The sequence below is a fragment of the Heteronotia binoei genome, chromosome 13 (assembly GCF_032191835.1).
Source record: "Heteronotia binoei isolate CCM8104 ecotype False Entrance Well chromosome 13, APGP_CSIRO_Hbin_v1, whole genome shotgun sequence".
Lineage (NCBI taxonomy): Eukaryota > Metazoa > Chordata > Lepidosauria > Squamata > Gekkonidae > Heteronotia > Heteronotia binoei.
Window position 1 is genome coordinate 53,103,360 of NC_083235.1, and position 72,089 is coordinate 53,175,448.

Here is a 72,089-nt window from a genome sequence, read left to right on the forward strand (position 1 = left end):
AGTTCCAGCAGCTATTAAAGTATTCAAAGCCAAAACGCTTGCCCAAATCCTCTATGGTATCCCTATATGGATCTCAGCTTTTACCAGGAAAGTGGAGGGCATTCAAGCCTCATTCTTTAGACAAATTCTTGGTTTGCCAAAATGTGTGTCCTACTTTGCTCTCTGCTCTGAAGTGGGTCAGTCTTTGGTGGAGACAAAAGCCTGGATTGCAGTGTTTAAATTCTGGCTCAAAATTCATTTTAGAACAGATCCCAACAGCCTTCTTGATTGTATGAAAAGAGACCCATATATTTCGTCCTGGACAGCACTGCTTCTGTCTAAACTCAATCAATTGGGGTTAGAGGTAGATGATTTTTCTACCTCTGAAGAGTCAAATATCTTCAGATGTATTAAACTGAGACTGTGGGAATTGGAGGAAACGAAATTACGGCCAACTCTCCCTTATACTTGCTCTCCAGCTTCCTTAGGTCTTTATGCTTTTTGTGGCAAAATGCCCAATTATCTATCAGACCTAACCACTCCAAGTCATCGCAGGGCATTTATGTTGGCCAGACTAAACGCGTTTCCCTCCAAAGTTTTACAAGGGAGATATCAGCGAGTCCCTTTAGCCGACAGACTTTGCTCCTGTGGAGCGAATACCCCTGACTCAATCCAGCATATATTGCTTGATTGTTCTTTTTACCATAACCTCCGTAAAGATTTATTTGGCAAGCTTTCTTTTTCTCCAGATTTGTCTATTCTGCCACCCTGTTATTATTTATTGAGTGATACTGAGGGGGTGGTTAGTGAGGCTGTGGCAAAATTTCTGGCTGACATCCTTAAATTTAATTCTGACCATGTTTGAATGTATCTGTAAGCTCGGTTTTATTTTGATTTTATCTCCAATGTTTAAATTTTTATATTCTGTGTATTTTTATCTGAATCTATTATGCCATTAAAGGTTTGGTATGGTATGGTATAATAGGGCCGTATATTCGGAAATAGCCGCGCATCTACTGTATATGTGGCTATTCAGAATGCGGTATTCAGCAGTATACGGGGATTCCAAATTTTGTTTCCCTGTATACTTCCGAATCCGTGTAATGCCGATTTTTTTTTTTTGCACATCCCTAGTTAGGGTTAGGGTTAGAGTTCATGACGCAATTATGTTCGGGTTAAAATTGGGGTTTGGTTTAGAGTTGGGAAAGATGTATTTTTCATATCACACTGAATAGTATACTTTTCATGGGGAAAAAATTTGGATGTTTTTCCGTTCTCCATTATAACCTAAGGGAATCATTACAGTGAAAGGCAGCCCACGGCTACGGGGATGGAGTGCCTCCTGTGCTCCGAAGGACCGAAGCAATAAAACAGTCTCCAATGATCCGGCGTTTTAAGGGTTAAGTAACCCTGAAGGGTAACTTAACCCTTAAAACGTTGGATTTCAGGAGAAAATTGGAATCCACTGCTTTGAGCGTTTTTGGCACACCCGAGAAAAGGCAGCCCACCCCTGAGGTCATGAGGGCCCTTCTGCGATGCCCACGATCGAAAGAATGTGACAGTCTGCAAAATGCTGTCATTTTCTGTGTTGAGCAATCCTGAAAGTTTCGTACTGAAAGCTATACTGTCAATAGGGAAAAATTTTGAAAGTCTCTCCATTCTCCATTATAGCCTATGAGATTCATGAGAGAGAAAAGGCCCATAGGGTTACTGTTAGGGTTTGAGTCATAGATAGGTTCTGGTTAAAGATTGGGGTAGGTTTAGGTTTGGGGGAGAAGTACCTTTCATATCATACTGAAAGGTATAATCTTGAGGGGGAGAATTTTTGGGATTTTTTCCCATTCTCTATTATAGCGTATGGTGCTCATTACAGTGAATGGGACCATAGGGTTAGGGTTAGGATTAGAGTTCAGGACACACTTATGTTCGGGTTAAAATTGGGGCTTGGTTTAGGGTTGGGAAAGATGTATTTTTCATATCACACTGAATAGTATACTATTCATGGGGAAAAAAATTTGGAAATTTTTCCATTCTCCATTATAACCTATGGGAATAATTACAGTGAAAGGCAGCCCACGGCTACGGGGATGGAGTGCCTCCTGTGCTCCGAAGGACCGAAGCAATAAAACAGTCTCCAATAATCCGGCGTTTTAAGGGTTAAGTAACCCTGAAGGGTAACTTAACTCTTAAAACGTTGGATTTCAGGAGAAAATTGGAATCCACTGCTTTGAGCATTTTTGGCACACTCGGGAAAGGCAGCCCAGCCCTGAGGTCATGAGGGCCCTTCTGCGACGCCCACGATCGAAAGAATGTGACGGTCTGCAAAATGCTGTCATTTTCTGTGTTGAGTAATCCTGAAAGTTTCGTACTGAAAGCTATACTGTCGATAGGGAAAAATTTTGAAAGTCTCTCCATTCTCCATTATAGCCTATGAGATTCATGAGAGAGAAAAGGCCCATAGGGTTACTGTTAGGGTTTGAGTCATAGATTGATTCTGGTTAAAGATTGGGGTAGGTTTAGGTTTGGGTGAGAAGTGTTGGAACTCAGTCCTAAAATGGCTGACTGACTCCATCTTAGTAATAGTAATGTTGTTTCTGCAATGTCATGCTGAGTCATGCTGCATCATGATCCAGCTGTTACCTGTTACTGAGGTAAGGTGGGATGACCTCACCTGTAATTAGGCTTTGTGCTGACTCACAGAGCTGATGCAACCCTGATGATTGGTACGTGTACTTAGGGAAGCTCAGTGAGCCTGCTCAGTCTGCCTGTAAGGATTGTGGGTACTGTGAGGCCCACTATCTGGGTGGCAGCGATCACTACTGGTGTTGGATCCTAGGCTACTGTGCTTGGATCGTGCTGTGTATACTTACTGCTGTATACTGTTATCTACTGAAGTGTGTGCTGATTACTGTGTATGACCTTGGCCTGGCAACGACTCTGAATATTGGATACTTTCCTGGTAAATATATCTACCATTGAATACAGCTGTTTCTCTTGTCTATTAATTCCTGTGTTTTGCCTGTCCCTCTCCTTCAGCTCTTCTGCTGCGTGCAAAATACTCTAACATTGGTTCTGGGCCCAGAGCTCCCAGTGCTCCCAGTGTTTCTAGAGGTGCTGCTGTTCTGAAGACAGAGGAGGCAACACAGTGTTTTGGAAGAGACGGAGGCAGACTGCCAAGTTGCCCAGGTGTCCAGTGATAAGTAGCAGAGATGGAAGCTGCAAATGTTGTTTCCTTCTCTGGGCTCAGCATTACTAAGCTGAACGGGACTAACTATGCCACGTGGTCCCAGAAGGTCAGTCTGTTATTAAAGCACCAAGAGCTGTGGGAGGTGGTGGCTGCTCCTTTACGGGGGTTGTTGGCAGCTGCTGAAGACAGAAAAGCTGCAGACCTTTTGCGTAAAAAGGATGTTAAGGCTTTGTCTTTAATAGGTCTTTCTCTAGACGACTCCCAGCTGGTGCATATAGCAGGACTGGAGAAGGCTCATGACTGTTGGAATGCTTTGAAGGAAATTTACGTCCGAGGAACTGTCGGTTCTCAGATTCGTTTGGTGAGGAGGCTTCTGCATACCAGGCTGGCAGCTAATGCTGATATGTTATCTCATATAGAGTCTATGCGTAGGATGTTTCTAGAACTAAGAGAGCATAACCAAATGTTTTCTGAATCACAGGAGGTGTGCATACTTTTAAGTTCCTTAGATGCATCATATGACGCTGTGATAACGAGCCTGGAGGGTTTGCCTGAGACAGGGTTAACCATGAACGTCGTAACTGGACGGCTTCTTGATGAATATGGCAAGAGACAGTCCAGTTCCTCTCTACGTGCGGAGAGAAAGCCTGTCTGTAAGCCAGAGAGGGGCAGTGGATTTACTGTTAAGGAGGATCCTGACTGTCAAACAGGTAATGTAATGGCTGTAAGGAAGAAATGCTTCCGGTGTGGCTCATCTAGACATTTGTTTAGGAATTGTCAAGGCCAGAAAGGGAAAGAGAGACGGTCTGAAATGAGGTCTGCTGATAAGAGTGGTAATGTGCATCTCGTTACTACTGGTAAGTCAACTAACCACACTCAATCTTTCCTAATTGACAGCGGAGCGTCGGAAAACCTCTGTAGAGAGAGGAGTTTGTTTACTACTTACACACCTGTTGATAACCAGTCTGTTGTTTTGGCAGATGGAGTTAAGGCAACTGTTGTTGGCAGAGGGAAAGTGTTCCTGCCAAGCCTAAGGAAGGAGCTGCCAATGGGTTTTGTTCCTTCACTTAAGATGAATCTGCTGTCTGTGTCTGCTCTGTGCAGGGATGGTTTCAAACTGCAATTTGACACCTTGTGCTGTGAGCTGAGGACCAAGGACGGCTTGTGTGTAAAAGCTATGCTGAAGGAAGATTTATACTTCTTGCATACCAAGGTACAAACGTGTAATAACGTCTGTGTGAATAAACCAGTGCATGATAATTGCTGTCATCTTTTACACAGGAAATTAGGCCATGCTGGTTTTCCTGCTCTAAAGAAGACTGTGGAACAGGCAGAAGGCCTTAGTCTTAAACCTTGCAAGGAATTTCTTGACTGTGAAATCTGCAAGCTGGTAAAGTCTACAAAAGCTCCTGTGCATACTCCAAGTAAATTTACTAGTAAGAAACCTCTTGACCTAGTGTTCTTAGACCTGATAGGGCCCTTTAAGGAGTCAGTGGGCGGGGCCAAATATGTCTTAAGTATAGAAGATCACTATTCAAGGTATGGTTTTGTTTACCTGTTGAAAGCTAAAACTGAAACCTTTCAAAATATGCAGAATTGGCTAAGGTTTGTTAAGAGAAAAACTGGAAATGTGCCTGCATGCATTATTTCTGACCGAGGCTCTGAGTTTGTTAATAAACGTTTTCAAAGTTTGTTTGCAGAGCTTGGGATTGAGCACAGATTGACTGCTCCATACAGACCTACCCATAATGCTTTTTGTGAGAGAAGAGGCCGTACATTGCAAGACATGTGCCAGTGTATGTTACGTGATGCAGATATGCCCTGGAGATTTTGGGCAGAGGCTATGTGCTGTGCCAACTACAACCTGAATAGAGTTTGGTGTTCATCTACTGGCAAAATACCAGCAAGCCTATGGCATGACAAGGTAACTAACTTGGCAAATTTGCATGTATTTGGAGTTACAGCTTTTGTTCATATTCCTCAACAGCTCAGACGTAAAGGCCAACTGAAGGCTAGACGTATGAGGTTTCTCGGGTATGAGAGAAACGGGAGCTGTTATCGTTTTGGCACGCTCGACAGTCGTGAGGTGGTGATTAGTGCTTCAGCCACGTTTCTGGAGAGATCAGAGGGCTGGGATCGCTGCACCCAATCGCCAGCGTTCTGTCTTGAGGATGACCAAGGAATCCGGTTACAAGTCAGCTCAATGCCTAGCAACCCAGAGGAGGGAGAGGCGGCTGAGTTAACCCCAAAAGAAGAGATGCCTGACGAGGAGGAGACGGATATGATGCCTACTCGTGAGGAATCATCCAGGAGGAATGTGCCAACTGATGAGCCTGCATTGAGGAGATCTACACGTGAAAGAAGAGCTCCTGAGAGATTTAGTCCTGTAATGTCTGCTATACATGAGCCTGAGAAATATACTGACATTTTCTCTTTGTCCAAGGAAGAGCAGTGTAACTGGAAGGCTGCTATGTTTATGTTGAGACTGATACTGTACCTGCTGGTGTAAAACCCATAGGCAGTAGATGGGTATACAAGGTGAAAACAGACCAGTCTGGGGGAAAAAAGCATAAGGCAAGGCTTGTAGCACAAGGTTGCAGACAGACTAATGAGACTTATGATGAAGTGTTTGCTCCAACGTTAAAGAGCAGTTCACTTCTGACTGCGTTAACTGTGGCAGCCAGAGAAAAACTCCATTTTACCCATTTGGATGTCTGTGTGGCATACCTAAATGCTAATTTGGAGCACCAAATTTATTTAAAGAGACCAGAAGGTATTCCTGGTACTGGAAAGGGATACTGGTTGCTAAATAAGAGCTTGTATGGTCTAAAGCAAAGTGGTCATCAATGGTCAAAATGCCTAGTGGGTACACTTAAACAGCTAGGGTTTACCCAGAGCATTGCTGATCCATGTGTGTTTACCAAGGGAAGTGGTGAAACAAGATGTATTGTTCTTACTTTTGTGGATGACTTGGGGATTCTAACCAAGACAAAGAAACAAACAGATGATATTGTTTCAGCCTTAAGTAAGAAGTTTAAACTGAGAAATCTTGGTACTGTACAGACCTATGTGGGTGTAGATATTGCAAAAACTACACAAGGTTTTAAACTGTCACAAAAACCTAAAATCATAGATTTGTTGGACAAGTACAAGATGACTGATTGCAAAACTGTTTCAACCCCTATGGTGACTGGCTTTGTAAATGATGTTACAGATAGCCCACCATGTAATGTTGAAATGTACAGGTCGTTAACTGGTAGTCTGAGCTATATCAGTAATTGGACACGGCCAGACATATCAGTAGCCTGTAATCTGTTGGCAAGAGCTACCCAGAACCCTAAGCAGAATCACTGGATTGCTGCTAAGCGAGTGTTGAGATATTTAAAGAACACTGCTGACTGGTGTCTTTATATCGAACCTAGGGGGGAGCTAGCACTGAAAGTCTATACAGATGCAAGTTTTGCAAGTGACTGTGAAACCAGAAAGTCAACAACAGGTCTTTCCATATATTTGGGAGAGGTGTTAGTATGCTGGAAGACACAAAAGCAGCGTGTGGTTGCCTTGTCCACCACAGAAGCAGAGTTCTGCGCCCTTTCTACCGCTTGTACTGAGGTAGAATGGTTTAGACAGCTACTAAAGGACCTGCATATAGAGGCAGAGAAGCCTGTTGAAATTCTGGAAGACAATCAAGCTGTGATTGAGATTGCAAAAGCAGAAGGAGTAAAGACAAGGAATAGGTACACTGACATACGGTACCAAAATGTCAGATCATGTATCATGGAAGGGTTGATAAACATAAGGTATTGTGATACTGGCCACAATACAGCAGATATGTTTACGAAACCCCAGACTATGGAAAAACATAATGAGCACTGTAAAAAGCTCGGATTGAGAAGGGATTAAGAGGAGAATGTTGGAACTCAGTCCTAAAATGGCTGACTGACTCCATCTTAGTAATAGTAATGTTGTTTCTGCAATGTCATGCTGAGTCATGCTGCATCATGATCCAGCTGTTACCTGTTACTGAGGTAAGGTGGGATGACCTCACCTGTAATTAGGCTTTGTGCTGACTCACAGAGCTGATGCAACCCTGATGATTGGTACGTGTACTTAGGGAAGCTCAGTGAGCCTGCTCAGTCTGCCTGTAAGGATTGTGGGTACTGTGAGGCCCACTATCTGGGTGGCAGCGATCACTGCTGGTGTTGGATCCTAGGCTACTGTGCTTGGATCGTGCTGTGTATACTTACTGCTGTATACTGTTATCTACTGAAGTGTGTGCTGATTACTGTGTATGACCTTGGCCTGGCAACGACTCTGAATATTGGATACTTTCCTGGTAAATATATCTACCATTGCATACAGCTGTTTCTCTTGTCTATTAATTCCTGTGTTTTGCCTGTCCCTCTCCTTCAGCTCTTCTGCTGCGTGCAAAATACTCTAACAAGAAGTACCTTTCATATCATACTGAATGGTACAATCTTGAGGGGGAAAATTTTTGGGATTTTTTCCCATTCTCTATTATAGCGTATGGTGCTCATTACAATGAATGGGCCCATACGGTTAGGGTTAGGGTTAGAGTTCAGGACACACTTGGAATCCACTGCTTTGAGCGTTTTTGGCATACCCAGGAAAGGCAGCCCACCCCTGAGGTCATGAGGGCCCTTCTGCGACGCCCACGATCGAAAGAATGTGACGGTCTGCAAAATGCTGTCATTTTCTGTGTTGAGTAATCCTGAACGTTTCGTACTGAAAGGGGTACTGTCGATAGGGAAAAATTTTGAAAGTCTCTCCATTCTCTATTATAGTCTATGAGACTCATGAGAGTGAAAAGGCCCATAGGGTTACTGTTAGGGTTTGAGTCATAGATAGGTTCTGGTTAAAGATTGGGGTAGGTTTAGGTTTGTGTGAGAAGTACCTTTCATATCATACTGAAAGGTATAATCTTGAGGGGGAGAATTTTTGGGATTTTTTCCCATTCTCTATTATAGCGTATGGTGCTCATTACAGTGAATGGGCCCATAGGGTTAGGGTTAGAGTTCAGGACACACTTATGTTTGGGTTAAAATTGGGGTTTGGTTTAGGGTCGGGAAAGATGTATTTTTCATAGCACACTGAATGGTATACTTTTCATGGGGAAAAAATTTGGATGTTTTTCCATTCTCCATTATAACCTTTGGGAATCATTACAGTGAAAGGCAGCCCACGGCTACGGGGATGGAGTGCCTCCTGTGTTCCGAAGGACCGAAGCAATAAAACGGTCTCCAATAATCCGGCGTTTTAAGGGTTAACCCTGAAGGGTAACTTAACCCTTGGCCCATAGGGTTAGGGTTAGGGTCCTCAGCTCCCGGTTACGAATGAGTTGGCTATCGGTTGGTGTGTTTTGGACATTCTTCTGTATTGGTTCCTATTCTGTTCTTCTCTGTTGGCTCTGATCTTCGACTGGCTTCAGTCTCTGTGCTTTAGACTTGCACTGGTGGTTCTCCCTCTGCTCTTCAACTCATACCCTGTCTGGGACTTGGTCTGACTCCCTGCCTGCACCCCAGGGTGTGATATTTTGTATGTGAAAGATATTTCTTTTCTCTCACTGAATGTGTTATTTGGAATATGTTCTTGTGTTTTTTTGCTCTGTAAATTTTTTCTCATTTCAGCTCCCCTTCCCAATATCTGAAGGTGATGATGACAATGATAAAATTATTGTTCCATCAACCTGCCAGTTCTTAACAGCTGTATGATGTGCCACAATAACTGACAAGAGTTTGGCTATTGCCAAAGTGACTTTTGTTTATTTCTCAGAAACCACATCACCCTAGAGGACAAACCTTCAGGTGGGATAATTAACTCATTTCTGTATTCTGAATGGATAAAGCAATCAAATAGAATGTATAGCAGGGTGGCCAAATTGTGGCTCAGGAGCCACGTGTGGCTCTTTCATACATATTGTGTGGCTCTCAAAACCTCCACCAACCCATCAGCTGGCTTGGAGAATGCATCTGTGTCTTTATATCATTTCTCCAAGCCAAGCCAATTGGTGGCTTGGAGAATGCATTTAAAGGCCCTTCCTTCCTTCCTTCCTTCCTTCCTTCCTTCCTTCCTTCCTTCCTTCCTTCCTTCCTTCCTTCCTTCCTTCCTTCCTTCCTTCCTTCCTTCCTTCCTTCCTTCCTTCCTTCCCTCCCTCCTTCCCTCCTTCCCTCCTTCCCTCCTTCCCTCCTTCCCTCCTTCCCTCCTTCCCTCCTTCCTTCCTTCCTTCCTTCCTTCCTTCCTTCCTTCCTTCCTTCCTTCCTTCCTTCCTTCCTTCCTTCCTTCCTTCCTTCCTTGTGGCTCTCAATATCTGACATCTTTTCTTTATGTTAAGCAGGTTTGGCCACCCCGTAGTCTCTATTTTCCCATTGCCACATGGGTGTCATCTTTCTGAATCTGGTTGCTTTATATGATGCCTGCTGGCAACAACTGAGGATAATACATTTAGATATCTAAGCATAATAGTTCTTCTATATTACCAAACATTTAAATTTTTCATGTAATCAGGCATTTTTTGGGAGGTAGAATTCCAACTGTAGCTGAGGAACGGGTACGTCTGGACTAGGGGTGTGCAAAAAAAAATTCAGAAAAATTCATTCGGAAATATACAGGACCAAAAAATTCAGAATACCATATATTTCCGAATACTGGTACTCGGAATAGCCACATATATGGTAGATGTGTGGCTATTTCTGAATATATGGCCCCATTATACCATATGGCACTTGAAATCAATGGCAAAATAGGGTATATTGGCAGCCACATGGAGGGGATGGGGTTTGAAGGAGAGCCCCCAAATTTGCAGGGGACCTGCAGGAGAATCTCCCCTAAAAACTCCCCAAGTTCCATAAATATTGGGTCAGGTGGTCCCACCATTATACCCTATGGGCCATTGAAATCAATGGCAACATAGGGCATAATTAGAGGCTACTGGGGGGCAGGGGGTTTGAGGGAGGGCCCCCAAAACTGCAGGAAACCCACAGGGGACTCTCCCCTACAAAACCCCCGAGTCCCAAAAAGATTGGGCCAGGGGAGCCCTGTCTTTGGGCTCCCCAAAAGGCCCATTGCCACCAAAGCTGCGGAAAGCCCAATTAGCCACTTCCTCCATTGTAATTGCTGTGAGGAAAGTGGCTCTGGCCAGAGGAGGGTTTGAGGGAGAGGCCCCAAAACTGCAGGGAAGCTTCAGGGGACTCCCCCTCTTGCAACCCCCCTGGCCCCATAAGACTGTATCCATCTGTAGGCACCCCAAAAGGAACACTGTTCCCAATGGTGAGAAAAAACCAATTAGAGCCACTTCCCCCACTGTAATTGTCGCGGGAAAAGTGGCTCTGGGGAGCAGGGGGTTTTGAGGAGAGCCCCCCAAACTGCTGTGCAGCTTCAGGGCACTGTCCCACACAAAACCCACAAGGCCAAAAGAAAATTGAACTAGGAGGTCCAGTTCCTGGGGCACCCAAAGCCAAACCTAACTTCACACCAGAGAATCTCTATAGTACCCAAATGCACTACATCCATCTGTTTACTCTATGAACCCTGCTGGGCTGGAACTAATATAAACCCAGTTGCCAATGTCACTGCCACACAAAATGCAATCTGCTCAAGGTCTGCTCTACAGACCTGGCTGCAGCAAACCCAGATGCCAGCTCTCCAGCCCTGCCCCAAACAACATTGGGAGAACTGGCCAAGCACAACAAGCATGCTGGTTCTGGGTCTCTCACCCAGATGCCAGCTTCCCTGCCACAGAACAAGCAATCTACAGATGCCAGCTCTCCAGCCCTGCCCCAAACAACACAACTCTCAAACAAGAGAAGCGGTGGACCACACCTAGCTCCACATCATTCTGTATCTGACACAAAGCAAGAAGCATTTAGACTTACCTTGAGTGATAGATGGTTGGCTGGCCCAGGCTCTTCTGCATTACCCATGGTGCACCACGAGGAGGCGAGCCAGAATTGCACCCCAAATGAGGAAGATCACTGGGAGGGTCTTAGATTTCTCATAAAAGGCAGCGTGACTACTAGGCCACATCAGGCTCCCTTTTAAAGAGACTAGGGTTGCAGTGCATCTTGCTTTCAGCCACTAAAAGCTGGTGCATCCTTAGATTTCTGAGTCTTAAAAAGTCCTTTTACTAACTAAAATAAAAACAAGAACCCCAAGACTGTCTTACCTTAGATGTCTTCTCTTCTCCAGGCAGATCAGGCAAGACTGAGAGAGAGCAGCAGCAGCTGAGGCCAAGGGCCAGCGCGCACCACAATCTCTCTCACACACCAACACAGCAGCAATGGAATGGAGTCCGGCCAAGCAGACTCCTTAAAAAGGTTCTCTGGCCCCATACAGAGCAGTTTCCAAAAATACCACTTCTCTGTGATTGGCCAGAGAACACTGTTTACTTGGATAGCCAAGTAAACAAAAGAACAACAATGTTGCTGATGGCTGGGGGATTAGCACAGCCATCAGCTACACAACAGCCCTGCAAAGCATGCATTTGCAATCCATTTTGCAAATGCATGCTTTGGATTGGCTGCTGATCCCAGGGAGGCTATGGGAGAGGTGGGAAAAGGCTTCCAAAGGTGGGAAAGGAGGCAAGCAGCTCTCCTGAGGCTGCAGAAGCTTCTTTCCCGCCTTTTCCATGGAGTTCCGTATACTTCCGAATATCTATTTGTATACGTATAAGGCTCCCATATTATGGCTACAGATTGGATTCGGAAGTATACTTTACTTTATCAATGCATTCTGTATTGAATGTATTGAAAAGTTCTTTGAAGTTCCAGGCAGATGATACCTGAAAAGATCTTAAGACAGTATAGTTTGAAATCCAACAATTTTTTCCCAGGCAGTGTAAGATTTATCCTGTCTTGAAGTTTTGAGTTTCCATTAAAAATTTTAGTGCATCCTCCCTGGATATCTGTTGATTTGTTATTTCTTTTTAACTATATGAAAACATTTTGACATAGATGACTTATGAAGCACATGATGCTTCTACAACAACTTTTCAGTTAAGGTTTTTTTTTTTTTCATGAATAACATCCTGACAGTATGGGAGTCTATAGCCATAGTATAAATATAGTCATCATCATTAATTAGGTTTGTCAGACAATGCCCAGTGACTGGTAGGACGGCTGTGGATAGTTATATAAGGGGGGGGGAGCATGATCCTGGCTGTGATGTCATTACTTCTGGTTTAAAAAATGAAAATGAAATAGATAGGTTTCATCATAGAGTTTCCAGCATTTTTTACCAGAAGACATTGCAGGGTTTCACCATAGAGTTTTCAGCAATTCTTTACAGGAAGTAACATGATGCTGCAGCAGGCATTGCTGAATTTTTTTGTTAATTCTCCATTTGCAGCTCAAAACACCAGTGGGCAATAGGAAATGGAGTGGGAATTTCCCCATCTTGAGTGAGGGCTTGGCTGTTCAAGAATGGATCATTTATCCTGAATGGGTATTCCCAGTGTGTACAAGTGATACAGAAATTATAGACTACCTGTCTCAGCCCAACAATTAACAAACATCCCTAAAAGTATGTCAAAAAGTTTTCACTATACATTTTAATGTTATTTTAAAAGAGAAGTGACATGGGCATATTTACAATGATTCCAGTGGGTCTGTACTGGAATACGTCTACATATGATTGCACTGATAGAATCTTTCTGTCTCCCCCCCTTCCCCCTTTCTATTTCAGGGGTGTCAAACTCATTTGTAATGAGGGCCGGATCTGACATAAATGAGACCTTGTCAGACCAAGCCATGTGTCTCATAAAGTTTAATGCCAAGTAGCAGAGATTTAAACTTTATAAAGGACACAGACAAACACAATTAAATATATTATATTTTACTTAAAAATACAAACCTGCTTAAAACATTAGCACTCTTGCAATATTTTGTTGCTGATGCCCCCATGCTGCCTGGAGTCCGGAGTCTACAAAACTAAACTGGAGTGTTTGTCTACAAAAACTATAGTCTTCGAAAAATAACTACAGCTCCTATGAGGTAGTGCAATAATAGAGAGACAGCAATGTCTAGTGATCAGTATGAGTGCACTATTTTGGAGGCTGAGGCTCAAAATCCCCAGTCTATAAAAGGAAATGTGCTGGGTGACATACAAACTCAGCCTAATCCACCTCACTGGCTTGCTTTGCACACACAGAGACACAAAGTAGCAAGGTGAGGGGAGGAGGAGACAGACTCCTTTGCACCCAGGAGCAACATAATGAGCCTAAGAAAATAGAGAGAGAGAGAGAATAGCAAGGCACAATAAAGCGCATATATTGAAGAAAACTTTGTTGGTCTTAAGATGCCACAGCGTTCAAACTTTGCTTTGCAGTTTGCACACACAGAGACACATGGTAGCAAGGTGAGGGAAGGAGAGAGGGGAGGAGGAGGCAGATCGAGCTGCACCCTGGAGAACTGCAACATAACAAGCTCAACAGATACACAGAGAGAGAGAGTAGCAAGCCATAGGAAAGCTCATACCTTGAAGAAAACTTTGTTGGTCTTTAGATGCCACTGGACTCAAACTTTGCTCTGCATACACACTGATACACAATAGCAAAGTGAGAGGGAGGCAGAGTCAAGCAATGAAGGGGTGGGATTTGCATGGGAAAAGAGGAAGTAGCTGATCATAGTCGCTGGAAAAAGTTGGTCTTGTGGAGCTACCAATAGTGCTGCTGTTCCCAACAGTAATTGGCAGTAAATTGTGAGGGGGATTATGAGGAGGATGCTCTACCCACGTTCTGGATTAAAGACCTCTGTGGGCTGCTTCTATTCCGCGGGCCATATGTTTGACACCCATGTTCTATTTGGTATGATGCCATACAGTGTCAAAGTTACAGTCTTCAAAAAGTGCAAAAAGGCAGCTTATGGGTCTGCTTTTGGCAAATCTGCATATGAATTAATTTTGGCAGGGATCTCATCCATGTTACCATTTATTTATGCCAGCAGTTTTATTTATACCAGCTCAATTGTTCCAAAGAAGCCCCGTTATACCTTAGGTTAGCTAATTTGCAGTCAAATATGCTCTGTCATGCTTGGGACAGATGAAGAAAAGGAAAACCAGCACACTCCAGCCTTAATTTTTTATTACTCATCTTCTGAAGCAATAGAGGCCTTGAGTTGATGATTATGGGGTCGTACTGTTAAGGGATGAGAAACACGCTCTCTGAACATGTCCCCACCTCTGTCCCCTAAAATTTTACATCTCACAAATAACGTGAGTCAGAAATTCCTCTCCACAACACTCAGCTGAGTTTCTGGCTAACTCATTTGTTCCTTTGACACAAATAGTCTACATCAATTCCCCTCATGCAAAAGATTCCTCTGAGAAGCTCACTGGGTATATTTGTTGTTGGCAAAATGTACACAGGCAAACAGAAATATAGAGAAATCTTGATGGGAAAGGGAATTTTTTTAAGAAAAAGGGTCTGGGTAATGGCACCATGCCAAGTAAGTGGAGCTCAGCAGCACGTTCCATTTGAGGTGTTGACAGTGCATAATAAATCCCGGCCCTACCTAACATTTACAGGAACATTATAAAATGAGTGAAACGGCATGAGCTGGTTTCCAGGGCAACCAGACAAACATAATAAACAGTCAGCAGTGGTGAGAGTAACTTACACTGTACTTGAGTTGCTGGTCTGAAATATATTACTTGGCTGTGGCATTTTCTCTACTTTTGGAGCTATCAAAAGTTTTTGTATTATTGTTTCTCAGAGACTTAGCAACCCACACCCTCAGAATCGCATTTGGTTTTTGAACCAAATAGACATCCCTTGACTGCATTTTGTCAATGAGGCACATTGTTTATAATGTCAAATGAGGCTTTGGAAGCCTTGGAAGGTTCAAGTTCAAGTCTCTGCCATGAAGTTCATTGGTTCAGTCACATTGTATCGGCCTACCGTCCTTTACAAGGTTGTTGTCCCAATAAAAAGGAAGAGAGAGAAACCACCTTTATCTTCTTGGAGAAAGGGCAGGATAAATGGAATGGATAAAAAGAGAAATGGTAGATTGTTCTTACCTGTGATTAGAAACAAATTACTATGCAGTGGTGTTTCTGTTAGGGGCTTAACAGCGGCAGTATGCAGATTAGGAATAAAAAAGGTAAAGATAATCCCCTGTGCAAGCACCAGTCATTTCCAACTCTGGGGTGAAGTTGCTTTCACGACGTTTTCATGGCAGACTTTTTACAGGGTGGTTTGCCACTGCCTTCCCTAGTCATCTACACTTTACCCCCAGCAAGCTGGATACTCATTTTACTGACCTCAGAAGAATGGAAGGCTGAGTCAACCATGAGCCAGCAACCTGAACCCAGCTTCTGCCGGGATCGAACTCAGGCCGTGAGCAGAGCTTGGACTGCAGTACTGCAGTTTACCACTCTGTGCCACAGGGCTCCTAGGATTAAGAATAGTCTGCCACTATTTTAAGATCTTGGGGGACAGGGATGAGGCTTGGTACCTCTTAAGGACAAACAAAGTGCAACAAAGCTGAGCTTGTATAGCCAAGGTAGGTTGCCCCAATCCTGGTAGGTCTAGAAAGCTACCACAAGTATGCAATATTTACTGAAATGGGAAAGTAATATGCAGAGCAGCCACCAGTAATACATTCTGCATGCTGGTGTCTTGAATCTTTATTCTGTGGACACAATAAATGATACATGATGCAGGGCTTTTTCTTGGTTTTTTTTTTTTAGCATGAATGCACAGGAACACAGTTCCAGCTGGCTTGGCATCAGGGGTGTGGCTTAATATGCAAATGAGTTCCTTCTGGGCTTTTTCTACAGCAACCCTGATCACCCAGAAGGATTGCAGCAAACTTAGGCTAGCAGCCTAAAATGGCTGCAAGCCTGTTTACCAATCGGTTCACACACACACACACACACACACACACACACACACACACACATATACCAATTAGAAGCTGGGGGGAATGAAACTGGCTATGAAATGGCTGGCAGCTATTTGAGTGGTCCCTTTTGCTTCCCCCTAGCAAAAGGAACCACTCAAATGGCTACATCCCACTTACTGTTTTTCATGCCACTTCCAGTACTAGGGGGAAATCCTGGCTATGGCTGGCTAGCTGCTAACCAAGAGAGCCCGGAGACCCTTACAGTCTTATTCGGGGAAGCCGCCCTGAGCCCGCCTAGCCGCCCTGAGCCCGCCTCGGTGGGGTAGGGCGGGATATAAATCGAATTAAATAAATAAATAAACAGACTACTTTTGTGATGGCTGAAGTCACTCTGAAGCCTGAGAAAACATTATTTATTTATTTACATTATATCTATATCCCACCTATTCTATGCAGACTCAAGGCGCTAACAACATAAAATACGCAATAAACAATAAGCAATATTAAAACAATAAAACGATCAGATAAATTGCAATGGTGTTACTTCAGGCACATAATATTTCCTTTCTCATGAAAAACAGGAAGTGGGATGTAGCCATTTGTAACCAATCTTCTAAAATTTCTTAGATCTGGGTGGCTCTCTGCATGAGGCTTCAAAATATGCATCTAAAAATTTCTTCGAAGCAGCCTTGACAAATAATCCCTGATACTGTATAACTGGTGGTGGAGATATTCAAGTATGCGTGGACAGGGAAAGAGGCATCATTCCAGTCTTGCAGAGAGAATAGTGACCTTGCCCAATTCTTGTGCTTTTATTTCCTGGTGTCAGTGACTTTCACCAGTCAGACTACTTTCAGTTACCTGTGGTTTCCTGTTCTTTTAACAGATCCCAACTACTCTCCTTTACTGTCTCTTAAGCTCTGAACTTCCTGCAGAACTCCTCTCTCTACCACTTCAGTTCCCTGACACTCTAGCCATTTGGGAGGGAAAACTCTATGGTACAATAGCTGGAGACTTGGCAACCCTACCCTCAGCCCACATGCAACAAAGAGTGTTGTCACATCAGGAGAATGGAGAGTTCATGCAGTTGTGTGTATCCTTTGCTCACCAGAGGCCATGCCTCCCAGCAGTCTGCCCATGCTGCCAAGGTGCCTCTAGGCCAACCCCTGAGCCATCACTGATGGTGGTAGAGAAGGAGGTGACTGTGGGACTGCAACATTGTGCAAGGATCCTTGCACAAGTTTACAAGATTACAAGAGGTTTACAGGATTATGCATGGAACAGAGAATGTAGAGAAAGAAGTACTCTTCTTCCTTTCTTACAATATGAGAACTTGTGGACATTGAATGAAATTGCTGAGCAGTCGGGTTAGAACTGATAAAAGGAAGTATTTCTTCACCCAAAGGGTCATTAACACATGGAATTCACTGCCACAGGAGGTGATGGCAACTACAAGCATAGACAGCTTCAAGAAAGGATTGAATAAGCATAAGGAGCAGAGGTCCATCAGCCACAGCTTATCATTGTAACTTTCTGTCTGGGGCGGTGATGCTCTGTATTCTTGATGCTTGGGGGGCACAGTGGAAGGGCTTCTAATGTCCTGGTCCCACAGGTGGACCTCCTGATGGCAACTGGGTTTTTTTGGCCACTGTGTGACACAGAGTGTTGGACTGGATGGGCCATTGGCCTGATCTAACATGGTTTCTCTTATGTTCTTACGACCTATAGCAGCAACAACGGCTCTCAATGCATACCTGTTCATCCCTGATGAGGAATGGGTGGCCAGGCCATTCCTCCCAGATACAGAGATTGCAGTTTGCCTAGGCACCCCCATCCAGCAAGGCAACAATCTATAATTATGTGTGGTGCCTGCCTGAATGTTATCAGTAGAGTTCTGATGAGGAACTCTGAATGTCATGCCAGAGAAGACTGGACTATCTTGCCTGCTGCCAAGACCTGAGTGCTCCCATGACCTTGCTGCAAACCCCACAACTTGAGGCCAAAAAATGCACATGGTTATGCATGGGACATTCATTTTAGGGGTGCTTCACTGACTCAGTGTCCTGTTCCCATTCCCTATTGCCTGTTTGTACATCAGAACCCTATGTGGCATGCATGATAATGGGGCAGAGACCCCAGATACAGGGAGGGCTGCCTTTTGGGTTCCTCCCCAGTTAATTCCTCAGCTTGGCAACTGCTCAGCCAGGCTGCAGGTGCCGAAGAAAAGGTGTGGAGATGGAAAGAAGCCGTGAGTTTTGAATTGACATACAGCCAGATACAACTGCAGAAGCATATATCATCAGCCTCAGTCACAGAATATGGAGGAACACAGAGGAAGGCTGACCAGCAGTAGGAACAGTGCCTCCCCAGAATGTCTGCTGAACCCTGATTTCTCTGACTTTCTCCAGGAAGCATGCTCCATGCATGTGCCCAGAAAAATCAAGTGACTTGCAAATAGCTAATGGTGTCTCCATGATGTGTCTCTGAGACAATGCTGGAGTGCTAAGTATCAGGCACACATCTCTTACACATACAGAGACACAGTTGTGGGAGAAATAAAAACATTATTAAGTATCTAATGGAGGAAGGGGCTGAAGATCCAAATGTCCACCCCCAAGGGGCCAAGGGAAGATGAACTGGCATTCTCCTAGGGCAGCAAGAGCCCACATGCAGTGAAGCCACATGAAGTGCAACAGAATGGAAACCACTTCACTCCTGCAGGTGGGCTAGGACACTCTTGCATTGCCACAGTAGACCACACATGCAGGGAAGTACCAACCAGGCCCCAGAATCACTCCAATGGATGGACACCTGTAGGAAAGCAAAACAAAGACATGTGTGGCAATGGCTGTGGCCTCAAGTCAGCTCTGTAGCTAAGAGCCACAGGGGTAGGGGGCCACAGGGGGGGCATAGAAGGAGGACCATGGGGATGAAAGAAAGAAGCAGGAGAGGCTGGGGGCCACCCCTCTGCCCCCCTCCAGTGTGATTTAAATTGCATGTAAGCTCCAATTCCCCTTCTACCTTTCCTGGAGCTCAGCCTGCAGTAATCAATTTCCAATTCCAAAGTTCAAAAGAAGGCTCTGCGCTCCCTCCCCATTTCCCTGCTTTCCTATGCCCTCCCCCAACTGGGAGCAGCAGGGAATGTGCACTGCTTGTACATGCTGGCTGGGGGAGACATGTCCTGGCTGCCCTCCTCCCTCCCCACCCTGAAAGGACTCTAGCTGCCCTTGCATCCTGTGCAATCTAGGGGCCTCTCCTCCCACCCACCCAAGAACTTACTGATCAGGTTTATGGCGGTGGAAAACAAGGCAGCACATGGAGCTCCCAGCTCTTCATGACCAGACTAAGGAACAGCGGATGGGGCTGGTTGCTCACCTACCTACACAACTTTTGGAATCTGCCCACCGACCCACCTCTGCTCAGATTGCTTCAGGGGAGAGCTTGCCAATGCTGCTACCTGCTCCATGCGCTGAGGCAATTGGGGTGAGGGGTCCCAAGGGGAGGGGAAAGCCAAGGCTTGGGGAGGGGCCCCTAAAACCCACAAGGAGACTGGGCCTTTGGGGCCCAATGGGGCACTACAGACCTGCCTCGAGTGCCTTGCTGGGTACAGCCATGTCCATCATAAACCACAAGGAACTTTAATCTGTGGCACATGGAGGTGAAATCTGGCCCAATCCTGACTTGACACAAAGGCTGAAACAAGCCTACCATGACACACCTGTCCTGGGTTAAGGTGCTTGCCATCTGCTAATGAGCCATCATCTGCAGCAGTAGCTGCTCAGAGTTCTGTACCTGCAAGAGAGTGAGATTCATGTGGCAGCCTTTTTCACTAAGAATGCAGAGGCTTTGAAGGATAGGTCTAAAACTTTCTAAGCTTTCTAAGAAAAAAAAACCTAAACTATACAAAATACCTTTTCAAATTATTCTTTCTTTATTTTACCAGTCTTACAAACCCTTTCTTTTCTGGAAGACTTAATACCACAGTCACAATGAATGGGTGGGGTATATCACATGCAACTTGTCTGTTGGCTATGGCTATGGGAAACTGTACCAGACTGCTCTGGTTTATGGGCTTTGGCTCAGCAAACCCACCAAGTAATAAGCTGCTGGCCTGTGAGCTTCTGGGTGGACAGCTGTTATGCAGGAATACAGCATGGTAAGTAAGTAAAGGGGTTAGGCCAGAAATGTTTATGATCATTAAGGAGAGCTGAGAAGGTAAAGTGATAGTTCTTACTAACTTTTAAATGGCAGAAAAAATTGCCTGGTGGATGGCTACTTAAGTCAGAAAGGATCTAGCGAGCAGGTGGTCTTTAACTATGCCAATTAGAATTCCAAATATTAATTTTCTAGAAGGTCTGGGCAGCTCTGGGATCTTCAATTCTTCTAATTCAGACTGATTTCCCGCTCGCCTTATGCCGCTCTCACGTTCCTCTTCTCAGTGGGGCTTCTGTCCGATTTCACACTATCTGCCCCAGGGCTGCAACTAGCTTCAGCTTTTTCACGCAGCAAACAGAAACTGGTTTTTTAAGAGGTTTTTGTTTGCCGTGCGAAAAAAGCTAGTTGCAGCCCTGGGGCAGTTGTGTTGGTAATTTGTATCCAGAATAGCAGAGGCTCTCCAGGGTCTCAGGTGGAAGTCTCTCACATAACTTACTACCAGGACCACCCATAGACTGTCTGGCACCCTAGACAAGGCTAATTTCTGCCCCCCCACACACACTAACAACGTCACTGAGTCACATGGGAGACATCCAGTTCTGCACCCCCAGAAAACCGGCACCATAGGCAATTGCCTAGTTTGGCTAGTGGCAGGGCTGGCCCTGCTTTCTACTTGATCCTTTTGCCTGAAGATACCAGGGAATTGACCTGGTAACTTTTGCATACAAAGCAGATGCTTTGCCATTGAGCCATGACCCCTCTACAGGTTGAATGTTGTATTTTCAGATCCTCCAGTGGTCTTCTTGGGTCCGAAAACCAGGGCTGAGCGGATTTCCTCAGTTTTTCATAGCACCATAGTATGTGGGTCTTGTTCTAGTTGCAGGGTTGCCAGCCCCCCCCCCCCCACCCATTGCGGGGTGGGAAGCGCCCTCCTAAGCTTGTTTCCTGCTTCCAGTCCAAGCAGTATTGTGTAACCAAACAAGAGAATCTGGGCATTAATTTGCTGAAAAACAATGGGACTGGCATTCTGATGTTTGAGTTCCTTGGACTGCATAAGAGACTGAATTTATCATATTGATGAAACTTGAATATATTATATATTTGTATTTATTCTAGCATTCATTTTGTAATTGGAGGCTAAGTTTCATGGGAGCATTCCAGTCCAAGCAGTGGCAAGAGAAACTTTGTTTGAAAAAAAAGTGGCCATTGGACCTATAGCATGATGTCCCTTCAGGGAAAGCCCCAAAGATGTGTCAGTCCTCTCAAAGAATCACCAGAAATCATAAAGTTTCTAGCAATTTCTAGATAGAACTGACATCACACTGTCACCAGCAGCCAGCCCCCCATGACCTCTCCGGTCTCCCACTGATTGCCATGTCTGGCAACTAGACTAGACAACTAAACTAAAGCTGTCTTCCAGCAAGAATGGAGAATCAGGAAGCTGAACATGGATTTCCTGTCTGAAAAAAAAGTGTTCTTTAAAAAGATAAACATCTACATTTTGGAAGATTTCCCTCAGAAATTTTAAATTATTATTCACCATTCTGTAGCAGAGCAACAGCACTCTTAAGTAACACAAAAATGCGAGTGCAAATCAACCCCAGGTGAGCCACACCCTTTTATTTCAAAGCAATTACAAGGTTGTTTTGGAGGTGCTTTTTTTTTTTTAAATCTTGCTGAAGAGAATAAACAATCCCTTTATGCACGCAAAACAATTTAAGGAACTACTTTTTGTTTCAGTTTCTTTTTGCATGTGGATTTCAGAAATACAGCTCTGGAAAAACCTGTAGCTTTCCAGTAATATGAAACCTCAAAATTCAGGGAGAAGTTCAGCACAACAGAACTTGTGGGAGGGATGGTGGCTCAGTGGTAGAGCATCTGCTTGGGAAACAGAAGGTCCCAGGTTCAATCCCTGGCATCTCCAAAAAAAGGGTCCAGGCAAATAGGTGTGAAAAACCTCAGCTTGAGACCCCAAAGAGCCGCTGTCAGTCTGAGAAGACAATACTGACTTTGGTGGACCGAGGGTCTGATTCAGTATAAAGCAGCTTCATATGTTAATAGAAGCTCATAAGTATTTCTTCTTATAATATTTATTGGATTCCTTTAAAATCATCTAAGACTTGCTTAACACTGAAAATTTGAGATTCATGGCCAAAGCCTTTTGCACAGTCCCCTCCACTTAAATCCATGAAACATACAGCATGAGCATGGCAAGCATCACATGCACTGAATCACAGGGAAATGTCTGGATTGCAAGAAAAAAAATGTGATCAAAGGCTGTGTTTATATCAGGGTCATTCTCTGAACAGATACCTAGATTCATCAAAGGTACAGCTACTTCTTGTCCTGCGCTGTTATAGTATGAACACAAGAAGCAGCCTTCAGAACAATACTGTTCATTTGGTGTATGGGACTATTCTGTGCCCTAAAAAAATAGAATGGGAATGTCAATGCATTCTCTGATATATATACTGTTCATTTAAAAATGTCCAAGTGCACTGGACTGAGTCAAACACATAATGATTATGAGGTTTGTGGTGCATCTGTGTACAATTATGACCTTATTTGGCTATGTGAAAACTCTTTGACATGGAAGATTAATAAGCTCATAAAGACCTTAAATATATTCATGTGGAAATACTGTTGTGCATCCCTACCCACCTACATAGCTGCCTACGTGGCTTTTAAACACAGGAGGGTAGCCACTAAATAACTGCATCTCACCTTGTTTAAGCTGCCCTTTCACATTAATATATTTCTATAGTCTTTTGTACTTCAGAACATTAACACATGTAAGAAATAAATTCCATGTGTTCATGTGAATTGGCTCTTATCAGGTGTTCCATTAAATGTATTCCATTAATGTACAAACACTGGGCTTCATATGCATATTTGGAGGGTTTAATTCAAGTATTATCAGAACGGAAACCGTTAATTCTGACATGAGCAGTAGGTTTCCTATAAAGAGTTTCAGTGGCTCATAAAAAGGTGTTACCAAACCCCAAGTGTGTTGACTGATTTTAGAAAAGAAATATCTAAAGGATCAAAAACATTTTCTATATCAAGGGCAATAATAGCAGAGTCAATTTTATCCAGTGAACAGAAGTGAATTATATTTAAAGATTTTTGGATGTTTGGAATAAATCCAGATTGATCAGAATGTATATAGTGAGATATAAATTTGTTTTATCTGTTTGCAAGTATAGAGGTAAAGATTTTCAAATCCTGATTTAACAGATATATAGGTCTATAGGATTCGGGTTTTGTCTTTGCCGTTCATAGGGATTACTTTTACCACAGTTTGGACATTTCCCCATCACTTAACAATAGGTTGCAAATTGTGGTTAAGGACTCAATTAATTGTTGTTTAAATGCCTTATAAAAAATTCAGCCACTAAGCCATCCCTGCCAGGTGTTGTATTCATTTTTAGGTTCTGCATAATACTTAAGAAAGAGCCCCATGGTGCAGAGTATTAAAGCTGCAGTTCTGCAGTCCTAAGCTCTGCTCACGATCTGAGTTTTATCCCTGGTGGAAGCTGGGTTTTCAGGTAGCCAGCTCGAGGTTGGCTCAGCCTTCCATTCTTCTGAGGTCAGTAAAATGAGTAACCAGCTTGCTGTGGGGAAAGTGTAGGTGATTGGGGAAGGCAATGGCGAACCACCCCGTAAAAAGTCTGCCATGAAAACGTTGTGAAAACAATGTCACCCCAGAGTCAGAAACTGGTGCTTGCACAGGGGACCTTTCCTTTCCTTTCCTTTTCATAATACTTAAGACTTCTGATGGAAATCTAGGTAGCTGGATGTTTAGTTTAGTTTAGTTTTTATATTTAAAGAATTTAAATAATTGGCTATAGATTCATCTTGAGATTCATTTGACTTATAAAGAGTTTTAAAATGGTCTACAGATGCCTGTACATGCATTTCTAATGGTATGTATTGATTTGGATGAGATATTCTGGGAGACCCTCCATGAAAGCCATTGCAAGGATTTCTAATTGCCCCCCCAGTCGGAAGAACGAGACAACACAATGTGTGGGTTTAAAACAGGGCAACTTTATTGAACCAACAGCCTGGGGCAACCTAACAACTAACCGGACAGGCGAAGGGAATCCCAAAACCCTTCCCAGTCCGGATGGGGCGAGCCACCCAGCCCCTGGCAGCAGCCGGGTAAAACTAGCTGCTGCCAGGCCGGCCGCAGTCGGGTATCCTCTCCAAATGGCGTCGCTGCCCGCCCAGGGTGGCTCGCCAAAAGGGGGTGACCCTGTAGCGGGCAAGACAGCAGAGGGCTGTCGAACCCAGCTGCCGTCCGTCCCCCGCTACTTCCCTTAACCGGGAAAACCATGGGTGCCCACCGAAACAAACCTGACATCAAGTCCCGCCCCATAAAGTTACCTAACACAAAAACCCAACCTCAAAGCAACAGTACAAGGTAGGCGAAAAACATCCCAACTCGAGCCAATCAGTTGAGATGAAAAAATTCCTACCTGGCCCCGATAAAACGGCGACCGGAGGAGCCTGTACTATTGCCGGGTGGGAGGGTGGGCCAAAACGGCTAGCAGAACTGCATGGCCGGAGGCGTGGTCGGGCTAATAAAGCCCCTGGCGACCACGCCCACCGCATCCCCGAATGAAGGGGCCGTTGCCTCGCTCCATCTGGGGAGGCAAAATCGGCCCCCGCCCTAAAGCCGCCTGAAGTCGGCGCGGGCGGGAAGGGGCCGGATTCTTTCCCCAGTACTTTTGATTTAAGAACAATATCTTTTTCTATATTTTAGAGATCTCAAAAAGACTAATTTAGAGACCTCTGTAAGACTAATTTATGAAATGTTTTCTTTCCACTATATTTCATGTGTTTCTTTTCTAGAAAAATTATTCTTGATTGTAAATCCAACATAACTTTTTCTGGTTTTTATGCTAAACTGGTTTCTACTTGTATTTGTTTTCTTTTGTAAAATTTTCAAAAATAAAGGTTTTTTTTTAAAAAAAATTATGTTGAGGCTGCTTGAAAGCCTCTATGTGGCAGTTGGATATTAAATCAACCAGCCTTCAGTGTATGGCTGTTCTCTGCCGCTGAATATTTGCTGTGGTTGATGCCGTTAGACCCTAAGGTGGGATTACTATTGGGGGAAAGGCCTAAATTGGTAATGCAGTGGCATCACCAGCAATGCAGCAATTTCACTTTTGGTGCATGCTAGAAATGATGCCACTGTGTCACTGGCCAGACCTCCTCCCACTCATTACTAGGAGAGACCTGGCAACCCTACTTACGGTAGGCTGTAAGAGCATGAATAAGGATGGGCACAAACTGACTCACCAACAAAAGTTCATCATGAATTTTGGCCCGTTTGTGGTTCACAAAGTGATGTTTGTGTAAGGGCACCCAGCACAAACATTTCATAAACTTTGGTGTGATTTGTATGGATACATCTCCAGACAGACTGCCTCCACTCAATTAAATTGTTTACAAAACTCCAAGGCAATGGGGAGGGGCAGGATTCTCCAGCCTTGGAAACACTAATAGGAGCCCTCCAAAGCTTAACAGGCACTGCTGGCTGCCAATAACAGGATTCCCATTCTGCTCTATGGGATCAGAAAGCTATGCTCAGCTCCACACACACACACACTTTTTTGGGGGGGGGGAGCGGGGTCAGCTGTTTGCATTGCATTTACATAGAGAGGCAGGAAACTTCTTAAAAAATCAACTAGCACAACACATTCATTTTTTCCCTCCTGACTGTGAACTCTTTCCTGCTGGGGTTTGGGTGTTAGGTGAACTCAGGAGAGAGTGAAGAATCACTTGAGAAAATACAAAAGCCAACAACTGTGAAGAATCACTTGGGAAGAATCACAAATGTGAAGAATTGCTCGGGGAGAATCATTTCTAACTTGAATATGTGTTGTTATTTCTGTTTGTATATCACCTTAATTACAAAATCACCATACAACTTGGATTATAATTACCTTTCTTATATATTTCTAGAAGGTGTTGTATCTTTGGTTAACGTTTGTGGTTTGTAGTATATTGTTGTATGTAAGTGCCATCAAGTCACAATCAACTTATGGTGACCCCGGCAAAGGGCTTCCAAGGCAAGTGAGATGCAGAGGTGGTTTGCCATTGCCTGCCTCTTCAGGGTCTTTCTTAGTGCTCTCTCTTCCAAATACTGATGCCGCTTAGCTTTCAAGGTCTGACAAGATCATAGTCATAGAACCTTAGAGCTGGAAGTGTATCCAGGGTCATCTAGTCCAACCCCCTGCACAATGCAGAAAAATCACAAGTACCTCCCCTTACAGTCCTTCACATGATCTGACTTAGTTCAAAGAATCATCATTGCTGTCAGATGGCCATCTAGCCTCTATTTAAAAACCTCCAGAGAAGCAGAGTCCAACACCTTACAAAGAAGCCTGTTCCACAGAGGAACCACTCTGTCAGGAAGTGGCTTATACCATGCTACCTTTCCTCCCTTTTTCACATTTTTTTTAAAAAAAGTTTATTAACAGATTTTCAGTTTACAATAAAGAACATTGTAATCCCTCACATGAAAGAATGCAGCCAAAGTGAGGGCATAACTAACAACTTTAAAAAACCCAGGAAAAAGCAAAAGCAATTCCCTCCCTTGATGAATCTGCACCACTGAAACACATACACAAAAAAACCCCTGTGCTGTGGTGACACATATCAGCACATCAGGATTGCTTTTTGTTGCAATACTTTATCAATGTGAACATTTGCAGAAGGGGAAGTGATGCAAATTGGAAGCTATAATGAAGCGCAGTAGTGCAATTCTGCAATGAATCCTAGACATTCTCCTAGTTAAAATGGAAATGAGGAGTGAAGCACAGCACACAGCAGATTTCTGGAACAATGAAGAAATGTTAGAGGGGAAGTCTGTTCATCAGTAGTCCTTGAATGAGTAATGACAGCCCTTGCACCTGGGAAAAGCATCTTCTCCTAAAATAACTAAAAGGTGGAATTTTCACATCGGCCCAATAAAATAGGATGGATTAGACTGGTTGTCTCTTGTAAATTCAGATCAGCCAATTAGAAAACAGATTTGAAAGCTGCCTTCCAAGTAGGTATATTAATTGTTGAAGACAGATGTGATCCAAAATGGTCATTGTCACCTGTCTAGAATGGATGATAATTCTTGCTACTTAATAAACACTAAAAGCTATCAAGTTTAGATGGTTCTGGTTTACTGAGTAATCAAGATGTGAAAGCACTTCAGGATTTTCTTTTCTTTTGACCAATTTGCTGATGTGCTTATATTAACTTGTTGTCTGCCCCCCCCAAAAACCTTTTATGTCAGTTTTAATTTTTATGCAACCAGTATATCAAAATTAGTTAAAGATATTTTCCAGCACAGGCCCCTTAATTCATTGTTGTCTGTGAAAGGACAAGTTCATTTTCAACTATTTTTACATGGTCAAGTTTGCTGATTTGGACATTTCACTCAGCACATTATTGGCTTCTTCCACATACTTCTTTGAGTGCTTTTTGACCAGATTTATTTTCTCAATATTTTCTCTCAGGTTTCCTTGTAGCCGGATCCAGTCAAGGTACTCGAAGTTTGCATCTCTTGCTCTCTCTGCCATCTTATCCTGGCTTTGGAGCACTGAGCAGATCATTTCCTGGAGTTGTGTTTTTGTACTCATGACTCCTATGGTGGCACGGTTCAGCTCCCCCACCTGCTGCAGAGCCAGTTTCAGTTTCTTAGGCACCTCTTTCTTCTTTGCAGTCAGCCAAAACCTGTACCCCTCCATGTGCACCTGTACACCACAATCACCTGTAAGACAAAGCAATGATGTGTTCCCACTGGTGTGAATCGGAGAGAGGGGGCTAATTGTTTTCATCTTAACAAAGCCAAACCCTTGAAGCAACAAAGCTTCTTAGAGAAGCTAGCTGTCAGAGCTATCACAGTGCCATGAAATCTGATTATTTCCCCTTTGCTTATCAGTGACAGAGTTGTATGCATACATATATGTGTGCCCTATGTGATGTAATAGAGTCATTTGACAATATTAAGCCAAGATTATCCATGCCACTTGCTTGTAAGAAATAAATCCCTGGTACAGTCCCACTGGCATGCTCTTCAGGGAAGCCACTCGGGTAAATTTGACTCATAATCCCATGGCTTTTTCCTGTTACTCATTCAGCACAAAACTATCAGGTATTGGATAAGTCTCTCTAATGAATTCTGATCTAATCTCCTTTCACATTGCCCTCTTGTCTGTCTTATTGTTGGGTTCACAAATGCTTGGCTCTTCTTTCTGAAGAGCACTTTGTTGAGCTTTCTGGCATGAGTTTGGAAGGCTGGCATTACATAGGAAGGATTGGATTTAAAGGCATGTGAAGAAGTAATACACAGGAAAGCAAAATCTAAGGAGTGGGAAAAGAATACAAGGGTCTACAGGATAGTGCTTTCCACTGTAGTGTGCAACCCAATCAGGAAGTTATCCTACGGAAAAAGAAAATCTAAAACGTTAGCATCATGATGACTTACTGAGGCAGAAAATCAGGACGTTAAATTAATCCAGTCATGAAAGGAAGCCTCTGAATTTCCACGTATGGAGATCCCCCAGCTTTTTACTTTAGCAGTGGCACACGGTAGAAAAGGCTAACACAACACAATGTAACAGCAGCACAATTGCAGATTTTGTAAATTTACACTACTGTCATTGGGCCAAACCATTTAAAGAACTAAGCAGTCAGCTGCCTAAAGCTTGTGTTGTAAGTTAGAAATCACATTTATTATCTTGACTCCCCAGCTTTCATTGCTACCAGAAAACAGCACAATGTGAGCAAATTACTTTTAAGTAGCATTCCAAATATAGTAGCTAGTGATGTCAACCAATGAATTATGCAAGGGACAGCAATTTATCTCTGTCTGACTTCAATCTACCGGGGGTTGGAGATCCAGAATTTAACTAACTGCAATTTGACAGAAATAAAATAATTAATAGTAATATCCTGCTTATTTTGTTGAGAAAATACCAATAGTTTTAATATGCCTGGTGCGTGCATGTCTTCACATAGCAAGTATATTGTGCTGTGCCCTGAGCTACATTCTCCTTAGTGGGTTCCACGTTTGTAGGATATGGTCATAAGAACATAAGGAGGGCCCTGTTTGCTCAGACCAATAGTCCAGCATCCTATCCAACACAGTGGATGACCAGTTCTTGTGTACAGCCAACAACAGGGCATAGAAACATTCCCTTGATGTTTTCAAGGCATTCCCTTGATGTTGTCTCCTGGCTAGATCAGTGCCTCTAAATGTGGAAGTTCCTCTCAGTCACCATGGCTAGTAGGCATTGATAGACTTATCCTCCATGAATCGAAATAATCCCCTTTTAAAACTGTTTGTTCCTATGGCCAAAGCAGGAGTCAAGTAGCATTCTGAATAAAACTTTGTTGGTCTTAAAGGTGATACTTGACTCCTGCTTTGTTCTACTGCTTCAGACCAACACGGCTGCCCACCTGGATGTATGTTCCTATGGCTATCACTAGAACCTCTGGCAGTGAATTCCACATTTTAATCACTTTCTGTGTAAAGTAGCATTTTCTTTTGTCTGTTCTGAACCTACTGCCCATCAGCTTCATTGGATGCCCTCAAGTTCCAGGATTTTGGGAGAAGGAGAAAAAAAATCTGTTTGTCAACCTTCTCCATCCCATGCATTATTTTATGACTCTCATGTTCCTCTTAGTTGTCCCTATGCCTTTCCGCATAGGGAAGGTGCTCCAACCCCCTAATCATCATGGTTGCCCTCTTGTGTGCCTTTTCCAGCTCTGTGATATCCTTTTTTAGATACAGTGATCAGAACTGTACAAAATATTCCAAATGAGACCAAAAACATAGATCTATCCAGGGCATTATAATATTGGCCCTTTTATGTTCAATCCCTTTCCTAATAATCCCTAATTTAGAGTTTGCTTTTTTCACTGTAGCAGCACCTTGGGGTGATACTTCCATTGACCCTAAGGTCTTTTCTCCTCTCCGTCCCAGCAAGTTCAGACCCATTATCCTTTTTTAAGGACCAGTGTACAGATATGAACTCTACTGTAACATGAATGGCAGTGAGTCATGTACACACAGTAAAGTTGAAAAGTTCACAAAAGAGCACCAATGGTTAGGATCAATATTTTCTTGTGTTTGCAGTACGGCTTCCACGATATGCAGGAAGGTACTACTTGGCAAACTAGGCATGCACTCTCCCCTTCACTGACCCACCTCTAGCCTGATAAGAACTGGCATGTTCTAGAAAGCATGGAGTCTGAGGAACAGTTCAGTGTCACTGAAATGGAGGGAAAAGGAGAACAAGGGTGGCCTAGCATTTGGAGGCATGCAATCATTGTATCAATATATTAAAAGACCAATAAAATTTCTCTCCACAGTTGGAAAACAAATTTGCTTCTTTTTCTTTATAATGAATTAGTAAATTGGCTGGAAGAAGAATCAATACAGGGATGTGAACAGACAGGTTTCTGGAGAGGCTTGAGCACAGTTAATCATTATTATATAGCCTTCAAGTATACGAGATCTGAGGATGGGATATGAGCAACAGCTTTTATGGTTCTCAGACCTGCTTTTGATACTACCTTGAGGCAATGGTTAGAGGATAAACTGGATACACTTTCAGTTGATAAGCATCTTTTATTTCTGATCAAGCAGCTGTATATAAGTCACCAACAGCCCAGGTGAGATGTAGTCCTCTTGGTCAACTGTCTGGTGGAGATCTTGCTTAATAAAGAAGTGAAACAGGGCTGTATATTAGCACAACTGTTGTTTAATATTTATATTAATGATATGACATCCTTTATTGCCTGCAGTGAGTTTCATCCATCATATTTGTCATCTCGGTACCTTCCAAATCTTTTATATGTGGATAATACAGCCTTACTGGTATGTTCAGTACCTGGTTTGCAGTGGCTTCTAAAGTGATTTGGAGAACATTGTTCCAGAGAAGGTTTGGCCATCAATTATAATGTCTGAACTATTGTCATTTAAGCATCTTAATGCTGTTTAATGGTATTAACTAATGTAATTTTAGATTTTTAGACATGGCTTACTGTATTTATACATGGTTTATTGTATGAACTTTGTATTGCAACCCAGCCTGAGCCCACCTCGGCAGGAAGGGTGGGATAGAAACTGAACTAATAAACAAACAAATAAAAGCAAGCTTGTAAGAAATGTAAGTGGTCACTTGCTGGGCATAGTATTGAACAGGGTAATTGATTTATATACCTTGGAGTTGTGTTTCAGGCCAAAATGTTTCATGGGAATTTCATCTAAACTCTGCTGTGAAGTCTGCAGTTAGCTCAGTCAAAGCCATCTCTTTTTTTAAAAAAAATTTTTTAAAAAAAATTCATTGGGGTCAATAAGATTCCAGTGGCAATTTGGGTGTTCAATGCAAAAGCAGATGCCCATCTATTACATGCAGTGGAGGTTTGGATTAGTGTGGTCATGGATAGTATAGATGACCCAGTTTTATATTTTCTTCATAGTACTCTGGGTGCACCAAAATGTATAACTGGCATAGCATTGCATGCTAAAATAGGAGAGGAGTTATTGGAGAGGTGAGCCTGGCTGAAGAGCTTTTAAATTAAAAATACCTAAATATCTCAAGGTCTGATTTGTTGCTGGCACTTCTAAATTTAGTTAGAATTAATAGTTTTACAGCAGGCTGAAACAGGCTACTGGAAGATAAGTTACTATGTCTAAATGTTACTGCTGATTTGTTAAACACTATAGGAGTTGGGACTTACATGGCTTGATCAAAAGGTGTTTGAAAGAGATAGATTATACAGTACTATTACAAGATCTCATAGTTTTGTGCATCTCTTGCTATTGATGCCTCATGATTTCCCCTTGCAGGGGACCCCCATTTTGGATCCCTGTATACATGTACATATTAGCATGGGTGTAGCAATGATAATCTGGAACAAAATGATATCAAAATAACAATGAGTCATATTGAGGGCTCAAAAGGAATGTGAAGACAATTTCTCCATTCATTATACACATGACTGTCTTCAGTGGTAGGAGCTGATGATGAGAGTCAACCAACAGACCTTTTCTCCCAAGAACCTAAGGGGTCCCCTCCTTGATAATTTGGTCTTAATTAATGACCCAAATAATCAAGACAATGAGAAATGGGCCAGCCTCAGCTATTTTCTCTTTATCTTAAGTGATGTTCAGAAAGATTTCTTCCCCCACTCTATCATGTAAAATACTCAGTCATTGATACTTACCTATTTAACCTCTCAATCTCCCTAGAGGAGTGCTACTTCTTGATTTTTTTTAATGCAAAAGAAGAATACTACCCCACTATGCATACACAGAAACACATACACAGAGGGTGATTACAGACTGGCACTTTGGGCCAACTCAGATGACTCTGAAATTGACCCAAAAAATCCTTCCACACACAAACATCTACTGCCTGTCCTCATCACATCTTCACCCTGTCCTCCAGCCTCTGCAGTGTGACTCTAAAAGCTACCACTTCCAAAATGGTAGCAAATATCTGAGCCACATGCTAGTTGTCTCCTTGGCATCTGGAAGTGGAAGGGTGCAAGCAAGGCGCCTTGGTGGTGTGAAACCGCCAAGCTGCCCCAAGTTACATCTGATTTTTTTTAAAAAAACAAAACTATTCAGAGCACATGTGTGCATGAGTGTACATGCATGCACATGTGCACATATGCACAAACATGCACATGACTGCTGAAAATGTATGAGGAAAAAACCCAAGGGGACTGGTGCACAACAATTGTCTGAAGATGCCCATGTCACCCCATGGATGGGATGGGGACGGCTTGTGAGGGAGCATGTGGAGACTTCAGGATGGCTCTTTTTGAGTCATCCTGATTTGGGATGCCTCCCATCTGCTCCAAAATGCCTGTCTGTTATCACCCACACAAACCCTTTTCAAATAATGTTATCTTCATAGAGATGGGCTTTTTATCACTCCCACATTCCAGTGCTAACACCCTTTGCCCTTCTCAATCTTAGCAAAAATGAAAAAAGTTACAGCTCAATCCATTCAATTTATAGCCGGTTTTGGATCCCAGCCTGTTACCTCAACTGGCTCCTCTGCTTTTTTGACCTACTCCAGCCTGGTCAATTTCACTCTTCAGAGTTGCCCTCCCCCCACATCTTTAGGAAGCAGGCTCCTATGTCTTTGATTCTTCCCTTTTATTTCCTTTTTTAGTGGTAGGTAAAGGGATTTGTACTTTGACAGGTAAAGGGATTGTTAGGGAAGGGATTTATACTGTGTTTGTACTTTATGAATGCACATTTCCTTTTTGTAGTGCAGCTAAGGCTGAACTGATGTTTTAAAACTTGTCTATTACACTAGATTTACCTGATTTAACTTTTCTCTTTCTGTTAATTCAATAACTTTATTTTTCTATTTAAGAAGCTTATTCCCTTTCACTTCTTTTGAATTTTGGTCTAAATCTCAATGCCAGCATATACAGAGTTAAGATTTTAGCAATTAAAATCCCACAATATATATGAACGGATGATTTTACAAGCTACAGGGGCTGCACATGTACAAGTGATTTGTATAACTCTATTGGAATATACTCCCCATTGAAGATCCCAGAGTATTTTCAAACTTTGATAGTACTGAGATAGATTCTAAATTTTAGCAACATCTAATCAGTGTAGATCTTATGTATGGATTTTAAATTGTAGAGATATTTTTGCTATATTTAGATAATTTCATTCTTAAATGTTTTACTGGATAGTTCTTGCTTTTGATTTGTACTGGTCATTGGCCAAATAAATTGATTGAATGAGGTCTAAACTTTCTTAGCAATCCAGGAATGACAAGGCCACATTGATTTTTGCAGCTACGTGCATACATAGAGTCCTAAGGCTGAACTGATGATTTAAAACTTGTCTATTACAACACTAGATCTGGTATAACTCCCCCCCCCCCCAAGACAACTTACCGTTTTCCTGCTGTATCTTCTCTACACATACAGAGAGACTACATGCCGGTGAACAGGAATAATTCTCTTTCAGGCCCAGGATAGCTTCCTGGATAGCCCAATAATCTGCCTGACTCTTGTTGAAAGTCTTGGCAATGTCAGCAAATATTGTATCAACCTCAGGCATGTTGACCCGTTTAAATGAGAGGGCCTCCCCTTTGCTGGTGAGATCTAGAAAGATGAAAAGAAGAAGAGGTTTTTATATTCCACTTTTCTCTATGCTTACAATTGCCTTCCTCTCCCCACAACAGGCTCCTTGTGAGGTAGGAGGGGCTGAGAGAGTTCTGCAAGAACTATGACTGGCCGAAGGTAACTTAGCAGAGACCTCATATGGAGGAGTGGAAAATCAAACCCGGTTCTCCAGTTTAGAATTCACAGCTCTTGAACAATACATCATGTTGGCTCACAACAACCTGCCTGTTAGTAAAAAATAGGAAAAGAGACATACAGAAATCACAAGGGAAGTAAGTCAACATCTGAAAGTATCAGAAATACGTAAATAAGGGCATCTTGAGGATGAGGCTAATACTTCTTCCACACAAAAAATGGGCCTTGATTGTCTCACTAAAATAATATTTGTTAAAAAAAAAACTTTGAAAGTCTCATGTTCTATCATTTTTAATAATATTTTGTTAAAGCTGTACACTCACTAGTAAGTATGGCATGGGCTCAAACCTGCTTAATTTTCTGTGGACATGAACACATGTAGCTTCCTTATAAGGAATCAGACCATTAGTTTATTAAGGTCAGTACTATCTACACAGACTGGGATCAGCTCTCCTGAATCATAGGTCAAGGTCTTTCACATCACCTACTACTTCATACCTTTAACTGGAGATGCCAGTGACTGAATATGTGACTTTCTGCATGACAAGCAGATGTTCTCCTACTGACTACTGGCTTCTGCACTGAAAAATTCATTCCAGGTTTGGTTTGAGCAATGGATGCCATTATGCACTGAAAAATTCATTCCAGGTTTGGTTTGAGCAATGGATGCCATTGTGCTAGACCCCTAACTCCAGTGCAGCATAAAACAGAGAGCTGGGGATTCAAAGGCTGGGTCCAGGCCATCATTATGAGACAGTAGATGGATAGGACACAGGTGGACCAAAAAAGTGCAACCAAACGCATGGGTCTGCTTCCTGTCTCACTCCCACCCCAACCTATCCAAGGGCCATCCCACTCACAGTGCAAAAAGCTATCACCAGAATTGGTAGCTTTTTACGGCATGAGTGGGATGGGCTGGGGGCCAGAGTAGGACAGGAGGTGAATGCATGTGTTTGGTCACACTGTTGTGGTCTGCCCATGCCCCGGCCATCTACCAGCTCAGAATGCCAGTCTGTGAAGCTTATAGTCAGCCTCTACATTTTCCATGTAGATAATCCCAGTGTGTGCAGCTGAGCTATCCTGCCTTCTATTAGCAGTAAAATGGGATTTACTGATTGCTATTAGGGACATATTTAGCTGCTGCTGAAGACGCAGCTGCGCTGGGCAGGGCATATTTCTAGGATGGAAAACCACCGCCTTCCCAAGATTGCCCTGCATGGCGAACTCTCCACCGGCCATCGAAATAGAGGGGCACCAAAGAAGAGGTACAAGGACTCCTTGAAGAAATCCCTTGGCACCTGTCGCATCAACCATCACCAGTGGTCTGACCTAGCCTCAGATCGCAAAGCATGGAGACACACCATCCACCAGGCTGTCTCTTCCTTTGAGAACGCACGCATAGCTGGTCTTGAGGACAAAAGGAGATTGAGGAAGAATCATACTGCTACAGCACCAACCCTAAATCAGACTTTTCCCTGCAGCCACTGTGGCCGGACCTGCCTGTCCCGCATTGGTCTTGTCAGCCACCAGCGAGCCTGCAGCAGACGTGGACTATTGCACCCTTCTTAAATCTTCGTTCGCGAAGCCAAGCCGAGAGAGAGACATTTTCCATGTAGATAATCCCAGTGTGTGCAGCTGAGCTATCCTGCCTTCTATTAGCAGTAAAATGGGATTTACTGATTGCTATTAGGGACATATAATTGATTCAGGTGGGGGTCATTTTTGCCTGCTTCATGTTATTCTTGGGGTATGGTGTTATAGATAGCCTTTGTCTTGTGATTGGTTAGGTGATAACTAGGGATGGCATAAAGAGTACAGGTTGCTACAGGACAGATTAATTAACAAGCATCCTGAGGGCATCTAACAATGACGGGCAAAGTGAATTGTGGAGAAATCACCCATAGTGCTCTGCAGCATCAACCAAACCTTTAGCTACTTGTGCAGCACATTGTGAGAAAGGGTTAAAGCTTGGCAGCACTTGGCATGCTTGATACATAAGCAATGAAAAACACACACAGCAGTAACACTGACCAAGTTTAGAGCCAGGTAGGTATTGCCGAAACGGTAGCCAGTATGGTGCCTTAGTTGCAACACACACTTAAAAGTTGAGTGAATAGTCTGATGCAGATCATTCATTTAATAAAAATAAGTTTCTCATGTCTTTATTTGGGCGATGGAATGGCTATGTAGGCTGAGGTTTTCAAGTACATCCCCAGAAACTTCAATGTCTATTGACTTTAATGAAAGCACTAGAAATCCCTTAAGTCAGATTTGAACAATCACAGCTATCATATCTGGAAAGCATGGAAGCCCTACTTAGTATTATCCAGCTGAAAGATTAGACTAGTGGTTCCATGACAACAGAGTCTGGGACTACAGTATATTTTTCAAAGTTACAGAATTGAATTGATTCTTTCCAAGCAATGGAATTTTTGACCTATTTGCTGGTAGTATTTCCAGAAGATGTCAGAGAGGGCTTTTATTTGTCTTAAAAAGAAAAAAAAAAGACAGAAGGAAAAGAAAGAAAAATAAGAGCAAATGAAGGAAAAGTCTATTCAGATTTTTTCCTGTACAAAGCATGGTCCCAGTATACATGTCTTCTGCCAAATTTATTCTGAGAACATTCAGAAGTATCTTGTTTCCGGGGGCACTTTCAGTTTTTTCTTCTTTGACAAAGGTGGAGCAACTTTTAATTCTACTCTATTTTGGAGTAAGATAAAAATTGTGATCCTGTTTTCTGACATAATATATATCTAAATGAATGGGGAACCCATATAGACTTGTGGCAGGGGGCATCTCATTTTCCTTGGATTACCCTCCCCCATTATTTCCTCTTTTCCTTCCCTGGCAGCCACCATGTGAAAGACCTTGACCATTGACCTTTTCCTTTTCCTCTTCCCACCCACTAACCAACTTAACTTTATCTGCCCCCTGGTCTTTAGCTTTCCTTCCTTCCTTCCGATCCCTGGCATCCTCTCCATTGGAAAAAAACCTGGCTGAGTGGTACAGTGACCTTCAGCATGGGGCCAGTCCAAGTTGTGCTGGGTGAGTCTCTGTTGTGTGCTGGCCTGTTGCCACAGGCCAGGCAACAGGCACAGCAGCACCATGAGGATGCTGCTGCCAGGCCTGCTTCCTTCCTTCTCTCCTTCCAACCCACCAGCCAATGCAACTTTATCTGCTGATTTATCTGTCTTCAGCTTTCATTCCTTCCCTAGCCCCAGTGGCTTCTCTCTAATAAAAGTCTCGCTGGAGTGTGCAGTGGCTAGGCCTCCTTGCATAGTGGCTGCCACCAAGCTGGCAAAATACAGGGAAACAAAACTGTGGAAACAACTTCTAGACTCTCTGTCTCTCTCTCTCTCTCTCTCTCTCCATATATTTTTTAGAAAAATCCCAGCAGGAACTCATTGTATATTAGGCCACACACCCCGATGCTAAGACAGCTGGAATTGCATTCCTGTGCATATCTGCTTTTTAAAAAGTTCTGTCTGTCTGTCTGCCTGCCTGCCTGCCTTTCTCTTTCTCTCTCTCTCTCTCTCTCTCACTCTCTATCTATCTATCTATCTATCTATCTATCTATCTATCTATCTATCTATCTATCTATCTATCTATCTATCTATCTATCTATCTATCATCGACTTAAGGGTGCATTCCATGCACTCAACAAAGAATTGGCCCATTATGACTCACTTAGCATCTCCGGCCACCCATTGGCTGACTCCCCTGATGCCACCTACTGCAGGCCTAGGAATGTTGAACAAAGCACCAAAAAAGCCTTACCTCAGAAACAGCCACATCTCTAACTCCTCTTTGCATCCTCTCTATCAATCAGTCTCATGAAAGGTGTCACCAGCTGCAGATCTCTGCCGCCCCATCAATGGCCCACAGCCTCTCAGCACAAGCAGCCTCTAAAGGCCACAGATATAGCCAGGGAGCTACTCCCATTGTAATGTGGCTGGCTACGTGGCAAGGCCTGGCTCCACTGGGAGCATTTTCTCAGAGGCCATGGCTACCATGTCTTTCCTGTCACTCCCTCTCTCGCTCCTCTCATCAGTCTCACCCCTAGCCAGAGGCTGCTGCTAGGCAAACAAGGCTGCTTCTTCCAGTAAAGGGAGATGTCTCAGGTGAATAGAATGGCTTACAGTTCACCCTCCAAATAGGGTTACCAAGTCTGTGTTAGAAAATACCTGGAGACTTTGGGTGTGGATCCAGGAGAGGGGAGAGGCCTCAGCACGGTATAATGACATACCTTCAGGGGAGCTGATGTCTACCAGCTGGAGACCAGTTGTAAAAGCAGGAGATCTCCAGACCCCACCTGGAGACCCTACCTCCAAAGCAGTTGTTTTCTCCAGGATGGGGAGAGAGATCTGTTGTCTGGAGTTCAGTTGTGATCCCAGGAGATCTTCAGCCTGGGAGCAAGCTCTTGGTGTCTTGATGCTACTTGGCTGGCATGACTTAACTAGGTCTGGCTGCTTGGTCCTGTTCAGTAGCAGCCCCCCTATGATGACCAATATGACTCACCAGTTGCCAACTCCAGGTTGGGAAATTCCTGGAGATTTGAGGACTGGAGCCTGGAGATGGTAGGGTTTGAGGAGGGGTGAGACCTCAGATAGGTACAATGCCACAGAGTCCACCCTCCAAACCAGCCATTTCCTCCTGGGGAACCACTTTTGCCAATCTCCAGGTGAGGGCTTGAGATCACTCAGAATTACGACTACTCTCCAGATTGCAGAGATCAGCTTCCCTTGAGGTGTGTGTGTGTTGTGGGAGGGGAGTGAATGCCTTCACTTGAGTGGATGGGAAGACAGCAAGGGTGGGGGGGCACTCACCCAAAGCCTCTTTCTAGAGCCTTATTTCTAGTTCCAAATAATTGCATAATTTGTGAATAAGAATCATAAATTTAAATACATAATTAACCATTACAAATATATCAGATGTCTTAAACCACCTCTCTTAATAAAGGATGGACGACTGCTCCAAGCAAACTTTTCCTATGTAGATAAGTATAAAGTCAATAAATCCAAGTCCAAATGGAGTTTTCTGTTGTAGACAGGTGTGAGGTCAAATAAGTCCAAACCCAACAACTTCTTTTGATTTCATTTCTCTTTCTCAAGAGCCTGGAGTTTTTCCCAGGAATAAATATTAACTACACAGAAGCACAGACTATAGTAGGCTGGAACAACAAAAGCAAACAAACTCACATTTGTGGACAAATTCATCAGTTTCAAAGCAGAACAGTGGAACTTCCCAATTTATGATTCTTATGCTTCACAATATATACAATTATTTGGAGTAGTCTAGAAATTGTTTCCACGGTTTTGTTCCCCTGTATTTCCATCGCATACTATGTTGCTCATTTGGTATTCTACCACCAAGCTGTGCCAGACTGGGCTGAATTGTGTGTGTGTGTGACTCCCAGACCAGGGCAAGTTGTATGGACAGTGAGTATCTGGTAGTCACCCTGGGCCTGCCCCAGTGAGTCCTCCCCCATCAAAGACATTACAGTGGGGATGGGTGGTGACTGGGAAGGACTTTTTCCAGGGCTCCTAGTCCACTCCTGCTCCCCCTCAGCTTTACTTTACAGACACAAAGCTTTTGGCTGAGCTGAATTATTATCCTCTAGATAAGGTGCAGCCCGTGGGCCAAATCAGCCCCCCAGGGGGTTCCTATCAGGCCCATGAGCAACTCACTGCTTCCTTCTCCCTCTCTTGCTTCCTTCTACATCACAGTTTACTTTGCCAGGCTTGCTCAATTAATCTACAGAGCAAAGCCTCTATTTTCTCCATTGGCTGACCAGCACATGAAACAAATTATATACAAAAGCACACAATGCCCAGCCATTTCATGTTTTTCTTTGGGTCTTAGGCTCAAAGCATTGACCATGATATTTCTGTAATGAATGTCAATAAATCAAATGTAGGTTTTCAACTTATAGATACATACCTGAACAGCATGCTCAAGATTGCTACAGCACAGTCATTGTCTCCAGATTTTGATACAATAATTCAGACAAGAGGTGTATGTTATCAGACTGTTAAATAAACAAAATATCGCAAGAGTGCTAGTGTTTTAAGCATGTTTTATTTTAAGGGTTTTTTTAATCTTTAATTGTGTTTGTGTCCTTCATAAAGTTTGTAACTCCGCTACTTGACATTACATTTTATGACACACATGGCCTCGCTCAACAAGGGTCAGATCCGGCCCTCATAACAAATGAGTTCAACACACCTGCTCTAGATCATTTATAAAACAAAGAGAAATGAAATAGACTATTCAGATTCTTACCTTTTCTGGTGTCCTCATAACATTGTCTTGAGTGCTGTGTATTCAGGGCCTCCCTCTGTAAACAGTACAAGATATTTTTGGCTTGTATTGGTAGCTGCCTGTTATACAAGACTGAATTCTGATTTTCTAAATATAATTGTAAAGTTGATCCTCACATTTGGAGATATCAGAGCAATCCTTGAACAATAACCATGACCATTCAAAAACGTTTTAAGATTCTTGTTCAGAACCTAATTTTTGCAATGCCAAATATCAGCCTTATAAACCAATAAGAAAACCTGAGGCCTCTGAGTACATGCAGAATGCTTTCTTCCTATTACTACAGTGGAATCACAGCAGGAAAAAAGACTAATTGTAATCTTCAGTAAGCTAAAAAACTGAGGAAGGAATTTCATTTCTGCCATTAGGATAGAATGTAAGAGCATTTTCGCATTGACCTTAATCGGGAGCGACGTCCCTCTTCACCGCGCAGCGTCTGCGCGGATTTCGCACTAAGTCCCGCAGCTTTTGCGTCGCAAATGTAAACTGCTTTTTGGCCAGTTTACATTTGCGACGCAAAAGCCACGGGACTTTGCGGCTCTTCCGGGTTCTGCGGAGCAATTAGTGCAAAATCCGCGCAGATGCTGCGCGGTGAAGAGGGACGTCGCTCCCGATTAAGGTCAGTGTGAAAACACCCTAAGTGTTTCACATGCACAACAATATAGACACCCATATTCAATTTTTCTGTTTTAAAAATGCAACAGCACTTTAATTTTAAGAAAAGTTGTCATTATGTTGTCAGGACCCTTCCCCCTCCTCTTAGGCAGTAGGGTTCCATTCTTATTTTGGACTTTGTTGTTTTAAATAAGCATCCCCTTTTACAGCTCAAGTGCTAAGGGGATCTGAAACTTGAGGTATCTTGTAAAGGCACCTGGGCACAACCATCACATGGAAAAATCCTAGGAAAGGAAGGATGTGCTGGAATTAGAAACTGATTAAGTGCAATTTCCCCCTGTTTAATGGCATATTGTTCTCAATAACAAACTTTTAAATACTGGAGAGATCATTCAGTATCCTGGCATACCCCAGAAGTGTCTTCCCAGCCCAAGGAAGTTGCTATTTTATTAACCAATGCCTGGTTCCTCGTTTTCTTTTTTTAAAAAAACTGTGCATTCAAGTCATTAATTTGCCCTGTATTCTGTTTCAGGAGCTATCTTGACTCATCCAAACTTTTGTATCAATGCCGATCCAGCTCACTTTAGCCTAATTAAAGTATGTTAATTAAGTTGCCTCACTGAGGGTCTTTGAGCCCATGTGGATTTGGCACACAATAGCCTAATTAAGATATTTTCCCAACTTTTTCCTGCTGAAGTTTGATGGCCGTTAACTTTGAACTGGCCAGTGAGACTCAAACGTTTTATCTTGACTCAGTCCAGAGACCAGATGGCCAAAACCCCACCAACCCTGGGGATCTTTTGTCCCTAAAAGAAAGTCCCTGTGTAATAACAAATTGTTCCACAGATTCTCAGTCTAGATCTTTGCTGGTTAGAACACTGATTTCCTTCTGAGAACCTCTGCTACATTCTGCAGGCTTTTTCTCCCCCTGTCTTCCTCGGAATCTCTGCTCCTTGGACCTCTGCTGCATCTACCCTGGACTTATTTATTTATTTAATGGGTTTATATTCTGCCTTTTCCCGTAATTGGCTCAAGGCAGATTACAACATATAAAAAATAGCAATAAAAACCTACATGTCGAAGTTAAAGCACCAATTTAAAATTAACAGTAAAAACAATAAATAAAACACCCCATCGGCGGACAGGGCACAGCATATCAATAACCAGTTGCACTGTAAAAAGCATGATGTCACCACAAGGGAGACCTCAAGCCTAGGATTTAAGGTCTTATGTCCCCTTCCCTAAAATTTACCAGTTTCCTTCATCCTACCTTTTATGTGTGCCCTCTTGTTGGTGTGTGTGAGATTACCTATGGGATTAGTTCTTGAGTGCCTAGTGCAGGTTTTTTACATTTTAATCCCTTTTAAAAATATATATATATTTGCATACAATAAAGCAGGGGTGGCCAACAGTAGCTCTTCAGATGTTTTTTGCCTATAACTCCCATCAGCCCCAGCCATTGGCTATGCTGGCTGGGGCTGATGGGAGTTGTAGGCAAAAAACAAACATCTGGAGAGCTACCATTGGCCACCCCTGCAATAAAGGCTTTCCTGGATTGATAGATACAATCTTATTAAGTCCTTTTTGCTTCCCAGTTTTATTTTTTTTACTTCCAGGCAATTCCTGTAGAAATCCCCTCTAAAACTTAAACCTCTTAAACAAATTCATGTGGAATAAAAAAAAGTTACATAATGATATCAACACCGTGTATAGACCTACTAAACAGGGAGAACTGGCTTTTCCTAATTTGAATATTTACTATGAATCCATTATGTTATTGGGCCATGATCACACATGATAAAAAATGCAGTTTCAATCCACTTTCAATCCACTTTTCAACTGGATTTTAGTGTGTCAAACTAGTGTGTCAAAACAGAGAATCCCCTAGACTGGTCACAATTCAATCTCTATACACCTCTCCCAGAATTATCAGACACAATTTTGAACAAGCGGTAATCTAAGCCTGAACTGTTTAACAATAATACATTTATCTCCTCTATTTTATTTATTTGGGATTCTAGGAGGAAGAAAATGCTGCCACCTATATCGCATTTCATTTCATTTCTGAATTACTGGGACAAAATAGATTGAATAATGGAGAAAATACAATTTCATCAGACTAGCTGATGTTGTTTCTAAATATGGTATTCTCAACAAAGCTAAGCTTGAAGACAAATTGTTCCTCTATCTACAGCTACATAACCTTTATGATAGTTTAAATATTGGTAACATTGTGTCTACTCCATTAACAGAATTTGAACACATTCTTCAGCACTTCATGAATAGTAGCTGTAACTTGATTTCTAAAATTAATTCAATTTTTATTTAAATAGAAAATAAAAATCTTTGTCTTATCAGAAATCATGGAAGCTTGATTGTGATTTGGAATTGTTACATAACAGGTAGTTACAGATCTGGAGCCTGAATATTTTTTTCTTTTCAGAATTGTGACTTGACATTGTGTGCAGCCCCTTAAAATGTGATGGCCAGAACTCTCTTTGGAGTTCAATTATGCTCGTTGCAACTTTGCTCCTGGCTCCACCACCAAAGTCTCCTGGCTCCACCACCAAGGTCCACAGATATTTCTTGAATTGGACTTGGCAACCCTAAGGGGGAGGGACCCTGGGGAGGGCTGAGTTTGAGGAGAAAGTTTAGCAGGAATATAATGCAAAAGAGATCACTGTCCAAAGTTGCCATTTCTCCAGGGGAACTGATCTCTGTAGTCTGGATATCAGGTATGATCTCTAAGCCCCACTTGGAGGTTGGCAACCCTAAGAAGCCAGGGTTTTTCAGGTGTTTTGACTCCAAGGTACTAGTTTTGACCTAAAATTGGGTTCAGTACTAGACTGGAAGCAAGGCCATTTGATTCAGATTTGGTGTTAGATGTTCATTGAAATGAGTTCCCATCAAGACCTTTTATGTTGCACTCTGTACTGGGCGAAGCTGCCAAACAATCTTTAAGGGCAGCCCTATGTAGAGCATGTTCCAGTAGTCTGATCTGGATAGTAATAAAGCATACTGATATGTGACGAGGCTAGATCATCTTTCTGCGGGACTTGTCACTGTTGGCCAATCTAGCTAAGCTGGACAAAGGCATACATCTACCACTAGTCTCTTAATGAAAAAATGAGGTACCTGGGAGTAAGTATCCAATCACAAACTTGCTTCTTCTGTGGTGTGTGTGAAGGAATGCTTTTTCCTTTTGAGTTTTGAATTGAGCAAAACTTTCACTTTGAGTTTTAAAAAGTTTCCCTCTTTCTTTCTTTTTTGACAGAGTACAGGTTTGGGTAGGGAGAAGTCAATTACTCTCCAGCCTCAATTATCCAGGCTTTAGGAATGTAAATGGTAGGCCTGGTTAGACACAGTGAGATGCACAAATCACACACACACACACACACACACACACACACCCCTACAGCTAGAAAGGTTAAAACCAGCAAAGAACAGAAAACTAGAAGACAAAAAGTACTAGAAAGATTTCAGGAAAAACTTCCTGGGAACTTCAGCAAAATCCTCTTTGAGCAACCTGACTTGCCCTTCCAGTAGGGTTGCCAGTCCCCAGGTGTTGGCAGGGGATTCCCTGGTTTGGAAGCTCTCCCCACGCTTCAGGGCTGCCAGAAAGCAGGGGGCGGGGGAGAGAGAGATGTCTGCTGGGCACTCCATTATTCTCTATGGAAATGGTATAATGGAAAATTGATCTGTGAGTATTTGGGGGGCACTGGGGCTTTTTTTTTTTTAGGTAGATGCACCAAATTTGCAGCATAGCATTCAAATTTTCTCCTAAAAATACCCTCCAAGTTTCAAAAAGATTGGACTCGAGGGTCCAATTCTATAAGCCCCAAAAGAAGGTGCCCTATCATTCATTATTTTCAATGGAAGGAAGGCATTTAAAAGGTGTGTGGTCCCTTTAAATGTGATGGCCAGAACTCCCTGTGGAGTTCAGTTATGCTTGTCACAACCTTGCTCCTGGCTCCATCCCCAAAGTTCCCAGATATTTCTTGATTTAGACTTGACAACCCTAAGAAACAGAGATGATAAAACTCATTGGCATGAAGAGAAGGGTATCTTTGGGACTGATTCCAGTGACACACACAGAGCACTCACCTATGGTCTGCTGGAGGCAGCCTTCAGGACTACAAGCCTGAGAAGTGGCTCCAAGGTAACGGGACTCTTTAGACCACTGTAACTTTTAAGCTAAAGAGCGTGCCTTGGGTTAACATCTACTAGGGCATGAATAGAGGGAAGGACAGAGAAACTGCATTTTCCTTTGGATCCCTTGCTAAATCTGCGGATGTGCATGTGGACATCTTCTTTTTAATGCTGGTAGAGGTTCTCTGTACCACATAGACCTCCATAATTCTGGGCAAACTATTTTAAAAGGAGTACCATGAAGAATGGGAAGGGCAGTCAGTTGGCAAGTGGCTACTCCCCCAATGGTGCACAAGGCAGTAAGCTGTCCCATTGGTAGCCAGACATTGGGTAGTGGGATACACAATCAAAAATGAGGCTAGGAAGGGAAGCTAGGAGACCCAGTCCTCTCAGTAGGTAATTCTTACACAAGCCAGGTGGCAGCGGTGGTTGAACTAAGAGAGGGAGGGGACTTCCGGAAAGATGGCGTGGTGAGACACAGGGCATCGCTGAGCTCCGGCGTGCACTGTGATTTGGAGCGCTCCAGAGAGGTCCCTCTTCGCAGGGGGTCTCTTAAGAAGCGTCTGAAAGACGCATCGAAGCTTGGGGGAGCTGGTTGGGGGCTTAGGAGGAACGCGGAGGCGTCCCTTTTACCCCAGCCTGTCCCTCGCCTGGAGCTCTCTAACGCGTTGCGCAACAACCAGGCCTCCGGAACAGGAGCGGAGGGGGCGACCGAACTCAGACGAACTGCCCTAAGCTAAGACTAAATTGGAAAATTGTTAATTATTAACACAAACGAAACATCAAAAGAGAGTCTACTGAAGAATATAAAAAGTACCGTCCGGCGGAGAAGTGGGGAAGCGAAAGACGGATCGGAAGCGGCTGGCGGCGCGGTGCGGCAACGGAGAGGCGGAAGGGGCCGTACGAGAGGTCTGACCGGGCGAGAGCGGCGGTGGCGGTGGCGGCTGAATAGCTCTGGCTGAGCGGATCAGATATTTACTAGAGTCCGAGGCATCGGCGGCCTGACGCAGGCGGAGACGGCGGAGCAGAGTTTGGAGAAGGTGCCGGGGCGTCGGGGCGAGTGGACGGGAGGAGATACGAAAGCGGGCGGCGAAATGATGAAGCGGTGAAGCGGAGGAACAGCAACGGGTTTGTTGAACAGATGTGGTGAACGGAGAGTCGGGGAGTAACAGCCTGGTGTATGGTGTGGAGCGAGGCGGCATGGTGGAAGATGGCGCAGAGTGGTGAGTGAAAGAGAGAGCGGTGGCTGAGAGCGGGCTAAGAGTTAAAGACTAGTGATGAGAATATAGAAGGTGTCTGGAAAGTGAAGAACGGCTAATAAGACCGAAAGAGAAAGAGAAGGAGAGAAAGAGAGAAAGAGAAGGAGAGATAGAATCAAGGACTAATCAAGTGAGGGAGAGACAGTTTTTAGCAGGGAACTCTGCGGCTGTCCCTCCCTTGAAGAAAGGGTGAGAAATAAAAGGATATAAGAACCGGAGAAACTGAGACAGAGACTAAGACTAAGACTATATATAATAACTCTCCTGAAGTAGACTGTAAGCGGTTGAATAAAAGGGGAGAAAGAAGACAGAAGAAAGGAAGAGGAAGATAAGAAGACAATAAGAAGAAAGAAGAAAGAAAATAAAGTAAAACTAATAAGACTGGACCTTAAATTAACAGTGGTTCTTAGCTGTAATGTTCATACTGCTTAGCTGCTGAATTGTGAGTTGTGTTTGATGAATTTTGAATATTATATTAATGCCAAATAATGAATTGTTAAAGTGAAGAAAGGCTGGGGGAAGAGATACTGATTTACAATTTATTACTTGTTTAGGTATTGATGAAGGGTGGAATTGATTTACCAATGAAATTGATTTATTGATTTTGGGGGAGACACAACAAAATGAAATGGTGGGGGTTTGATTTAAGTAATTATTAGTAGCAGTCAAAATGGCACATAATTTCTGAATGGCCAATATATGCTAATATCCTGAAGTAATTGCTTTGGGCTGTGATCAATAATTGTAACAGAAGATTGGTGCTTTGTGCGGTGAATAATAACAATTGAACAGAAGCAATATAAAGACAGGAGAAAGTTACTCTACGTTGTTTAAGTGACCAGAAAGACTAAGGATATGGGAGATAAAGAAAAAAAAGAAAGACAGATGGAGGCCAAAATTAAAAAAGTGGGCCAGGGTACCTCACCAGGAGGTCAAAGAACTTTACCATCAACAGATAATCAGGAAGCTATAGAGAAGCTGCAAGCAATAATGGTGGCAAGCTTTAAGCAAAGCCAAGAAGCTCTGGAAGCGATGAAAATGGATCTGATGGGGGAGATCAAAAAAACAAATGACAAAATGGATGATTTTCAAAAACAGCTATTAGCTAACACACAGCAAGTGCATAGCTTGGTTGCTAAAGTGGAAAGACTGGAAGATCAAAATAAAGCCACTACAGTGACGGTGCGAGAGAATCAAAATGAATTAGTAGAGTTGGAAGACAAAGTAGCGAAATTAGAAATGGAGAAGGCGGCATATGTACTAAGATTCCAGAATATCCCAGAAGCTAGGGGAGAGAACTTGGAGGACAAAATTCTGGAGATACTAAATACAGAGGAAGAGAAATTATTGGAGGGAGGAAAGAGTGAGATTGACTGGGTAAGGAGAATATCTTCCTCCTATTCCAGAAGACATAACTTACCAAGAGAAGTTTTAGTAAGGTTTGTTCGAAGAGCGACCTGTGAAAAGATCCAAAAAAAGGCAAGAGACGAAGGCTTATCCTGGCAAAATATTAATATCAAAGCTTTGAAAGATGTTCCATGGACAATTCGCCAAAGAAGACAAGGATATAAGAAGTTGACCAGCTGGCTATTGAAGCAGGCAATTCAATTTAGATGGCTGGTACCAGAAGGAATCTTTTTTACGTACCAGGCCAAGAGACATAACATTACTACTCTGGAAAAAATGGAAGACTTCTGGAGCAGTTTTGTAGCTTCAAGTAACCAGAGTTCTGATATAGGGGAAGATCAAGAAGAAGAAACAGATCTGTGTGGAAAGGAAGCAGAAGATAGCTGCAAGTTTAGAAGAGAAGGAGTCAGAACAAGACAATTTACTAAAAGAGACCAAAGAGCAACAGAAGGAAGTAAAACGATATTAGGATGAATAAAAAGGCGGGACTACAGATCGTATCGGTAAATGTGAACGGCTTAAATGAACCAAAGAAGAGAAGGAAAACCTTTTTACAACTTCAGAAAACCAAAGCCCAAATAATTTGCCTTCAGGAAACGCATATAAAAGAAAGTGATAAGAAGTTTCTACAAAATAAAAGATTGGGACAGTTATATTATTCGTGTGATGAAGGAAAGAGGAGAGGAGTAGCCATATATGTTCATCAAAATATAGATTCCAAACTGATTTATAAAGATGAAATGGGAAGGATCCTGATAATAGAAACAACAATTAACAAAAAAAAGATATTGCTTGTAAACATATATGCACCGAACGACAAGCAAGAAAATTTCTGTAAAAATGTGCATGAGAAACTAGTGGAATTACAAACGGAAGCCTGTTGCATTATAGGAGATTTTAATGCTGTATTTGACGCTCATAAAGATAAAAAATTTGAAAAGCTAAAGAAAAATCCATCACGTAGTGTCTTGCCAAAGGCTTTTTTCAAGATGGTTGAGGAGTTAAGTCTTATTGATATCTGGAGGGTTAAGAACCCACAAGCAGAAGATTTTACACACTTTTCACAAGCTCACAGGTGCTGGTCCAGAATCGACATGTGCTGGATGATGATAGGCCTGATTCCGCAAGTCACGCAAGCCAACATTCTCCCGAAAACATTTGCCGACCATAATCCATTGCAAGTGATGATACATTGCCCATCAAGGAATAGTCGCTGGACTTTGAACACCCAAATTTTAAAAGAGACAACTTTCTTGGAAGAGGCGAAAAAAGAAATAAAAGAATTTTTTCAGCGTAATGTGGAAGAAGATACCAGCATCCAAAATATTTGGGATACTTTCAAGGCCTTCTTTAGGGGGATGGCTATTAGCTTCACGGCAAAAAGAAATCGGGAACGGATGAAATTATTTAATGAGTTAGTGAAAGACTTAAAAGACCAAGAGAGACAACAGAAAATTAAGAATACGAAAGAGATAAAAGCAAAAATACAAGCTACGCAACACAGAATTAATTTATGGCTAACAGAAGAACTGGAAAGAAAAATGAAATGGACCAAGCAAAACCTTTTTGAAAATGCAAATAAAACAAGCAGATGGCTAGCTTACAAACTTAAAAAGGAAAAGGAAAAAAAAATTATAAGATCACTTATAAACCAAGAAGGTGAAGAAACTACAAAGGAAGATCAAATGGAACAAATAGTCAAAAGTTTTTACCAAAATCTATACAAAAAACAGGAAATTGAAGAACAACGGCAAGATGAATATATTCAAAGTATTAATGTGAAACAAATTACGAAAGAACAACAGAATGCATTGGATAGTTCTATCACAATCCACGAGATAATTGAAGCAATTAAGCAGCAGAAATCCAATAAAACGCCCGGTCTGGATGGTCTTCCGGTGGAAGTATACAAAACCTTTGAAGATATACTCTTAATTCCCTACAAAAAATTGCTGGAGAAAATTCAGGAGTCAGCAATAATTCCAACATCCTGGAGAGAGGCGTTGATTACATTAATTCATAAAGAAGGAACAGAGTCTAAGGAAATCAAGAATTATAGGCCAATTTCTCTCCTAAATGCAGACTATAAAATTTTCGCTACGATATTGACAAATAGATTCAAGAAAGCAGTAACCAACATAGTGCAAGAAGATCAAACGGGTTTCATACCCGGAAGAATGATGCGGCAGAACTTAAGATATTTTTTGAACATCTTAGAATACTATAAAGATCATCCGGACAAACAATTTGCAGGAATTTCATTGGATGCCGAAAAAGCGTTCGATAACGTGAACTGGAATTTCATGAGCAAGGTATTGGAAGCTGTTGGTTGTGGCAAAAATTTTAAGAAGCTGATTGAGGCTATATACACTAAGCAAAATGCAAGAATTAACATAAACGGAAACAATTCTGGATTTGTGGAAATAGAACAGGGGACCAGACAAGGGTGTCCTCTCTCCCCTCTCCTTTTTGTAACTACAATAGAATTTTTGATTCAAAAAATAAGAGAGGATACTGAAATTAGAGGCCTGAAAGTAAAGAACGAAGAATTTAAGATTCAAGCATTTGCAGACGACCTGCTGTTTTTTCTGGAGGACCCTATCTCTTCGATTGATAAACTAAAAATGAATTTGCAACACTTTGGAGAAGTTTCTGGATTCAAGGTGAATACACAGAAAACCAAATTTCTAACTAAAAACATGACTAAAGAACAAATTAAACAATTAGAAGATAAATCGGGCTTTAAAAAAGAGAAGAAAATTAGATATTTGGGAATTTATTTAACAAATGATGTGAAATCTCTTTATTGTGACAATTACGAAAAGATTTTAAAGGAAATTGAAACAGAGCTGGAGAAATGGCGAGACTTGCAAATTTCCCTTTTGGGAAGAATAGCCACAATAAAAATGAACATTCTGCCCAGAATCCTATTCCTATTCCAGATGATCCCTGTCCAACTACCCAACTCGTTCTTTCAAAAACTCAATAAAATGATCTTGACTTTTATATGGCAAAACAAGAAGCCAAGGATTAAGTTAAAAATTCTCCAAGAGAGCAAATTAAGAGGGGGCATGGCCTTACCAAACTGGTATTTATATTATAAAGCCTCTTGTTTAGCCTGGGTCAGAGATTGGTGTCTGTTAGAAAACAAAAGGTTACTAGTTTTAGAGGGAGCAGGATTAACTAAAGGCTGGCATGCATACATTTGGTATCAGACCTCCCCAAAAAACAACAATTTCCAGGCACATGAAGTTCGAAAAGCACTTTACAAGACTTGGTTTGAGATTAAAAAGAAAATTTATACATATACTCCATTGTGGGTCTCACCAGTGGAAGCAACTACCCACCCTAATTTATATGACTGGGAAAATCCTCAAAACTATTCAATCCTATTAGACAGTAAAAACAATTTAGATCTGGAAACAAACATAATCCCGGACTGGTGGGTCAGATGCCAAATTAAGTCAAGATATCAATCTGACAAAAGCGTGGGCTTTCCTAAAGATGCCAAAGTAAATGAATTTGACACAATGATACATGAACCCAAAAATCTTATTTCAAAAATCTATAGTTGGTTATTGGAGATGGAAATGCAGTCGGAAACGGTTAAAGAGAGCTGGATAAAGTGGTTACAGGACTTTGGCTATTCGATCGAATTAGAAGAATGGGAAAAGATTTGGAAATATAATATTAAATTGACCAAATCAGTAGTTTTCAAAGAAAACCTATATAAAATGATGTATAGGTGGTACCTGACTCCAGCGAGATTAGCCAGAATGAACCCAACCTATAACGACAAATGTTGGAAATGTAAAAAAGCTAGAGGGACACTTTACCACATTTGGTGGAACTGTGAGATTGCTAGAAAATTTTGGATACAAATAAGTATATGGATCCAAAAGATTTTAAAGAAAAGGTTGAAACACTCACCCGAACTGTATTTGTTAAGTGTATGTAGAGAAAACTTAACACAGGGTGAGAAAAAACTGGTAATATATATGATTACAACAGCCAGAATCCTCTTTGCAAAATATTGGAAATCCCCCCAAACCCCGTGTAAAGAAGAATTTTTGTTTAAATTACTGGAGTCTGCCGAAATGGATGTTTTAACTATAAGGTTGAGAGATGGAAACTGGCAAGAATGTATAAAAACTTGGGAACCAGTGTATATATGGGCGAAAAGTATGGGATATGATATGAGACAGTAGACTTAATATCCTTATATGCTCCTAAAGCTCCTTTCACAGGTGGTGGTGGAAGATGGGTGGGTATGGGATATATGTTCTTCTGTTTCCCTTTCTTGTATTTTTTGTTGGTGTTTTTTTTTGGTTTTCTTGTTTGTTTGTATTATTTTTTTTTGAACCTCAATAAATGATAAATTTTCAAAAAAAAAAAAAAAAGAACTAAGAGAGGGAGAGAAAATCCTTTCTGCATGTTGGAAAGCCAGATGGGAAGCACATGCCAGGCAGATACCTTCAATGGGCACTGGAATCCATATGCCTTGGAAAGCAAGGCATAAAAGGGCCTGAATGATGAGGTGAGGGGTTTTTTTGTCACATGGTATATAACCCTATCCAGAATAGGTTCAGACATTGGTTTAGTATTGCCACTACCTCTTTGATTTAGACAGAAAAGAAAGACAGAGATAGGAGTAAGATGGCATCTGTAGGGGCCCTATAAGCCAATGTCCAATGGGATGAAAAAAATCCATCTTCTACAATCTGCTTTCCTGTAGTTTTCTGCACTGGCTAGCTGAAGGCTGTCTGTTACTTTGATTTCATTGCTCTTTGTTATTGTTTTAATACTCTGTATTCTGCCTTGAATCCCACAGGAAGAAAAGTTGGCTAGATATGTTGAGAGAAAAAAAAGATTTAAAGCAATATGCAACAATATTTCCTGACTTTGCCATTTACCTGCTAACATTGGGCAAATCCCCACTCCCCTGCACTAAGTCCCTTGTCCATGACAATTTGAGAAGTGAGAGAAAAATGGAGGAGGGATTGTGTTGAGCATCACAGATAACATGACATCCTCTAAAATTCAACTCTCCACAGGGACAACAACTATAGTCCTGACCCATGGCAACCGGATGACACAGAATAATACCGTGGTTGATGGTCAACAGATCATTGAGATACTGAGTCCCTCTTTTCCTCTGCTTGTTTCTAACTGGCAGCCAAAAACAGCACACCCATCTTCAGCAGACATTAATTCTTCTCTGTGTCCTGCTCCCCTCTGATATCAGGGCCATTTATCCAGTTGCTGAAAGTTTTGCCATAACTAGCAGCATAGCACAACATCCTGTAGCATATGATATTACCATATAGAACGTTTGTATTAATTGATGACCCCTGATAGTCATTTAGTTTTATTATTTATTTTAACCATTTTTGTGGTAAGTTATTCTGACGCTGAAACTTCTAAATGACTACTATCATCACTGCTGCTACTGTTATGAGTGTGTGGATCTCTTACAAAAGAAAAGGGTCCAAAGAGTCTGACACAACCTGGGCCTGTCATGTGCCTCATGAATAAACATCTGAATCTAGAGTTCTCCCTGCCTCATCCTAGTGGAATGTTTATGAGGTGCATGGTGTCCCTCTCAATTCTCCATTTCTCAGAATTCTACCATATGATAGACAGCTGCCATCTTGAACTTTGTGCAACACAACAGACTGCCCTGCCTATAGTTGAATTTGCTGACAAGTAGTAAACTTTTTGGGGTTTTATTTCCCCCTTTTCTGTACAACACTCGATCTCTTACCTCACTTGAAGACTCTGATGATGCACAGGGAAAGCAGCAACAACAGCAGAAGGAGGAGGCCATGCTCATCAAAGCAAAATAAAATAACTTTTAGAAAAAAGTCAGAAGTTTATGAAAATGTGCCAAATCCTTTAATGAGCCTGCATTCCAATGTTACTACAATTAAAAGAACAAAACAAGTGTTTTAAAAATTATTGCTAGTAATGCAGCATACTGTACACATTGATTTCATTCTTCTGTCTAGTGACGGATCGTCCAGGAAAGCTGTGGTTCTTCCTGTGTCTTTCTCTTTATGGGCTTAATTGCCTCAGACAAGTCAGACTTGTTCCCTGGCAAACAAACTCTGCATTGTCAAACAAGCCCGCAGCACTTGAAAAGACTATGTCCTCTGCACTGGCACTCCTAGAATGTACCATTATCTTCATTAGGGGTGAAAGGGAGCAGGAAGCATGACAGAACATAGTAAATATAAATGGACTGGTACTTGTCCCTTTAATATTCTCTACTTAGACTATGGCAAGAGGGGGGAAATCATTTCCTGATGTGAATATTGACAGCAAATCATTTTAGTTGTATGGACAAGAATGGTAATGAATTTGCTCATACTTGAATGCTTATATAATTGTATGCCCTATATATTTTTTTTCAAAGCAGAGATTCTGCAGATTGCTTCTATGGATTTGACCAGAACACAAACCCAATTTCAATACTAGCGTCCCAAATTAACTCCTACTGTGATCTGTAATTTGCACTAAGCCAAGTGCCTGGTTTTTCCCCTCAAGCTACAGAAACTGTGTTTCAGGATTTTGTAGAAACGAGTACAATAAATTCGTTTTTGAATGAATCTTTAAAATACATGGATTACATATCCCGCACATAAAAATGTGTAAAACAACATGCATACTAAAATAATATCAAGTTAAAAGTACTAATGCTAAGCAGGGGTTGTTTTTGTAGAAAAATAGGTGGTGGAGCTCATTAGTATAACTCATTAGCATATGCCACCCCCCAGCAGCCAAAAGCAACTCAACACAAGAAAAGAGAGCCCCAGGGGAGCAAGGCCTGCTTAGACTGGCTAGAGATCCAGCAAGCCCAAGCAGGCTTTACTCACTTGGGGTTCTCCTTGCCCCCCCCCCAGTCAAAAGGCCAGCAAGCCACCCACGACACAAAATCATATAAGAAGTGGAGAAAGGGTAGTGCGGGCTTCTCAAGGGGTTAATTAGGGCTGCTGTGGGCATGGCAAAATTATTGGGGACTGGCTGGCTGGCTGCTCTCCTAATCCAGTGATTGTTATGCAGCTGCACCTACTATTCAATGGACAAGGTAGGTGGGGAGGAGGGTGAACCCTCAGAAAGGTTCAGGAGTAGGGTTGCCAAGTCCAATTAAAGAAAAATCTGGGGACTTTGGGGGCGGAGCCAGGAGACTTTGGGGGTGGAGCCAGGAGACACTGGGGGTGGAGCCAGGAACAAGGGTGTGACAAGCATAATTGAACTCCAAGGGAGTTCTGGCCATCACATTTAAAGGGGCAGCACACCTTTTCAAATGCCTTTCTTCCATAGGAAATAATTAAGGATAGGGGCACCATCTTTTGGGGCTCATAGAATTGGACCCTCTGGTCCAATCGTTTTGAAACTTGGGGGGTATTTTGGGGAGAGGCACTAGATGCTATACTAAAAATCTGGTGCCTCTACCTCAAAAAATAGCCCCCCCAGGGCCCCCAATACCCACGGATCAATTCCCTATTATTCCCTATGGGAATCATTCTCCATAGGGAATAATAGAGTGCCCAGTAGACATTTCCCTCCCCCCCACACACTTTCTAAAGGGAGGGAGGGCCTCCATACCAGGGAATCCCCCTCCCTCTCTCACACACACACACACAAATACTTACTTGGTCTTCTTCCGGAGAACTGTGCCTGCTGAGAAAACGAAAGCAAAGAAGGGAGGGGCCGTTCTCCGAAGCCCTTCCTGTTTCCTCCTTCCTGCCCAGCCTTAAAGGGACAGGGATTTTACAAACTGCTCAGGAGCTCTACAACAGGAGCTCTATAGGTATGTTCTCCCCCCCTCCACCCCCACCCCCCCACCCCCGCTTCTCAATTTTTGAAGACCGGGAGATTAAGCTGGGAACCCAGAAGTCTCCCGCTAAAGCGGGGGGATTGGGAACCCTATTCAGGAGCTGTGCTCCTGTGAGATCCTGCTGAACTCAAGGCCTGATGTTAAGAATAATAATCTCATCCTAACATTTCATCATTTGGGATAGTTTAGCACAAGTATTGGTATCTCAACAAATTAGGCTAGGAGTACCTCTCCATAATCCTGATGTAAACAAAGTAAGGTTAGTTGCCATTAAGCTTACTTTTTTATTTGTCTTTCTCTCCCTCTCCATCATAAGGTCACGCAAAATGTGTTTCTCTTTTAGTCACAAGAGACCAGGGAATCGTAGAGTTGGAAGTGTCCATATAGCCTATCCAGTCAAACCTCCTGTAAAGCATCCCTGACAAATGTTTGTCCAGCTGCTACTTAAAGATGTCCAGTGAAGGGGAACTCATCACAAGGGGTGTGCAAAAGGAAAAAAAATCAGGAAATTCAGATTTGGGGGTATTCAGGGCTTAAAAATTCAGGGGGCAAATACTTAAGGAGACCTATCATGTTTCCCTCATCCTTGTCTTTTCCAGATTGAACATTCCCGAGTCTCCCCTCAGCCTCCTTTTCTCAAGATTGAATATTCCCAAGTCCCTTAGCATTTCCTCCTAGGGCTTGGCCTCCAGGCCCCTGATCATCTTTGTTGCTCTGTTCTGCACCCACTCCGTTCTGTACACATGCTTTTTTTTCTATTTCAAGTTTTTATTGAGTTATTGTTCTTTTAAAACTCTCCTGGTTAACATTACAATTGGAAGCTTTTATTCAAAATTGATTAAACCTTCTTGGAGACAACATATACCCAAATACCATAGTACTTATAGAAAGGGAAGAAAGAGCAAGAAATCCTAATCTGCCGTATAGGCTTGTTTACTACCCAAGGAAGAGAGAATACAAACTCCACTAAATTACTTTATCCAAATTGAATAAGAAAAATCACTAAAAAAAATTCTTCACAATATTAAAAGTTCCTCTAAATTACTGTATGCTAATAAAAGTGAGATATATATTTTAAAAACTATTCAAATTGATTTGAATTATTAGGGACAATACATACCCAATTTTCATACCATATGTAGAAGAAGAGGGTAAGAGCACTTCTTACACTGACCAATGCAGTCTCCCAGAGTGCTTGTATGTCTTCATAGAAGAGTGAAGGAGCACCTCTGGGCTCGTCTTTGGAATACAAGTTTTAGAACAAAAAATATTGTCAAGGAATATGAAGAAACTATTTTTTTCTTGTTTTAAAAAGCTGCACTTCCCAGAGTTCATATCATCAGAAATGCTTTAGAATGGGGAACAGTTTAAGAAAGGAAGACCATTGGGATTAACTTTGGTTAGTGTTTTCCCTTACTCCTCCTTCATTACTTTCATTCATATGTGAAAGTCTTGGAAAAAGAGGAGGGAAAGCAGAAGAGAACCAGAGGGTTAGTACAGACCTATTGAAAGCCAAGATAACATCTGAAGAAAGTAGAATGGTATGCAATTTCAAAATTAGCAGTTAATTTTCTAAAACCTCCAATTCCAAATATCTGCTCCATCCTTAAATATGATCAGAACACAGCATGTATACATTCAAGCATTTATGAAAAACAAGTCATTGACAAGATACTGTTTATTAAGTTTTGTCAGTGACACGCTGTCAAATGAACCAAGCCTATTACATCTCTAAAGTTTTAACATAAAAGGCAACTTTGAGGTTTAATCCAGATGGTAAAAGATGCTAGTGTCAATTAAGCATAGTGTTTAAAGAAAAGTGTGTTCTGAATCCTGTCCGTAACACCTTCCAGAATCATTCTGTTTTCTCTGTTCTGTTTGACTTTTTTCTTCCTCTCTTACTGTCTTTTTAAAACATGAACCATGAAGTAGAGCCAGACTTGCATTCCATCTGAGTTCTGTATTTAGTCCTCTTGGTCAAATAAAATGGTACAATTAATTTATCTCAGCTTGAATGCAGTTGTTTTATTTATCAGTCTTCTTTAGGGCTATTAAAAGAAGCCCCTGGAGATGTAATATCTTTATTATAAATATGAAGGAAGAAGAGACTACTGAACATTGGAGGGAGATTAGATGAATGGATGGAAGCATTTTATTAGAAAATTGCACTAAAAATGCTAGTTTAGGACAACAGAGGGGCAACCACAATCCCTCCATCTTACTGAATCACTTCAAAATAAGGTGAGGGGGGGACTAGGACTTCCCCCATTATCTAGATTTTACCTTGGTTTTATTCCCTCTTCAATCTCCTGCCACAGAACTGTCAGCTTTTATTTAGTGGGAAGCAATGATCACTCCTCAAATACAGAAGGAAATGTAACTAGAAAAGTTTAAGGTGCTTTTAAAGTCTTGGAGAATATGGATTTCTGATAAAATTTTATAAAATGGGTAAGCTTAATTTATACCTCTCAGACAGCACAAATAATTAACAATGGAGACTTGACTAAAGTATATGATATACAAGGAGGAAAAAGATATGGTTGTCCACTGTCACCTCTTTTGTTTATTCTTGTCCTTAAAATATTGACTAGAAATATATACGGCAAGATAAAAGAATTGGAGATGTGACGATTAAAAGAGTCTTACAGGTTAAGAATCCTTTCAGATAGTTTTGGTGCTGTTCTTGGAAGATCCTCTAAAGAGAATTGAAACTTTAATGTCCATATTGAAAGACTATGGTGCAATAATTGGCTTTAAGGTCAATAAACAGAAGACAAAGATATTAACAAAAATATGAAAATACAAGACTAAACAAAATTGATATGCAAAACAGGTTTCAAAAATTGAAAAGTAGGTAAATACTTGAGTATAACCCTGACAAATATGAATTGTATTTTATTTCAAAATAATTGTGTTAAGACTTGGAATGAAATTTTAAAAGATTTGTTAAGATGGGATAAAGTTAAACTGTCACTTTTGAAGAAAATATCTGTGATTAAGATAAATATTTTTACCTAGAAAGTTATTTTTGTTTAAAATTGTATTTTGCTGCTTGTTATGTAGTTAAGTTGAAGGAATGAGTGCTGGAAAAATAGATCATTGGCGTCAGAAGAATATGATATGAGATTTGGGTGGAATAGATACCTGTGGAATAACAAAGCCAAGGTTAAAGTATAATTTTAATAACACTATATTAGACATGCCATTTTGAGAATATGGGATAAATCTCAGATCTGATTGAAAATACTTTTGTTGCTTTCATTACAAGAAGCTCACTAAAGAGAAATGATGTCTGCATAAATAGTTAACATATTGTGATATGCTACAATTGTTGCAAAGTGAATATAAAATAAAATCAAGAGAAGGTTTGATAATGAAAGAATATACTTGCTAATGGTTTTCTTATTTACAAATCTTAGAAAGGTTTAAAATAGATACAGCTTTATGATTTTGAGCAAACTAAGACTGGGTGAACATGTTATGGCCAAAATGTATAAATTCTTGTTGGAATTCGAGACAGAGAAAGAACAAGTGAAAGAATCTATGATAAAATGGGCTAAAAAAATTGGATATGGCATGGAACAAATGGAACAATGTAGTTAAAAGGGTTGAAATGTATACTAAATTCTAGCCTTAAAGAGATCTTTATAAGATGATGTATCATTTGCATATGTTTTTGGAGATACTGGGAGTCTATGTTGGAAATGTGAACAACATGAAGGAACATTGTAGCATATGTGGTGAATATGTAAGAAAGCCACAGAAAAATGTGGATACAAATACATTTATTAATTCAGAAGATTTTAAAAGATCAGTATCAGGGGTGGAATTCTAGTAGGAGCTCCTTTGCATAATAGGCCACACACCCTTGATGTAGCCAATCATCCAAGAGTTTACAAAAAAGAGCCTTGTAAGCTCTTGGAGGATTGGCTACATCAGGGGGTATGGTATAATATGTAAAGGAGCTCCTGCTAGAATTCCACCCCTGATTAATATACAACTGAAACCAGAGAATTTTCTTTTGGGATTGACACTCAGCTGGAAAGAAGTCATGGAACTTTGTTCTTATATATGACATTGGCAGGAGATTATACATGCAAAAGTAATGAAGTCTGATATTGCTTACAATTGAGAAATGGTGGGTGAAGATGTTGGAATTTGTGGAGATGGCTAAACTTACTTCATTTATAGAGAAAGGACAGTAAGTATGTTCATTGCTGACTGGAAACTTGGAGTGTGCATTCATTATAAACCAAGGTAATCCCCCTCCCCCCCCCCCCCCCCAATATTTATTGTGCATTTGCTCAGCCAGTTACCACGTGGGCTCCTGATTTAGCTATCTGGAAATAGCTGCCCTGAAAAATCCCTCCAAAAATATTCAGGATTTTTGGGACTGCTGGATAGCTGGTTTTTAAAAGGACTGCCTTCCCTTTAAATACCTTCCTGCTGCTTTGGAGTTCACTCATGGTGCGGCTTTTTTTTAAAAAAAAAATGTTAACAAAGCCTTCATACGATCCTTTAAATCAGGTATACTGTAGATTGCGGATTCCATTTACAACACCAATGCATTTCATTAGCAGATATGTATTTAAAACATGCATTGCTGTTTCTCCATAAAAAAGTGCTTTTGGGGGGGGGGGAATTCCAAAACAAGAACTGAAAATGTATTCAGAAAAATAAATCATCAGCCAAATTGTGCAAACAATATAGAAGATGAAGCTTATTGAAAGTGCATGGGCTGTTGTTGCTGCTGTTCCTAAATCAGTTATGTAAATAAATCCATATATTTCACACACTCACATATTCCTTCTGATGAGTCATAGCATCTAATTATTTTAAATGGATGCTGATGTCCCCTCTTTCACGAACAACATACACACATACAAACACCTTCCAGCAGGCTCACTGCTGCATTTAAAAAAGAGACAACTTATATAAAACACAGCTGCAAGTCATACAGACAATTTACAAGTCTCAATGTTCTTATTTAGGTAGAAGTCCCACAGCATAGATATTCTTAATGGTAGACCCCAATGGTGGAATGTCATTAATCAGATGGTAATGAACAGGAAGGTGGGTGGCTGCTGATAGTTTTGGACCATTTGAGATGGTTTTGGGAAACTGCCAGCTTGTATGTTAAAAAATACTTTGACATGTTTCAAACAATATGGGCTTCACAATGTTATAAAATATGGGGTGGTTGAAGCTGTTTTTGTACTGGACTCATGCCAGCGAGACCTCAGAATTCCAGTCAGCTGTAACCTAGAGTCAGATGTTTGTCTGAGCTGTTCAAGGTCATCTGTTCTCCCTGATTTGTGTGCCCTGAGGTTTCTGTGATACCATAAATGAGATATTGCTCCTGTGTAGTTGACAGCCTTTGCCACTAAAATCTTCAGTTCTTTTGCTCATCTGCAAATGCAGAAGACTGCTCAGTTTACACACACCTAGATGAAAGTACTATGGTAACATCAGGACAGTGGCACTGAAATTCATCCAGACAGATTATCCTGATTAATTAGCCACCCTGAGCCTGCCCAGGCGGGGAGGGCGGGATACAAATAAAATTTAATAATAATAATAATAATAATAATTTGTGAAGCTGAAGCAAATGTAACTGATTTGATCTAGAAACACATTGTAAACAAGCTACAAGGTGCCAGTCCTCTACATTATCTTTGTGTTCCTAAGGACACCGTAGGCCTCAAGCAAGGAAGCAACAAAAAATGCCTCAAGAAATGGTTGGAGCAAAAAAGGCCTCAACTTTATTGATTACAGCATTCAGTGCATTTTGCCACAGCACAGGGCAAGATCCAGGCATCAAGCAACCCACTTGTCAGCTAATGAACCACATCCCAGCCCACTGCTGGGAAAAAGTCTGAAGTGACAAAGACACAAGCGCCTGCTTGGAACCTTTGCCACCTGGGAGTGGAGACAGGCAACTGTCCTCAAGCTGGGTAGGCCACTAAATGATTCAACCCCCAAGACCCCATAAAGGAGTCCCCACACTTGGAGGCAGGCATGCAGGTGCTGATTCCTAGGATTCCAAGCTGAAAAGCAGATTGTATGTCAGATGTCCCCATAAGGGCACCTGGGTCACATGCCCTGATTAAGGTGACAGCCTGATCAAATGATGTATAATGAATGGAACAGTATTCCTGGGGGATGGCCTCATTGACAGGTGAACCTTTCAGGTAGGAATGGTAGTGAATTACCTGATACTCACCCAGGGACATTTTTAGGAACCACCTCTAGTAGAGAGACTCTCAAATTTGGTAAAGGAGGAGAACTGAAGGGGCCCGCCACCCATCCACTGGCACATTTCACTTTAGCTGCTACAATACTCAGAAAATCATGGGCAGACTTCAAATTACCAGAGTCAAAAGGCACATGAGGACCTATGAAAGGGATGCCATATATGAAACCATCCCAAAGAAAAGTTGTGGCCTTGTGGTTGGGATAACACTTAGGGTGGCCAGACCATCCCGGGAGCCCGGGAATGTCCCGGTTCTGGCCCCCTATTCCCGCCTCCCGGGCTGGCTATACCGGGACCATTTAGAGGTCCCGGTTTAGCCAGCCCCAGAGGCGGTGGGCCGCGGGCGCGGGCGGGGAAGGCGGCGAGTGAGGGAGGGAGCGTCCCTGCGCCTGCGCAGGGCCCCTGCGCACGCGCAGGGACGCTCCCTTCCTCACTCGTCGCCTTCCCCGCCCGCGCGCGGGGCCGGCAGCGGTGGCGGAGGCCTCTCCGCGGCCTCCGCTGGTCGCTGGAAGCCCTCCAGAGTCTCTGGAAGGCCTCCAGGGACCAGCGGAGGCCGTGGAGAGGCCGCGAAGCAGCCGGCGCTGGTCCCGGAAGGCCTTCCAGAGCCTCTGGAAAGCCTTCCGGGACCACCGCTGACCAGCGAAGGCCTCTCCGCGGCCTCCGCTGGTCCCTGGAGGCCCTCCAGAGTCTCTGGAGGGCCTCCAGGGACCAGCGGAGGCCGCGGAGAGGCCACGGAGCAGCCGGCGCTGGTCCCGGAAGGCCTTCCAGAGCCTCTGGAAGGCCTTCTGGGACCACCGCCAACCAGCGAAGGCCTCTCTGCGGCCTCCGCTGGTCCCTGGAGGCCCTCCAGAGTCTCTGGAGGGCCTCCAGGGACCAGCAGAGGCCGCGGAGAGGCCGCGGAGCAGCCGGCGCTGGTCCCGGAAGGCCTTCCAGAGACTCTGGAGGGCCTTCCGGGACCAGCGCCGACCAGCGAAGGCCTCTCCACGGCCTCCGCTGGTCCCTGGAGGCCCTCCAGAGTCTCTGGAGGGCCTCCAGGGACCAGCGGAGGCCGCGGAGAGGCCACGGAGCAGCCGGTGCTGGTCCCGGAAGGCCTTCCAGACACTCTGGAGGGCCTTCCGGGACCAGCGCCGACCAGCGAAGGCCTCTCCGCGGCCTCCGCTGGTCGCTGGGGGCCTTCCAGAGTCTCTGGAGGGGCCCCAGCGACCAGCGGAGGCCGCGGAGCAGCCGGCGCTGGTCCCTGGAGGCCTCCAGAGGCCAGCGCCGGCAGCTCCCTCCCTCCCTCGCCGCCTTCCCCGCCCGCGCGCGGGGCCCGGCGGAGGCCAGGGAAGCGTAGGAGAGGCCGCCGCTGCAGGACTCGCCGCCGCCACCGCTGGACTCTCCGCCGCCCTGGAAGCAGGTAAGGGGGCCGAAAGTGGGGGGGGGCGGGGGGCGGCCTTCCTTCCTTCCTTCCTTCCTTCCTTCCTTCCTTCCTTCCTTCCTTCCTTCCTTCCTTCCTTCCCTCCCTCCTCCCTTCCTTCCTTCCTTCCTTCCTTCCTTCCTTCCTTCCTTCCTTCCTTCCTTCCCTTCGTTCCCTCACTCCCTTCCCTTCCTTCCTTCCCTCCCTCCTCCCTTCCTTCCTTTCTTTTTTCCTTCCTTCCCTCCCTCCCTCCCCCCTTCCTTCTCTCCCTCCCTCCCCCTTCCTTCCTTCCTTCCTTCCTTCCTTCCTTCCTTCCTTCCTTCCTTCCTTCCTTCCCTTATTTCCTCCTTTCCCTTCCCTCCCTCCTCCCTTCCTTCCCTCCTTATGTTCTTATGTGACACAGAGTGTTGGACTGGAGGGGCCACGGGCCTGATCCAACAGGGCTTCCGTTATGTTCTTATGTGACGCAGAGTGTTGGACTGGATGGGCCATTGGCCTGATCCAACATGGCTTCTCTTATGTTCTTATGTGACAATACTGACTTTGGTGGACCCAAGCACTGATTCAGTGTAAGGGAGCTTTGTGTTTGTGACTGGAGTGGACAATACTGACTTTGGTGGACCCAAGCACTGATTCAGTGTAAGGGAGCTTTGTGTTTGTGTCTTCTGGTGCAATTTTGTTCTCAGATCCTGTATTTACTTCATCAGTATATGGGATAAGGCACTTTCTCAACTGTGCTGCATAATGCATCCTATTTATTTTGTCCTGTTTGCTCTGTTGGCTCTATCTGCGCCACCTTCATCACTTTCGGGGTGCGGATCCCCCAGTGGGGTGGTCTCCCGATTCCCTCCGCTGGCTGTTTCTGATAGCCCTGCGCCCCCTCTTTCATTTGATATGTGTCCCGTGCGGGTGCCACCCTCCCGCCGGGAGATGCCGCAAAATGAGCCCCCTTGAGGCTTATGGCGGCAGGGCTCGGGGGAAGCGAGCTAGACTGCTGTTCTTTTGAGGGGTTATAGAGTGTTTCGAGCCCGTCCCTGTGGCATCGGTCCCATCGTTGTAGGGCCCAGGGGGCCAGCGCAGCGGCCTGCTGAAGCAGCCTGTCGGTCACTTCCGGGTTCCTGTCCTGCATCTCGACCTGTGTTATTAGTGTGCGCGCGCACACCCCTACCTCCCCCCCCCCCCAAGGTGTCCCTGGCTGGCCTTCAGACATTATGGTCACCCTAGATAACACTCAAGGAGTAAGCAAAGAGGACCTGGGCAAATGTGGTGAAAGCTGACCTAATCCTGACTCTACTACATGTGAATTACTTGGATTTGGAGCTGGAGGCAGCAGCTGAGCCTCCACGTTCCTGGCACAAATGGACTGTTGCTCACTCCCACCCCATGGGCAAGCTGGATAGGCATGAGGCTCAAAAAAATTGTTGCAATTATAACTGAACTTACAATGAGTGCACTGGCACTTCCCCTGATTTAACTCCAGCAAACACTGCAGCTGGAATCCCATCTGTAACCCATTCTAGAGATATGGGAGGCAGTGGTCATGCCTTTCACATGAGGGCCGGTCTTTGTAAGCTACAGTTTATCATTAATTAAATCCCACCTGGCAAAATCATTGTGAGAAGCCCTTTTACAAAAGTCTCCATCATAGTTAATAGCAATGGTGTCCCCAGATAAAGTCTGAGTATGTAAAACATTGTCCAGGTGCTTAGAAAGGTGCTATCCCCACTCTGGATAAACGAATAAAGCTACACCTGTGAAAACATTAAACCCCATGATTTAGTTTTACAATGTATGCTCAACAGCCTATTTCTTGCTTCTTCTCTGAGTGTGGGCCAAGCAAGCCTTCCTCGGCCTCTGGCTTGAGAAGAGTAAATACGTCAACACATATCCATCCAGTATATTCTCCCTCACTTTGCATGGCAAGTGAATACCAGGTGGGTCCTCTTTGCATGGCAAGTGAATACCAGTCATTAAATGTGCCCCACTTTGGTGAGGCCCCTGAGGGCTGAGTGGATTCCCAGACAACTGCCAGGCCATTGGCCTCCCTCTCCCTCCTCCTAATACCTCACAAAGGTAGTCCAGGAACACAGGCACTAACCCAATAATCCCCAAACAGGGCAACTTTATTGAACAAAACATGGCATGGGGCAACCTAAACTGCCGGACAGGCCAAGGGAAACCCCTGACCCTTCCCAGTCCAGCAGGGCGAGCCACCCAGCCCCCGGCAGTAGCCAATTAGTACCGGCTAATGCCAGGCCGGCAAAGGCCAGGTATACCCTCGACCGGCTAGGCGCCGCATTCCAGAGCATCCTTCCAGAGGAGGAAACCCTATAGCGGGCATCTCAGCAGAGAGCCATACAGCCCATCTGCCGTACCATCCCACCACATTCCCTGCAACAGGGAATAAACCGAGGGTGCTCACCGGTTACCTAACTAGCCAATAAAACTCCTGCCAACAAAAGTTACCAAATAAAAATTTTTAACCACTGCAAACAGTACAAGGTAGGCGAAACACATCCCAACCAGTGCCAATCAGTTGAGATGAAAAAATTCCTACCTGGCCCTGAATAACACAGCGACCAGAGAAGCCTGTACTATTGCTGGGAGAGAGGGTGGGCTGACAAAAGCCCAGATAAACTGCGCCACAGGAGGCATGTCCGGGCTTATAAAGCCCCGAACCACACCCCCCCAAATCCCCGGATGGGCGGAGACTGTTTGCCTCTACACCATCCGGGGAGGCAAAGAACGGCCCCTGCCCTATGCCGCCGTACAGCGGCGCGGGCGGGAAGGGGCTGCATTCCCTGAAAAGGCAGCAAGCTGAAGAGGTGAGGAGCTAAAATTGCCCAATCAATATCCACAGCAGCAAGAGAGGTTGAGCAACCCAGTGGCAGGTATTAAGTGCCAGTGGTAGGCATTAAGTAAGCCTGTGGCGGGGGCCGGGTAGCCCCACTCTTAGATCAGTAATCTGCTTCCACTGATTTTTCAGTGTTTGGGTTTTTAATGTTAGATTTATATCCATTTATTATTTTGCATAAGGACTGACCTGTTTGTCCAATGCAGAGAGTGGAAGGCCTTGCTGACATTTGATGGCATATATAATGTTGGAAGATGGACAAGTGAATGTATCTGAGATGGTGTGACTGGGGTTCTTAGGCCTGGTTATTGTGTTGTCAGAGTGGCTATGGTGACAGAGTTGACATCTTGGTTTGTTGCAGGTTCTGGTCCAAGAGTCTATTTTCATGTTAGGAAGTTAGGAGAATTTGTTTAAAGTTAGGAGGCTGTCTGGAAAAGAAATGTTTTTTCCTCACAGTGCTTGTGAGAAGGGATTATCATTGTCCATAGGTTGTAGGTTGGTAAAGATATGTTGAACCAGTTTCATAATCATTATCATTTGTAAGAGAAAATTATTTTCCTCACCACATTTGATATCTGCCATAGGACTTTACTTCTGCAGATGAAAAAAAAGTAGTACCTGAGGTTTTTCTTAAATATAATGTGTCACAGCTGTGAATCCCCAGTAGAAATAGCTTGTCAGAAAAAATACATATAGTGTTCATCAAAAATCAAATGATAATCCCAAACATCTGAAGTCACGTTTCCAATTGAAACATGCTAATGGAAACAAAACATTTTGAGACTTTGCCAGTTCAGGTTTCCTTTTCTCCTGATGTTTTAGAAAGGAAGTGTCATGATTTGAACCTTATGATTCATGGTGATTCCAATGTTACACCACAACACAGTAAAGACAAGATGGAGGTTAACTGAAATATTGATGTTGCTATTAGTTTTATAATGGTTGGGAGAATTCACCATTAGAACAGGGTGTTAGTAATTTTATCGTGGCAGGCTTTGCAGTCTTCAGTCAGCTAAACATAACTTTGAAGGACTATTGATTCCCACCATGCCCATTATTAAAGGCACAGTAAATTGGCTGCAGTCTGGAAATCCACTTATTCTGCAGTCAATTTAAGCTAGTTTTCATTTAAAGGTTTGAGGACTTGCAACTATGATATGTTAAGCCAAATCCATATGTCATCTTCCTGTTTTACTGCCACCACAATGAATGGTGGTTCAGATTGCACACATCCGCACTGGTGCTACAATGAACCCTGGAAGTGTTTAAATAAAACCAGGTCTATAAGCAACAAAGAAAAGGGTGCACAGCATCATTATCAACAGACTCTCTTTACATTCAGGTCTTCAATGCACAACCAGTGTTCTTGTGTCTTTTTTTAACTCATACACGCCAAATCTCGCCTGTGAGGGCTTGGGGATCCTCGTAGCACCAGATGCTATGAGGTCCAGAATTTAAGCAGGTAAAATAGGGAAGCCAAGCAACCACTGCAAATGTGCAAAGTGCTTCTACAGATATCTCTCTTTTTTTAATGTGTGGATTGGATGAGTAGGGAAGAAGGGTAAACTATGCAGCTATATTTTGGATTTGTGCCTTCCCCCAGTCATAAGATTGAATCCAGTGCAAAATTTCCATATGTGCTAGAACTTTTGCACAAGAAGAAATGCAATAAAAAGACTGCTAGCCACTTGTGCTAAGTCAAATTTATTGCATCCCCACTTGTGTTTCCACTTTTGCAAGATGTGAATTCAGTGTCTGGACACTGTAATATAAATAGGAGGGAGGCACTAGGTGTTGCACACCATTGTGTGCAAGTGAAACTGCAGTAAATTTTAAATAAAAATAATATTAATTTGTTTATATTTCCACATTGCTGGATACAAGCCATAGTTCCCAAGCTGCAATGCAAGACCATGTATACACAAAATGTTTGCGATCCAATTTAGAATGCTCAATTAAATGCAAACTCTTTTTAGCCATGTGTTTCAAATGCTGCTGACAAACTGAGATTAAGGACTGATCATCCATTACTAGTTTTCTGACAAGTCAGAGATTGGATTTCAGACCGGAGCATGATTGTTTCCAGACAGACAGAACCCATGGCATATGTAAAGTACTGGGGTCGGCGCAGTAAGAGACCAGAGTCGGAGAGTGATTTCAGCAAGCTTTACTTCAGGAACACACAGACAGACACTGAGTTCTGTTCAAACTTCCCGCTCCTTTATACAATTCTTGCCCCCTTCTGATTGGTCCTTAACTATCTACACGGATTGGCTATTTACAGGGCCCTAAGGGCCTATCAGGGTACAGTATGAGCCTGGCTACTTATGTTTCAATCCATCCCCTGATTGGGCACGCTTAGGCCTTCTCCGGAACCCTGGTGTGGAGTTCAAGCTCTGGCTTGTTCGGCTTCCCTCCAAAAGTAACAGTTCCCTCCAAAAGTAACAGTTCTCCCATTTGAGCCTAGGACACAACAGCATATCTCTTCTTCTCTGAAAAATAAATACTGTTCCTCTCTTACCTTACATAACTTCAAAAAGGACAGCAGTACCCAGCATGTGGCTTGCCAGTGTTCCTTGCAGACCAAAGCCTCATGGATTGTTTGGCCCTAATATATGCTAAGAATTATCTCTTTGGATTATATTAATACACACCCATTTTGTTTGCTACAAACTGCTGAGGAGCAAAGACTGAACATCTTAAAACCAAGGGTGCATAGAACTAGTTCATCTATGAGCATATAAAATGGAAGCCTGCAAGTTCATTTATGTGCTAATACATGCAGTGTAAGTCATTGCATTTCAAACTCTGATGAACAGCTCAGTATAGTTCAAATCTTGGTGTCAAGCCAACTGGCTTAACCAAGAGATGTTAAAACAACTCTCCTCCCAGTCCCTGTACTTTCATTCAATTCAGGGACTGCCAAGGCAGTTTTCCTCAGTGCTGTGCCCAGCATGTATCCCACCCCTCAGCGCCTCATACTCACTTCATTAAAGTTGTGACAACTACTGTGGTTCTCTCCAGTTATGGACTCTTTTTGTTAATATAAATTACGCTGAAATTATATAGGAATTAAAGACGCAGTAACATTTGATGCCTCTTCAATTTTCCCATAACAGTAAAATGAAAATAAGTCTTTGTCTTTTTTAAAAAAAGATTAACTAATACTTTCTAGGAAGAAAATGCATGGCTGGTTCTCCATACATTCCTCCTCTTCTTCCCACTTAAGTTGTGAGTAGATTTGAATGGCAGAACTGGGAATTATATTGTGGTTTCACACACTGACAAATTTAACAAGCACTTATTCCTAAATTGGAGATAGAGAGATGCATAAAAGAAGAATTCATCCTTCACTCCACAGCACTTCAAACTGGTTAAATAACCAAATGGCATTTTAATAAATTATTATTTCCTTTGTCAAATATTCAGGTTGGAGAAATTATTCAAATTAATAAGATAGTAATATTTTATTATTTTATTTAGTCCATAGACGAATAGCCCTACCTCTCTGCCTTCCGTATTTGCTTTAGTATAATAACACAGCCAATGCATGCAAATTATATGTGCATAGTCCTTCGCTCAGGAGCCCTGCATTTTCAGGTATTATAGTCACGAGGACAGAGCCTATGTGTGTATAGGCTCTTTTATTTTGTATATCTTTTATATTGTATAGACTCTTTTAAATATGATGTTGTACATTCTTTTGTTCACTTTTGTTTTACTGTGATTTACTTCTGGACCTAAAATCAGTCAGTAGCCCTCTCGTGCATGTACATACTAAAGCAAAACATTGGTCAAAGGCCTCCATTTGTGCTTACTAAAGTAATTGTGGCACATATTGGACTGGCCAAACTTAAGACACTCTGTCTGCTAACATCCATGGCTTAGGGCCAGGTTATGAAACTATGCCTGCAGGTAGGGATGTGCAGTTAGAATTTTGCTCAGCAAGATCAGCCATGAATCAGGTCCATTCTTTAATATCATAAATGCTCCAAATCTAAATAGAATTGTTGCTGACATTTATGAACGTTTACAAACTAGGGATTGTCAATTACCTGCTGGGAGCAGGAGATCTCTCACCCCCAGCTCCCATTGTCTTTCCCCACTCCAGTAGCTAGTTGGGGGGGGGGGGGAATTAAAAAATTAAATTGGTATGATGATGTTATGTTATGTCACTTTGGTTGCTGTAGATTTTCCAGGCTGCGTGGCCATGGTCATGGTTACACCTCTGAGGATGCCAGTCACAGTTGCTGGCAAAACATCAGGACTCACAATGCCAAGACCATGGCCACACAGCCCAGAAAATCTACAACAACTAATGGACTCCAGCTGTGGAAGCCTTTGGCAACATATTATGTCACTTTGTAAGATGATTTTACACTATGCCGTAACTGTAGAGTTTCCAGCAAATCCTAGAGAGTCATGACATCATTTCTGAGTTTTCCCTGGAAGTGATATTGCACCATTGCAGCAAGATGCCCCTGCATACATCCACTCCAACTCATTTACTTTGCATACCTTTCTGACTTGGCACTTATTCTGGTGCTTCATCATGTGGTTTTCATAATATATATATATATTCCTGTAAATTGCCTCCTAGTGGCCAAGTGGCAGATGGCTTTGTTGAACAATCAGACTGGGCATGCTAGGGAAGGTGGGGGCTTATGCAGTCTTTTCCTCACCTTGCTGGGATGGACTCCCAAACATTACAATTTCAATTTCCCAGACAGCTGATAGTAGGAGGATCAGTGGATGGGGGGGGGGGAGAGAGGAGAGAGAGAATAAGTAACACAGCCAGTATGTGGCTGTCATCCACTCAAAACTATTTGTTTCTACCAAACATGGTTGTCCCATCTGGTGTTTCTGCATGGAGCTTTTCACTGCACTGTCCTAAACTTTGGGAGAGCTTCGTTTGACCCCTCCACACACACACACACACACACACACACACACTGGTGCTGTGCTTCCCTGTTAGGCTGCCAGAGGTGGAGCTTTGTTTTTGCTTTGTGCCAGCTTGCAGTACTTTGCAACTAGGAGGAGGATTGAGAAAGAAGTTCAGGCTTCTGAATCCTAAAGTAGTAGGTTTGATTTGCAGACTTGAAGGAAACAGGGCACAGGCTAGTTTATACTGTACCCACCACTCATGAAGAAGAAGGGGAGAGAGAGAGACTCCTCTCCTGCCAAACCTATTGGTAGGGAAGCAATCAACTTGCAGCTGGAAAGGCTAAACATAGGCTATCAGGCCAAATGCAAGGTGGTCCCAGCATGCAAACATCAGCAATCAAAAGCACTGAAGGCCAGGCCTTGAGTGACTCTGGAGGACTTGGTTCTGACAGTTGATGCTGAGGATCAGCTCTATACCTTCCAAATTTCTCAGAAATTTGCTAAGAACTCCAAGCAATAGGGATAATTGATAGTGGTGGGCCTAAGTGAAAGGCCCAAATCCTAAACTAATGTGAATTGTCATAAATGTATGTACTACCTGGCCCTGTTCATACAGC

The 72,089-nt window shown here is 42.8% G+C and overlaps 1 protein-coding gene across 1 annotated transcript; it reads right to left on the minus strand.

Annotated features, from left to right (window-relative positions):
• Window positions 1-26,642: 26,642 nt before the first annotated feature.
• LOC132581335 (uncharacterized) lies at window positions 26,643-54,359 on the minus strand. Its single transcript, XM_060252542.1, has 4 exons — window positions 54,010-54,359; window positions 40,777-40,831; window positions 34,129-34,338; window positions 26,643-27,955 (listed from the first exon to the last, which is right to left on the minus strand). The coding sequence occupies exons 1-4, from the start codon at window positions 54,076-54,078 to the stop codon at window positions 27,588-27,590; spliced, it is 702 nt and encodes a 233-aa protein (XP_060108525.1). The 5' UTR covers window positions 54,079-54,359; the 3' UTR covers window positions 26,643-27,587.
• Window positions 54,360-72,089: the final 17,730 nt, after the last annotated feature.

What these genes read in the sequence shown, in the direction of transcription:
- LOC132581335 (XM_060252542.1), bottom strand. Translation starts at nt 54,078, where the DNA reads ATGAGCATGGCCTCCTCCTTCTGCTGTTGTTGCTGCTTTCCCTGTGCA. An exon ending in CATCAGAGTCTTCAAGTGAG is followed by an intron (nt 40,832 to 54,009) that starts GTAAGAGATCGA and finishes TACTGTTTACAG; the next exon opens with AGGGAGGCCCTGAATACACA. An exon ending in TTATGAGGACACCAGAAAAG is followed by an intron (nt 34,339 to 40,776) that starts GTAAGAATCTGA and finishes TCATCTTTCTAG; the next exon opens with ATCTCACCAGCAAAGGGGAG.